Below are 72,089 nucleotides of genomic sequence, written 5' to 3' on the forward strand. Positions count from 1 at the left end.
AAGATGTCAATTCTATTAACCCTCAGGAATTTAGCTTGAGCATGAAGTGACACATTTCACTGTTTGAGTTTGAAACTATTGTTTTAAAAAACAATAATTATTTAGTAACACTAATATTTCTGGAATAATTAGTTTGACCATTGTTTGACCACAGTTTGACCAGATTTGACCAAAATTCAAAAAAACTAAAATAATTATTTAGTAACACTAATACTCTACAATAATTAGTTTGACCATTGTTTGACCACAGTTTGACCACAATTTGAATTTTTTTTAATTTTTTCCACTCTAGATCTTAAAAGCCCCGTATCTTTTTTTCTGTTAGGTTTTTGAGGATTTTGAGGATGTAACTTTTTGAGTAGATGATTTTTCATATAAAAAACTTTTTCATCCGAGTTCGTATGCAAAAGTTATGCCCATTTTAAGAAATTCCAGAGAGATTTTGCAAATAAAGTCGAAATTCATATATGTTAATTTTCCCAACAACTAGACCACATATCACATGGGAAACTTATTTTATTTTATTTTTTTGGCATTTCCATCATTTTCTTTTGTTTTTTCTAAAACTGAAAAGGCGGTCCACGATGGGGGGGGGGTAGAGTTTGATGGGCCCTTTAGTACCGGTTCGTGCCATGAACCGGTACTAATGCATCAAAGCCCATTAGTACCGGTTGGTGGCACCAACCGGGACTAAAGGACTAACCTTTAGTCCCGGTTGGTGCCACCAACCGGTACTAATGGGCATCGCACCCTTTAGTCCCGGTTCGTGGCACCAACCGGGACTAAAGGGCCCAGGTGAACCGGGACTAATACCTTAGCCGCAGAAACCGGGACCAATGCTCACATTAGTCCCGGTTCGTGACTGAACCGGGACTAATGTGAATATTGCCCTGTGACGAAAGCCCTGTTTTGTACTAGTGCTGCAATGAGGCGTGGCGAGCAAGTGGGCGCGACCCAAATCCGCGTCCTGGTGGCGGCTTCGCCGTGTGTGTGCGCCCATGGTGAAAGTGGAGGTGATGGGCACACTCTGGATATAGGGGTAGGCGGCCAACGAAGGACTCATCTGGTGACACGAAGGGAGCTCCCTAGGCTATGCAGGCACCAGCGTGGGCTGTGGCACGGGTTCGTGAGTGACAGTGTCTAATCTGGGTTCTTGCAGCCTGATGTCAACCGTGGGGTTGATTCACGCGGCAACACTAGGATCGTGCGACGTCAAGGTGATAGTCCAGATGGGTGAGGCTGTCGGCGTAAGTCGTACTCCTCTCGTGGTCGGAGTCGTCGACGGCAACGTCGTTCCCTTGTTGGCGGTGTTGATGTGGCAGCTTTCTCCTTCCTCCCGACATGCTAGGGGAGGGGGGCTAGATCTGGTCTTGCATATCAGATGATGGCGATGGCATTGGCTATGATCAGTGATGCCTTCCCTCTTGGGGCATCATCTTGGAGGTGGAGTCGGTAAGAGAGGGACTCGTGGTTCATGGAGATGGTCAACGATAGTTTGTGTGGGGCTGATGACCGAGGCCCGCAGGAGTATTCCTCACATGTGAGGACCATCAGATGAGCCATATTGGACGTTTCTCGTGGCATCGGAGCAACATATGTACGCCTCCCTTAGGGCATGGCATCCCTCTATGTTGTCGACGAGGTTGCCGAATATGCTCTTGGCAAACCATACTGATGCATTATTTCGGTGTGCACTTTGGTAGCGGCAGACGCTCTGAATGCCCGACTGTGTGTGTGTCGTCTGTTGTCAGCCTTTACCGATGTCTTGCATGTCATGTGTGCTTGACCTAGACTAGCTAGGTATGGCTTCTACTGTTCAGGTTTTCGCTCAATTTCCGTGCATTCTTTTTTCTTTCCTTTTCTTTTTGAATTAACACTTTTTTATGCTCTCCTCCTTTTTGGGTGGGGGGGGGGGTTCCAACATTAAAGAGACAAAGATGGAAATCTCTAAAAGGTTGATGTATGCGCGCCACTTGTCGCAACATGAGAGTTTTACCTTTTTTTTAGATCCATTTATTTAAAATGTTTTATCTCTTAAACCATGCGTCCAAATCTCGAACCGCTTTCACCGTTGGATTTCGCGCGCCGAGATCTTCAAAACTAGATCCCATGTTGATAGGTTTTGACGAATTTTTTTCATAAAAAAACCGGACGAAAAAACCAAACCGGGAGCATGGGTTTTTTCCCTTTCCGAAGAGGCACGCCCGTGCCTCTCAAGAAATCACAACCGTGCCTCTCGCGGAAGCAAAAAAAGAGAGAAAACACGTTTTTTTCCGTTTCCGAGGAGGCACAGCCGTGACTTTCCCAAAAGCACAACCGTGCCTCTCGCGGAAGCAAAACCGTGACTCTCGCCAAAAAAACAGAAAACGCGTTTTTTAGGAACACCCAGAAACCACTTAAATTACAGAGGGAACGTTATTACAATCCTCTGCCAGGATGCTACTAAGGTATCTGGACATTTTCCAAAGAGGCTGAAATTTTCTTGTCTTCTCGCCATAGCAGCTAGCTCGTGTGCTAGTTTGTTGCTGGATCTTTTCGTTGCGCTGAACGTTACCCCACTGAACTTCTTCTCCAATTCCCAAACATCTGTGATTAAGGCAAATTGTGTGGATTGGTTACTTGCTCTATGATTAAGAAGGCTGATAATTGTTGCACAGTCCGACTCCACGCACACACGCCCATAAAAGTACTTGTTTAGTACTGTCAATCCGTGCAATACTGCAGCCAGTTCAGCTTCTTCTGGGCCATTGCATGTTCCCAGTCGCCGCCCGCAGCTGAGCGCAACCACGCCCAGGTGGTCTCTGACGACGATTCCCGCCGCAGCTTCCCCTGAATTCGGCAAGAACGTCGCATCTGAATTCATTTTCCATGTACCCATCGCTGGCGGCGCCCACTTGCTCCCATCATTTATATTGGGGCATGCTGCTCGCCCCACAGAATTGCTTGTATGATTCCCTTCGATGGTACAGTGCACCTTTTTACTGGCGGGATACAACCCAGTGTGCATCTTCCCTTTTCGAATTTCCTCCCGCCGCTGGTCTTCGTCCACTTTGCCCTGTCGGCCGACTAGGGGGTGGGCATTCTCGCTGGCGTTGTCTTCCGGTTCTTCTTTGCTGATTTCTTCCAAATATCTCGTCAGAAATTGGACTGACTAGCCAATTGTAGCCCTGCCGTCAACATGGACACAATTATCTCGCAGCCACCATGCTCTCCACAGTAGAAGGAGGATCCTTTTCCTCTCCTCCATGTCTCCCTTCCCCAGCAGGTTTTGTAGCCAATCCTTGCCTGAAAAGCGAAAACAGTTTTCTGCAGGTAGGTTCCAGTGCTCCCTCATCTCTTCTCTTAGTGCTCTTGCTTTTGTGCAATTTATTGTCGCATGGAACTCATCCTCCTTCTCTCTGCCACAAATGCTGCATATATTATCCACCTCCAGTGTTCTCTTCCATTTATTTTCCTTCGTAGGGAGTGTTTCTGTCGCAACTCGCCACGCAAAGATCCTAACCTTTCCAGGGACCTTGGTCTTCCATATTAGGTCCCATATACTTCTGTTATCCACATCATTAGCTAAGCTGGACGCATTTAGGTCGCCGTGGTATTTAAGGTTTGCATCAATCCTATACGCACTACGCACAGAGAAGACGCCTGACCTTTCTCCATGCCATGCTATACAGTCCTTCACGTTACTTGTCGGGATCCTTATTTTGCAGATTTCTTCTGCGTCATACTCATGGAACATTTGGTGCACAAGGTCTGCATCCCATTCTTTCCTCCCAGGCATCATCAACTGATTCACCCATCTCAATCTTGATCTCCTCTTAAATTCTGTTATCTTTAAACCGCTCTTTCTCGGTACCCATTGGTCTCTTTGGATTTTTATTTTTTCTCCATTGCCTACTCTCCAAATAAGACCCTTTTTCAGTAGCTCCAGACCATGCTCAATGCCCCTCCACGTTTGAGACGCGTTTTTTTCGTTTCCGAGAGGCATGGCCACGACTCTCGCGAAAACAAAACCGTGCCTCTCGCGGAAGCAAAACCGTGACTCTCGCGAAAAAAATAGAAAATGTGTTTTTTCCCCGTTTCCGAGAGGCACGGCCGTGACTCTCGCGAAAGCAAAACTGTGTCTCTCACGCACTAGTAGAAAACAGGGCTTTGGTCACAGGGCAGTATTCACATTAGTCCCGGTTCAATCATGAACCGGGACTAATGTGAGCATTCGTCCCGGTTCATGCGGCTAAGGCATTAGTCCCGGTTCACCTGGGCCCTTTAGTCCCGGTTGGTGCCACGAACCGGGACTAAAGGGTGCGATGCCCATTAGTCCCGGTTGGTGGCACCAACCGGGACTAAAGGTTAGACATTTAGTCCCGGTTGGTGCCACCAACCGGTACTAATGGGCTTTGAGGCATTAGTACCGGTTCATGGCACGAACCGGTACTAAAGGTCCCATTTTCAAACTCTACCCCCCCTGGACCGCCTTTTCAGTTTTAGAAAAAACAAAAGAAAATGATGGAAATGTCAAAAAAATAAGTTTCCCATGTGATATGTGGTCTAGTTGTTGGGAAAATTAACAAATATGAATTTCGACTTTATTTGCAAAATCTCTCTGGAATTTGTAAAATGGGCATAACTTTTGCATACGAACTCGGATGAAAAAGTTTTTTATATGAAAAATCATCTACTCGAAAAGTGTTGGAAATATGCCCTAGAGGCAATAATAAATGGTTATTATTATATTTCTTTGTTCATGGTAATTGTCTATTGTTCATGCTATAATTGTATTGTCTGGAAATCGTAATACATGTGTGAATACATAGACCACAACGTGACCCTAGTAAGCCTCTAGTTGACTAGCTCGTTGATCAACAGATAGTCATGGTTTCCTGACTATGGACATTGGATGTCATTGATAACGGGATCACATCATTAGGAGAATGATGTGATGGACAAGACCCAATCCTAAGCATAGCATAAAAGATCGTGTAGTTTCGTTTGCTAGAGCTTTTCCAATGTCAAGTATCTTTTCCTTAGACCATGAGATCGTGCAACTCCCGGATACCGTAGGAGTGCTTTGGGTGTGCCAAACGTCACAACGTAACTGGGTGACTATAAAGGTGCACTACGGGTATCCGAAAGTGTTTGTTGGGTTGGCACGGATCGAGACTGGGATTTGTCACTCCGTGTGACGGAGAGGTATCTCTGGGCCCACTCGGTAATGCATCATCATAATGAGCTCAATGTGACTAAGGCGTTAGTCACGGGATCATGCATTGCGGTACGAGTAAAGAGACTTGCCGGTAACGAGATTGAACAAGGTATTGGGATACCGACGATCGAATCTCGGGCAAGTAACATACCGATTGACCAAGGGAATTGTATACGGGATTGATTGAATCCTCGACATCGTGGTTCATCCGATGAGATCATCGTGGAACATGTGGGAGCTAACATGGGTATCTAGATCCCGCTGTTGGTTATTTACCGGAGAGGCGTCTCGGGCATGTCTGCATGTCTCCCGAACCCGTAGGGTCTACACACTTAAGGTTCGGTGACGCTAGGGTTGTAGAGATATGTGTATGCGGAAACCCGAAAGTTGTTCGGAGTCCCGGATGAGATCCCGGACGTCACGAGAGGTTCCGGAATGGTCCGGAGGTGAAGAATTATATATAGGAAGTCAAGTTTCGGCCACCGGGAAAGTTTCGGGGGTTACCGGTATTGTACCGGGACCACCGGAAGGGTCCCGGGGGTCCACCGGGTGGGGCCACCTATCCCGGAGGGCCCCATGGGCTGAAGTGGGAGGGTAACCAGCCCCTAGTGGGCTGGGGCGCCCCCCATGGGCCTCCCCCCTGCGCCTAGGGTTGGAAACCCTAGGGTGGGGGGGGGGGCGCCCCACTTGCCTTGGGGGGCAAGTTCCCCCCTTGGCCGCCACCCCTTGCCCTAGATGGGTTGTGGCCGGCGCCCCCCCTTCCCAGGGGCCTATATAAAGGGGGGAGGGAGGGCAGCAAGAACACAGCCTTGGGCGCCTCCCTCCTCCCCTGCAACACCTCTCTCTCTCGTATAAGCTCGGCGAAGCCCTGCCGGCATCCCGCTGCATCCACCACCACGCCGTCGTGCCGCTGGATCTCCATCAACCTCTCCTTCCCCCTTGCTGGATCAAGAAGGAGGAGACGTCGCTGCACCGTACGTGTGTTGAACGCGGAGGTGCCGTCCGTTCGGCACTCGGTCATCGGTGATTTGGATCACGGCGAGTACGACTCCGTCATCCACGTTCATTGGAACGCTTCCGCTCGCGATCTACAAGGGTATGTAGATGCACTCCTTTCCCCTCGTTGCTAGTATACTCCATAGATGCATCTTGGTGAGCGTAGGAAAATTTTAAAATTATGCTACGATTCCCAACAAAAAGTTACATCCGAATTTAACGGGGGGAACCCCGTTAAACATTTTCAAAATCCTCAAAAACCTAACAGAAAAAAAGTTACGGGGCTTTTAAGATCTAGAGTGGAAAAAATCGAAAAAATTTCAAACTGTGATCAAACTATGGTCAAACTAATTATTCTAGAATATTAGTGTTACTAAATAATTATTTCAGTTATTTTGAATTTTGGTCAAATCTGGTCAAACTGTGGTCAAACAATGGTCAAACTAATTATTCTAGAATATTAGTGTTACTAAATAATTATTTCAGTTATTTTGAATTTTGGTCAAATCTGGTCAAACTGTGGTCAAACAATGGTCAAACTAATTATTCAAGAAATATTAGTGTTACTAAATAATTATTGTTTTTTAAAACAATAGTTTCAAACTCAAACAGTGAAATGTGTCACTTCATGCTCAAGCAAAATTCCTGAGGGTTAATAGGATTGACATCTTACTATTGTCAGGAAAACAACAAGTGCAGACTTGGAAACGAGGGAGAATAGAATCCGGAAGTTAAGCGTGCTCAGGCTGGGGGAGTGGGAGGATGGGTGACCGTTCGGGAAGTTAGATGATTAGAGGATAAATTGAGCAGTGATGATTAGAGATTAGAGGTTAAAATAATTCAGAAATTTGAAAAAAAAATAAAAAAATCATAAAATTTCCTTTAGTCCCGGTTGGTGTTACCAACCGGGACTAAAGGTGGAGCTCCACGTGGCCGCGGCCTTTAGTCCCGGTTCGTGTAAGAACCGGGACTAAAGGGGAGAGGCATTAGTAACGACCCTTTAGTCCCGGTTCAAAAACCGGGACTAAAGGGCCTTACCAACCGGGACAAAAGCCCCTTTTTCTACTAGTGGCGAAAGCAAAACTGTGCCTCTTGCGGAAGCAAAACCGTGACTCTCGCGAAAAAAAACGCTTTTTTTGCGCAATTTTTTTTGACCGAAAAGCTAAGGAAGACCGTGGAAAACCAAAACGGCGAAAAAACCCCGCTAAAAAGCCGAAAATGCGTGCGAAAAAAAATTATCCTAAGGGAGCGTCCCGGAGCGCGACGCGTGGCGAATGCCTGAGCGAGCGACAAGTGGCGCTGATCGTTGCGAGGCTCCCGAAGGAGCGCTCGTTAACTAGTTGCTCTCGGTTTTGTGAACCGGGTTCTAGAACCTTCCCCAGAAAAGCTCAGCTCAGATTTTGTGGACTTGGGCCCCGTAACCGAGCAAACGAGGAGGCGGCCTCCCACTGTTTGGGCCGACGGACTCCGGCCCTGTGTCGCGGCCTCGCGGCCTGATTTCTGGCCGGTCCCGTAACCAATCAAACGAGGAGATTGTCTCAAGAAAAAACAAAAACCAAGCAAACGAGGAGGCCGCCCCCTTCGTCGCCTTACTCTCCTCTCCTCCGACGGCCTCGCCGCACTCTCCTCCTCGGCCTCCTCCCCGTCGCTGCCGGCGGCGCCTGCGTCCGGCAACGAGCGAGCCCTCGTCTCTCCGCTCCGGGGAGCTTCGTCGCCGTCCTTCTCCGCGTGGAGCGGGAGGAGCGCCCGCTGCTCTCGTACTGGTAAAGACGAACTGCCCCCACAAATTCACCTTATTTTCTTTACCAAATATACATAAGATTTCAGTTATGAGCATCACCGACATTGATACTACTCCTTCCGTTCCAAAATATTTGTCTTTCTAGCCTTCTCAAATGGACTACAACATACGGATGTATGTAGACATGTTTTAGAGTGTAGATTCACTCATTTTGCTCCGTATGTAGTCACTTGTTGAAATCTCTAGAAAGACAATTATTTAGGAACGTAGGGAGTAGAAAAGAAGCCACCATTAGTCCCCTGGACCCTCTGGTTTAGGGACTCTGCCTCCTCCCCTGTTACCTGATGCAATCACAACACATGGGCACACATTATTGCAGATTAGTCAACAAGGATTAGGAGTTTTGCTAGCTGATAGGTGCATCATGCATGGCTATTTGATTACAGAGTAGACCTATAATGTGATGAAAACAAGCATAGAAGCATTTGTTCATTACTTTTAACCTTGTATTCATCACAGACTTGTTCTGCAGTAAATACTTGCATTACATTTAAATAGTACGCCGAATCGATGAGTGTATGAATGGTCCGTCTCTCTTTTTATGATAGTTAATTTGCCAATTTATACTACTCCTCTGATTGCATCACGTAATGGAGAAACTGCATGCATATCTGCTACATGATTTTCTGCTTATTATGTAGGATTTGGACGACAATTGCAAAAATCTAGCCAGTTCACACTTTTGAGTTCTGGATTTTGGCTGCTTTTTCCACAGTAGTTTCTTCATAGCAATATTCTGCGCTAGAACATTCGAATTTAAAGGATCGCATTATCTCTTTGACATGTGCCAAACCCCAAATAGTGCTGGCTAAGTTGAATTTAGTGGTATGGATAAGCGCAATCATCCCTACCTTTTTTTCTTTCCCGTAGATTTGGCAGAACACCGGCGGTGGTCAATAACTATGACGAAAATAAGCCACATGACCGTCCTTGATGACCTGCCCGAGTGGATTGTCATCGAAGAGATCCTCGTCCGGTTGCCCCCCAAGGATGTCCTTCGCTGCCGTGCAGTCCGAAAGTTATGGCGCAGTACCACCTCCACCGATAAGTTCATGCTTGACAACCGTCGCCACCAGCCCTTGCTCCCTGTCATCAGACAGTATATCCCTGAGCAGAGTGGATTCAGCTTCGTTGTCTTCCGTGATAATGGGGTTATTACCTCCGATCAAAAGCTCTGGCCAATCATCCAGCTTTTTAAGTTCCATAAACTCCTGGGCGCCTGTGATGGCTTTCTTATCTTGTCTGTCGGATCCGATTTCTGGATCTGCAACCCGGCCACTCACAAATGTGCTCCCCTACCACAACCTCGAGTTCCATCGTCATCACGGGAGGGTTCCGGCATCTACATAGCTGGCTTTTATGGGCACCATCCATCTGGGGAATACCGGGTGCTCTGGTTTTCGCGAGGCTGCCAACGTGGCTACATTCTCACGGTAGGATCTGACAAGCCGAGAATCATCAGACGGCCATCAGTATCATCACGTTTGCCGGAATGCAGGCGCCAAGGGGCTTTTGATTCCCGCTATAGTTCACAAGTCAACCACCGCTGCAGCCTGCACTGGTTAACAGGAATCTACATGAAGACTGCTGTGGAAATTATGGTGTTTGACACAATTACTGAGACGTTCCGGTGGATGCGCAGTCCTGACCAGTTGGGCTGCCGGGTGTCGTTGTTGGAGATGGGCAACAGGCTTGCTTCATGCAGCAACAATGATGGCAGCATAGAGATTTGGGTGATGCAAGACTATGAGGCTGAGGCCTGGGCCTTGAATTACAGGATTTACTTGGTAGCGATGAAGACATCACCACAGCTTGATTTTAGTTTGAGACATATTTCTAATATAGCGCTGCTTAACAAGCGTGAGCTGCTGATCTGGTGTTGGACTCCATCGTGGGGTCATGACTACCTGTTGCACTGTGACATTGACGAAAAGTTGTTGGGATGTTACAAATTGAAACGTGGAACGTATTCAGTATACTTCACTAATCAGTACATTCAGGAGAGCATGCTTCCACTTCCGTTCTGTGAGATGCAAGAAGAAGGTGGTGTGGATAAGGAACCTCGATTCCTCATAGTGCTATAAGGTGGTTCGTACTTCTAGTTTGCCATGTGCGCCTTTGGAGTATCCATCCGTTATGACTATGGTCCTAGTTCTTACTTCAGAATACTAGTAGAACTGAACAATTTGTATGCCTGTGGTAGCACTTTTGGTACCATCTGGTGCCTTTTGTGCTGTCTTGAGCGTCATAGTGATGTGTTTGGAGTATCTATGCTATTTCTTGCCCTTTTACTTTCACTTCGAACCGTTAAGTAGTGTGAATGGCACCACTGGCTGCAATGTGATATGCTAATTACTTCCTAAGTTGTTAATGTACGGGATGAATTCATGCTAGTAGAGAATAAGTGCAGCAATAACAGGCCATCTAGCATCATTGCTAAGAAAACAGTACCATCAATAAAATATCAGAGATGGGGGGAGATATGCGCTCTGCCAATAGAAGTTAGTTGTGGGACTTTTAGGTGGTATTGTTGGAATGGTAGTTCGGATCTTTGCTTGGGTTAATAGTTAGATATTCGCTGCTCTGTGACCGTATGTGATTTGGGTTTAACCCCAAAGTTGAATTTCTCGTGGCACCCGGTTCCTCCTGGTCTTTGTTGTTGTTTTTCGAAAAGGGGGACTCCCTGGCCTCTGCATCAGAACGATGCATACGGCCACTTAGATAAATAAAATTGGTTCAACAATGTCGTAGAGTCGTAAAACAAAATAAAGTCGAGCTCACATAGACCTCGACGCTAAAACAGAAAAAGGCCATAAAGCCACAACCGGCTGGCATAATAAAGATAGGAAAACTAATTGCCTATCCTATTACATGACCGCCATCCAAACCGGTTGAAGATATCCCGCGCTACCATCTCCCACCGGACAGATCCAGTAACCAAACGCTCCCTGGCCTCCGTCGGAGTGAGAAGGGACCACATACGGATCAGCGCAGTAGCATGGAATACAACCTGCAAAAAATGAATAGTAGTTATTCTGTTAAAAGCCAAATCATTTCTGCAGTTCCAAATTGCCCATAACAATGCACAAACTCCTACACGAATGTGTCTAGCTGTAACGGACTCTATCCCATCCAGCCACATTTCAAATAGCGACCCGACCGAACTCAGAGGAGTAATGTTAAAGGCAATTTGCACGGAGCGCCACAAAATTCTCGCCAACGGGCACTCAAAGAAGAGATGCTTAATGGTCTCATCCCGATCACAGAAACTACACCTAGTAGATCCTGTCCAATTGCGCTTAACCAAGTTGTCCTTTGTTAGAATGACCTGTTTATGGACAAACCACATAAACACTTTAATTTTCAAAGGAACTTTGACTTTCCAAACATGTTTGGAGCTAGGAATGACACTCGAGTTAATAACATCGATGTACATCGACTTAACGGTAAATTGTCCAGACCTAGTAAGTTTCCAACACAACTGATCGGGCTGATGATGTAGCTGGACCTCCATCAGTCTACGCACCAGATGAAGCCAAGCTTCCCATCTATCACCAACAAGCACCCTCCTAAACTGGATATTAAGGGGAATGGCCTGCATAATCGTTGCCACTAGCGCATCACGGCGATGGACAATACGATACAGAGTTGGGTACTGTAATGCCAAAAGTGTATCACCAAGCCAAGTGTCCTCCCAGAAGCGAGTATCGTTGCCATCTCCGACAATAAACTTTGTTCTATTAAAGAAGGCTGCCTTAACTCTCATAAGCCCCTTCCAAAATGGCGAATCAGTTGGTCTCACTGTCACCTTTGACAAAGTTTTGGATTGCAGATACTTGTTACGTAGAATCTGTGCCCAAGTCGCATCAGTCTCAACTGATAGCTTATATAGCCACTTACTAAGCAGGCATCTGTTCTTGACCTCAAGATTCTCGATACCCAACCCCCCTTGATCCTTAGGACGACAAATAACATCCCACTTGGCGAGTCTATACTTTCTCTTAAGATCATCACTCTGCCAAAAAAATCTTGATCGATAGAAGTCCAGCCTTTTCCTAACCCCAACTGAAACCTCAAAGAAAGATAGGAGGAACATCGGCATACTTGTGAGCACCGAATTAATAAGAATTAACCGGCCTCCATAAGACATAAGTTTTCCCTTCCAGCAACTAAGTTTCTTTTCGAACCGATCTTCGATACATTTCCACTCTCTGTTCGTGAGCTTACGATGATGAATGGGTATACCTAGGTAAGTAAAAGGTAAAGCCCCTAATTCACATCCAAACAATTGCCTATAAGCCTCTTGTTCCTCCTTGCCTCTACCAAAGCAGAACAACTCGCTTTTATGAAAGTTAATCTTTAAACCGGACAATTGTTCAAATAAACACAACACCAGCTTCATGTTTCTCGCTTTTGCCAAGTCATGCTCCAAAAAGATGATTGTATCATCCGCGTACTGCAAAATGGACACACCCCCATCAACTAGGTTAGGCACCAAGCCACCTACCTGACCGGCGTCCTTTGCCCTGCCTATGAGAATTGCCAACATATCAACCACAATGTTGAACAAAATAGGGGACATTGGATCTCCTTGCCTTAGGCCTTTGTGTGTCTGGAAATAATGCCCTATATCATCATTTACTTTAATTCCAACACTACCTTTTTGCGTAATGGATTCTACCTGGCGTCGCCAAGCCTCATCAAAACCCTTCATGCGTAAGGCCTGTTGAAGGAATGGCCATTTGACTTTGTCATACGCTTTTTCAAAATCCACTTTGAAAACAACCCCATCCAGCTTTTTCGTGTGGATTTCATGGAGCGTTTCATGAAGGACCACAACCCCCTCAAGGATGTTCCTGTCCGGCATGAAGGCAGTTTGGGTAGGCTGCACAACAGCATGCGCGATCTGTGAGAGCCTATTGGTCCCGACCTTGGTGAAAATTTTGAAACTAACATTAAGAAGACATATTGGCCTGAATTGCTCAATTCTCACAGCCTCTGTTTTCTTAGGAAGAAGGGTGATCTTTCCAAAATTTAGCTGAAAAAGATGAAGCTGTCCAGCAAACAGATCATTGAACAAAGGCAACAAATCCCCTTTAATGATATGCCAACATTTATAGAACTCCGCTGGAAATCCATCTGGGCCCGGCGCTTTGTTATTTTTCATTTGCGAAACGGCCTCAAGTACCTCTTTCTCGGAAAAAGGAGCCGTCAGAATATCATTCTCCACAGCTGTGAGCTGAGGAACATCCTCAACCCTGGACTCATCCAGAGACACACAGTTATTTTCTGGAGGGCCAAACAACTGCTTATAGTACTCAGTTATGTACAATTTTAGGTTTTCCTGTCCTACAATTGTACCCTCATCTTGCTCAAGCTGAAAGATCCTCTTCTTTCGATGCTTACCATTAGCAATCATGTGAAAGAATTGAGTGTTCGCGTCCCCCTGGACTACTCGCCGGACCTTGGCCCGCAACGCCCACTTCAACTCTTCTTCCCTAAGAAGTTCTTTCAGCCTCAATTCCGCGTCAAGCTTGGCATGAAGCTCCGCGGCCGGCAGTATCGTGGTTTCTGCTTTTACATCCAGGGACTAAATAAGGAAAAGAAGCCTTTCCTTTTCAACCTTATAAATCCCGCTAAGATGCTTAGCCCATCCACGCAGGAAACTCCTCAAGTGCCTAATCTTATTCTGCCAGCGCTGAAGCGCAGTCTTTTCTCCTGAATCCTTAGCCCACTCTCTAGCCACGAGATCAAGGAAGCCTTCACGTTCAAACCAAGCCATCTCAAAGGAGAACACATTCTTGTTCCCCAGGTGGGAGGGCTCACCAGAGTCCACAAATAGCGGCGTGTGGTCAGAGATACCACGGGACAGGGCTTGGACTGTAACTAGAGGGAACTTCTGTTCCCAATCGACACTGGCCAACACTCGATCCAACTTCTCATACGTCGGATTTGGCAGCGCATTAGCCCAGGTGAATTTTCTGCCCGAGAGCTCAATTTCTCTCAGGTTCAAACTTTCAATGATAGTATTGAACATGAACGACCATCTGCCGTCAAAGTTATCATTGTTCTTATCCTCACGCCTTCTAATAATATTGAAATCACCCCCCACCAGGATAGGCAACTGCTCGGAACCACAAATCCGAACGAGATCAGCCAAGAATTCGGGCTTGAGCTCGGGCTGCGCAGCCCCATATACCGCAACCAGAGCCCAATTAAACCCATCTTCCTTCGACCGCACCCGGAACTTGACTGCAAAGTCACCCATAACCACACTGCGAACCTCAAGCGTTTCGCACGTAACGCCGAGTAAGATTCCACCCGATCTCCCTCTCGGCGGCAAGCAATGCCAATCAAATTCTATACCCCCCGACAAAGAATTTAGAAATTGAGGCGCAAAATTATCTCTACCCGTCTCCAATAGAGCGATAAAATCTAAATGATGCTCGACAGACGCCTCAGCAAGAAACCTTCTTTTAGCCAAGTCCCTCAGACCTCTGCTATTCCAAAAGATTCCTTTCATAGTTCATCATAGAATTTTTTTGCCGAACGAATCCTAGCACTCCTACGCACTGCGGACACCGGGTATACCTTCTGTTTCCACTTGCGCTTTGGGATAATTTGACTCTGCAACTGGTCTCACAACCAGTGTCAGACGGGCTTGCCAAAACTATCTCAGTAGAATCATCCTCTACATCCGCCTCAGAACTAGGTGGCATAAGATCCGCACAAAAATTGTCGAGCACCCTGACCCCGAGCGCATCAACCTCAGAATCACACATGGGTTTAACAGCCGCAATATTGCGAATCATCTCTAAGGCCCGCTCAGCCTCTAGATCTAGTAGATCATTAATAGAATTAGAAATTTCAGTGCCATTACTACCTAGTGAAACTCCTAATTGATTTGCATTATCAACAACCTCATCATTTGAAAAATGCAAAATGGAATTAGAAGTATTGACCGACATACCAGTAGTGACCTCCACATCACGAAGCTTGGCCGCCCTCATGGCGCACCGCTGCTGAATGTCGTCCACATCCGGATGTGCCTGGAGACGGTCACTCACCCGGCGCCCCTCAGACATCGGATCCTGAATCCCACCAAACGCAATGACCTCCTCCCGAGAGATCGCGGTTGGGGTACGGCCTCCTGCCTCACCCCAACCCGTAGTCCGATCGACCTGCAGGGGCTCCCCCACAGCCTCGCCAGAAGGTGGACGGGACGCCTGGCGCGCCCCACAAGACGGGGCCGGCAACGAGGATGGTGGAGGCAGAACAAGGGCCGCCCGCCCTAGCTCCCCACCCAGCACCGGTGAAGCCACCACCACAGGAGAAAGCTCCGAGGCCACCTGCCCCGAGCCCTCTCCCGAAGGCAAAGCCGGCACCAACCGAAAGGAAGACGCAACGGGAGAGGAGGTATCCGAGGCCTCCTGCCCCGGACCTCCTCCCAAAGAATAAGAGGACACGGGAGCCACCTGCCCCGCATCCCCTTCCTCAGCAGAAAGAGAGCAACCCGAAGCCGCCTGCCCTAGGGCTCCTCCCGACATGCCAGGCCCGAGAAGCTGTGTCATCTCCTGAGGGGGAACCGCGCGCTGAGTAGAAGAGGGAGTGGCCACCTGCCGACTCACCTCCTCCTCCCCCCAGACCGAGAGTGATGGAACCCCAATATTCCCAGTACTCGAATCCACAACATCCTGAAACCCCAAAGCAGGCAAAGCGAGCTCAAAAGCCTCCTCGGACTCAACCCGATCGCTCCACAACCTCGGTGGTGCAGAAGAAGGCTCGAAGGACCCAGATCTCAGAGTCGTCGAAGGCACCGAGGAGGGTTGGGCAGCTCTATCCCCGGACGTCGCGGTCTCGGACCCCGGCCCCTTGGACAGCTGTCCTCCAGAGTCCTCGACCGGCGGTTCCTGTACTCCCGCGCCACCGTCACCCTCGTGCATATCAACGTCAGACTCGTGAGCCGGCGCAGCCAGAAGGCTCTCGTCCTCAAACTCAATAACCAGATTATAAATCCTGCCTCGATAAGCCCACTTAACCACTTCCGGCACATATTCAACGTTCAGAATACCGACCAGAACCCGAGCAATCCCGTGAGCTCTGGTGAAAGCCATGTCCACACGCTCAGGCTTCCCCACAAGAATGCCCAAGCTGGCCACAACCCGAGCATCCTGCAGCGGTGTGGAAGGTGCCCCGGAAAATGCAAGCACGCCTGCGTAAGCGGTGTGCCCTGAGGCTCAACAAGCTTCCATTCCTGAAACTCAAGGATGCCATCAGTACCCGGCACCTTACACATCCCAAAACTCAACAACCTCTGCAGATCCTCCACGGAAGGGCACTCAACCCTGAACATCTTATCATCAAGACTGACAAGGTCCCACTGGAAATCCCCAGGGGCCAGCTCTCGAAGCCTCTGCACAATCTGTGTCTCAGACACCTCCCCTCTGGTGACCTTGACAATCCCCGTGGTCAGACTCGGAGACTCGTCAGGAACCTCATGCTCAGTCGGAGACTCGAAAAAAGTTAGCTCAGCACAATATACTCCATACATCATGAGTGACGGTGCCTGATCGCGCAGTAACGGACAATCCCCAGATTCGTGTGCCAGTTTACCGCAGGTATCACATAACCGCGCCACACACTCCGCAATGAAGTGGCCCTTGTCTCCGCAACGATAACAAAGCATCTTTTCCTTCCTGCGCGCCCACTTGGACGCTCTATCAGACTCAGCCCTGTCCATCATCTCCACGGACACATCAGTCATAACCTCGTTCTCAGGAACCGGAGCAGAAGCAAGAGCCGTCACCACCTCCATAGCGTGACCGGTCAACACAGGCTCCTCGGCAGCCCCGCTATCAGTCGTCTGCTCGACAACAACCAGTGGTGGCGGCGGACGTGGACGGTACCAGCCCCCTCGCCCGCCCCGACCACCACGATGTCCGCGGAAACCACCACGCTGTCTAGAATCCGGGCCAGAAGCACCCTCAACAAAGCCACCCTGGGGACCCAGGAACGGTCGCTCTGCCGAACCGTCGCTCTGCCAAGCGTAACCTCGGCCACCGCCCGTCGACGACGAGCCACGGTGCACACCTGCCCCATAGGCGTCGAAACCATCGTCTATCCATTGTCCCCGAGGCGCGGTATTAGCACCAGCCGCAGGTTTGGTGACGAAGTGAGGTGGCGGTGCTAGCCTAGGCAGATGTCCCACTGACCCCGGCGCCCCCGTCGTTGGCGGCTTAGGCGCCGTGCTGCCCCTACCAGCAGCACCACATGTCTGCCTACCACGACCAGGCGCCAAACCCGAGGCCGCAATCACCGGCACGCGAGCGCCGGCAGACGCCGTGGCACCACGCCCCACGCCCGCACCCGGCAACGCACCTCCCCGACCGACCACCTGCGGCACCGGGGGCACCGCGCCCCGGCCAGCTCCACGGCCGGAGACAGCAGTTGGCGGCGGCACAGCCGAGGGCACCGCACCACGGCCACCGCCCGACGCGGCCCCAGCGCGGCCCGCCCCAGGGGGCTCGGCCGGCCTCTTCCCCGCCGCACCACGTCCCGCCATGGACACTAGTGGGGGGATGCGACGAGCACGACCGCCAGGATCCGCCCGCCGATGAGGAGAACGCCGCACCAGAACCCTACGGCGCGAGCAGGAGGAGGAGGAAACCGATCGATCACTGCATGCGTCTCTCACGTCTACGATCGATGTAGCCTCGAGCCCATCCTTTTCCAGTATAACTAGACCCGGCCCAACTGCAGCCCCTTCGCACTGGGCCACATACCCAGCCGAAGGAGGCCCAGTAACCACCGGAGGCCCACACGCGCCAATCAGGGAATTCAAACGCAGGGCCCTCGCCGCCGCGATCCCGATCGATGCCGCCGGCGCCGCCTGCTGCCGGCCGGCTGCCGCACGGCAACCCTTCTTCGGTCTTACCACAACCGTCCACGCCTCCGGCGCAACCAGATCAAAAACCGTAAGTTTGGGTAGACTTACCTTGGGAATTGGACCCTTCCATGGCCGAGATGCGTTCGCCGCCGTCCTCCGATGGACGACACGCCGGAGCAGCTCCAGCTTCTCTCCGGGCCGCAGGCCGTTCCTCGCCGGGTCCTCGGGAGGGACGACCGTCTCCACGATCTCGGCCACCTCATCCTCATCGTATCCGGGAGAAAAAGCCTCACAGATTATATCTGAGGGAGTAGGCGAGTAGGCCGTCGAGCCGCCGGATCGCCCGCCGTCGTCCTCGTCATCTCCGCTGTCATCGTCCGCAAGAGCCCAGAATCTCCCACCCACCCTCCGGCGATCACCGGGAGCGTCAGCGCGGGCCGGCGTCGAAGACCCCGGCGCCATCGTCGCCATCGGTATGGGCTCCGTCAGATCAACCAGCTCCGTTGCCTTTGGACGTAAATCGACCTGCACGCAATCGCCGACAACCACGTTATATGTATCAAATTTGAATTGAAACCCTACCTCAATCAAGTCGCCGTCCGGAAGATAGTCGCCGGCGAGAACTTCGTTCTCCAAATCGAGAAGTGCCATCCAGCGCGAGTGCGGAGTGAATCGAAGACGCCCTTCGATCCATATGCCCGGATCCGTCCCGACGGCAAAAGTAACCCGCCAATGAGTCCATCTTCTCTCCTCCCGTCCGATCTCATTCTGCGTCGAGGCGACATGGTCACCGCCTGATCCCGTCGGCCCCTCCTTTCCTCTCGGCGACACCACCGCGCGAGCACTGTGAGAGCGCGATCCGATCTGTGGCGATCCCCCTACGCCGCCACCGGGCGAGGATCGAGACGACGGCGGAGGAAATCCGGTCGCCTCAGGCGGCCTCGTTTCCGCCTCGTCCTCCCCTGAAGAATCCATGGCCAGAGAATGCGGCTACCCTAACGGCAACGAGGTGCCGCCGCGGTCTCCCTGGTCTTTGTTGTGTGAACATGTATTTTTAATCAGGGATACTTGCGTAGTTTCTTAGCACAGTTCTATTTCTTCCAGTATGCTATTGTCAAGTGTCTGGTATAGTGATCTGGTTCCCATTCTTGAGTTGAATTTGGTTTCTTGACTTTGTCCTGTTTGGGTGAAGGATCATGCCTGCATTTTCTCTCTCTATGCAACCAGACTAGTGGATGGATTAGCACTTGTTCCTGAAGGTGCATGCTGCTGCCCTTTCCATGTTCTTTCTCGCTTTTGGCAAACAATTGCGCTACATGTTTCGGTGGGGTTAATGAATCAATAGACCACTTGGTCGACACTGAGCTGGGGGCAACTCGTTTGGTCTGAAATAAAACATGATGGTTATGAATGATTCTGCTATGCAGGATTTGGAAGGCAAGAAATTTGCTTCCGTCCAACAGACGACAGAAATTTCAGCCAGCTTGGCGAGAATCTGTAACTGAACTTGTGGTGTTTGTGGAACAACTTGCAGCTGAAGCAGGGCTGCACAGGAGGTTCTCAGGCACAATGCAGGAACCCTGGAGCCTTTGTGCAAGAGGAAGCCTTTGCCAGCTTGTTAAGCTTGTCTATATTTGTCGATGGCATTAATGTTAGTTAATAATAAAATCTTAACACTATACTCCGTAGTTAATTAGCAATTTGGCAGCTTGCCTTAGCCAGTTGGGCAAGTCTTTCCTAGTAGGACTTTGTCTGTTGCTTGCCATACGAGTTGTACAAGCTGGTGTTACATGGAGTATAAGATTCGGAGTAGGAGTAGGTTCAAATTAGTTGGTGTCCGTCTAGGACATGATTCGGCCGTGTTTATATACATAGCCAGACCATAGGCCGTGACAAACAAACGTCAGATTTTTCATCGAGAAATCAACAACGACCAGCCGGCTGCTAGTAAACTCTCTTTGTTTCCGAGGGTTTTTATACGAGAAGCGACGTCGGCGCGCAGCGAGGGGAGCGACACGGGCGGCCGCCGGAGTGACCAGGTTTGTCTTCCACCTCATCGTTCCCTACTCTGAAATTAACTCAATTAAGAGTGTCAGTGGTGACCTAGTAGATGGAGTCCTTCTGGGCTGGCAGGTAGGTTCGCCATGTCATCATTCACTGGTGTATCCATCGTCGACGGCCACGAAGGGTGCTATGGCGACACATTGTGCGTAGAAGCCGGTACGGACAGCGGCTACCATCTCCTTATGGTCAATGGCTACTCGCGTACCAAAAAAGAGAAGCCCACCGGCATGAGCATCACCGGCTCTGATGTTTTTGTGGTAGGAGGACATGCTTGGTTACTAGAGTACTACCCTAATGGCAAGAACCCGAACTGCGCCGACTTCATCTCTCTCTATGTCCACGGTGATGGCAAAGTGAATGCTAGGATCAGCTTTTCTCTCGTTGACCAGGTTGAGAAGCAGATGCCAATGTACATTCGTGCAACTAATAGAGCTTCCAGGTTCGTCGACAGTCATGGTAATGTTTTCTGGGGCATCAATAAGTTTCTCAAAAGAGATGCCCTTGAGCGATCGGCGAATCTGAAAGGTGATTCTTTCACCATCCGGTGTGACATAATGGTTTGCAAGGATCCTAGTACCGAGGATCCCGGTGGCCACGACACCAAGGTGCTCGTGTCTGACATGGACCAGCATTTTAACATTCTCCTTCAGACCAAGGTGGGTGCTGATGTGACATTCGAGGTTAGTGGCGAGACATTCACTGCACATCGTTGTGTGCTTGCAGCCCGGTCCAAAGTCTTCATGGCACAACTCTTTGGTCCCATGAAGGAGGGCACTACTACCTCTGGCGTCATACATATCAAAGATATGGGAGCAAACGTGTTCAGGGCGTTGCTTAGATTCATCTACACAGACTCATGCCCTGAAATAGAGAAGGACTTCACGGAGGAGGAGGAAGAAATGTCTCAAGTTCTAGAAGGACAAGAAGATGAAACAATAGAGGATGAGATGTGGCTGCAATGGCTTCAAGACTTGTTTGTGGCGGCAGATAGGTACGATCTCCAACGACTCAAGTGCATATGTGAAATGCAATTGTCTGATAACATAGGTGTGAGCTCGGTGATGTCCACTCTTGCTCTAGCCGAGCAACACCACTGCCAGGGATTGAAGGAGGCATGTTTGAAGTTTATCCAAGTCCAGTCTTCCTCGTGCTTGCAAACAGTAACGGCCACTGATGGTTGGGATCATGTAGTTTCGACCTATCCCTCAGTTTTGAAGGACCTTGTCGTCAAGCTTGGTTCAAACCAACAAAAGTAACACTCTGACCCCCTTATGCAGAATTGCAGATACGGGACACTCTAGAGAGGTCGTAGTCAATGTGTCTCGCTTTTCATTTGCTCGTCATGTATATAGTTCGCCTATTTGTTGAATCGGAGAAATCAAACGTGCATGGATATGGTCAAGCGTCAAAATGATATGCATTGCAGCAACGTGCAAGTTTCACACCTAGGCTTTTTATCCTCGTATATTTCTCTGTGCACTGTCTCGTATATTGTTGCTCTGTGCCTGCCGTGTCATGTAACCTTTTTCTAGTGGCTACCAATTAGGAAGAACGAATGAATGCTGATGTTTCTGGAAAGGCGTCTTATGAGAATACTCATTCAGTGAAAATCTAAAAACTTCCGGTGTTCGCCTTCGGATCGACGAGGAATGACACTATGGGAGGTGGGATCCTAAACCAGTCACTTAAACGCAATTTTACAGATAATCCCCCTCTTCTTTACCCACGATCTGAAAAGCCATTGGCGGTTCCGCTTCGATTTCTTCGTCTTTGATTTGCTGAGCGACGGAGACTTGTCCAGCGCTGATCCCGACGTGCCTTAGCTGGGTGGGACCCCTTGCCTTCCTCCACCAACGACATGCCGCAACAACCAACGGTGGAGCCGCCATCCCCCATGGCCATGCACCTGCTGGAGCGGTGGATGCCACGACGGTAGCCTGCAACAGCAAGCGCCGGGGAGGCGGCCACAACCGGCTGTCCTCGTAACGGCGATGACACTGGAGCACCACATCGAAGCTCCGCTTGGCGGGGAGGCGCACACCAACGACATTGGTCGTGCACGACAACATCTTGGTGGTCGTACCTGCCCGATGTGATGCCAAAGCTTCCTCCGAACCTGAATGTTGCGATGCTTTGTGAACACACACTTATATTGAAGTGACTTTGTCTCAACCTGAAAGTTCCGATGTATGTGAACACACAGCTGAGCTGAATATGCCATTTTGTTATGCAGCTTTTTTGCACATAATCTAGTCAAATTGTTGAAATTTGTAAATTTTTCATGAAAGCAAAGTTTCGATATGCAGCTTTGCATGCACTGTAATGTGTAGAAGGAAAAACGATGTGTGTAGAGGACAGGAAATCTAAATACAAAGCTTGTTTGAGTGTGTAAAGGGAAAAAATCTGAATACAAAACTTACATTTGAATGCACTTATGAGCCCTTTTCTTCCGTTTTGAATAGAAAGCAAAAATCTGAAGACAAAGCTTCGATATACAAAATTCTACTTAACAAAAATATGAAGAGAAAGAAGAAGCTAAATACTTTATCTTCTCTAAACACAAAACTTATTTGAATGCACTTATGAGCTCCTTTTCCTATGTTATAAATAGAAAGCAAAATTCCACAAAAAATGCTACTTACAGTTCCGAAAAAAAATAAAAATTCAAATATAGCACAGAATTTTAATCGATGGTATATTTGTTAATAAAAATATTAACAGTATAGTTCAATTAGCATACGGTATGGTCAAATGGCCCTTCCTTCAATAGGCATTGCGTATGAAAGGTTTTGATCAGGCCTGGAGACACCAGGTAGACTCTTTCACGCAAAAAGGGAGTGTTGGGATTAAAGTGAATGATGACATAGGTCACTACTTCCAAACACACAAAGGGCTGAGGCAAGGAGATCCGATGTCACCTATTCTCTTCAACATAGTGGTTGATATGTTGACTATTCTTATAGGAAGGGCTAAGGATGCGGATCAGGTAGGTGGCCTCGTCCCGCACTTAGTTGACGGAGGTGTATCCATTCTACAGTACGCTGATGATACTATCATCTTCATGGAGCACGACTTGGCAAAAGCGCGAAACATGAAGCTCGTGTTATGCTTATTCGAACAATTGACCGGGGTTAAAGATTAACTTCCACAAGAGCGAATTGTTTTGTTTCAGAAGAGCTAATGATGACCAAGATGCGTACAAATAATTGTTCGGGTGTGAATTGGGAGCTTTACCGTCCACGTATTTAGGTATACCAATTCACCATTGTAAGCTGACCAACAGAGAATGGAAGTGCATTGAGGACCGTTTTGAGAAGAAACTGAGCTGCTGGAAAGGCAAGCTAATGTCATACGGAGGACTATTAATTCTCATTAATTCGGTCCTCACGAGTATGCCCATGTTTCTTCTCTCCTTTTTCGAGGTACCGGTTGGAGTCCGGAAGAGGCTAGACTTCTATCGATCACGCTTCTTCTGGCAGAGTGATGAACTTAAGCGAAAGTATAGACTTGCTAAATGGGATATCATTTGTAGGCCGAAAGACCAAGGGGGTCTAGGTATTGAGAATCTGGAAGTGAAGAACAGATGTCTCATTAGCAAGTGGCTGTTTAAGCTATCTGTCGAGACGGAGGCCACATGGGCTCAGATCTTGCGTAACAAGTACCTTCACTCTAGAACCTTGTCCCAGGTGACAGTGAGGCCGACTGATTCGCCTTTTTGAAAAGGATTGATGAGAGTTAAACCACTCTTTTTCAATAGGACAGGGTTCATAGTTGGAAACGGTACCGCTACGAGGTTCTGGAAGGATACGTGGCTAGGGGAGACACCCCTCGCACTCCAAATCCTTCTTTGTATAACATTGTTCGACGTAGAGACGCTTACGTTGCAACAGTTATGCAATCCACTCTGCTCAATATTCAATTTCGGTGGACGCTAGTGGGAAACCGTTGGGAAGCCTGGCTCAATCTTGTGAGAAGATTGATGGATATTCAGTTGTCTCAACAGCCCGATCAATTGTGCTGGAAACTAACTAAGAATGGAGAGTTCTCGGTTAAATCCATGTATTTGGATGTTATTAATTCTAGCGTGATTCCTAGATCGAAACATGTTTGGAAAGTAAAAGTACCTTTGAAAATCAAAGTGTTTATGTGGTTTGTGCATAAACAAGTTATTTTAACTAAGGATAATTTGGCAAAACGCAATTGGACAGTATCTACAAGATGTAGCTTTTGCGACCAACATGAATCAATCAAACACCTCTTTCTTGATTATCCTCTGGCAAAAGTTATGTGACGGTCGGTTCACATAGCTTTTAACATTACTCCACCGAATTCTATCAACACGTTATTTGGGACGTGGCTTGATGGGATAGATTCCGATACAGCGAGACACATTCATGTAGGAGTATGTGCTTTATTATGGGCAGTCTGGAACTACAGAAATGATTTGGTCTTTAACAGAACAACAAATATTCATTTTTTGCAGGTTATCTTTAGAGCCACTGCGTTGATCCGTATGTGGTCGCTACTCACTCCGACGGAGGCTAGGGAGCGTTTGGTTACTGGGTCTACCCGATGGGAGATGGTAGCACGGGATATTTTCAACCGGTTTGGATGACGGTCATGTAATAGGATAGGCATGTAGTGCTCCAACCTTTTTATGCCAGCCGTTTGTGGCTTTTCTATTGTTGTTTAGCTCTTCGTGAGCCTTTTTTTGTTCTTTGTTCGAGACATGGAGACTTATGTTGGACCTTTTGCTTATTAATAATATTGGTCGTATGCATCGTTCTGATGCAGAGGCTGGGGCGAACCCCTCTTTTTGGAAAAAAAAAATTCAATTAGCAATTTGGCAGCTTGCCGTACCCAGTTGGGCAGTCTTTCCTAGTGTATGGTCTGAGTCCGATTAGGACTTTGTGTGTTGCTTGCCATACGAGTTGTACAAGCTGGTGTTACATGGATTATAAGATTCGGAGTAGGAGTAGGTTCAAATTAGTTGGTGTCCGTCTAGGACAAGAATCGGCCATGATTATATACATAGCCAGACCATAGGCCGTGACAAACAAACGCCAGATTTTTCATCGAGAAATCAACGACGACCAGCCGGCGGCTACTAAAGGGTTCTTATACTAGAAGCGACGTCGGCGCTCAGCGAGGGGAGCGACACGCACGGCCGCCGGAGTGACCAGGTTTGCCCTCCACCTCATCGTTCCCGACTCTGAAATTAACTTAATTAAGAGTGTCAATGGTGACCTAGTAGATGGATTAACTCCTTATGGGCTAGCAGGTAGGTTCTGTTAGTGTCGATTGAGAGCCAAAGCAAACGAGAGACAAATGAATCAATTGTATCTTTATTGATGGTTACAGATGCCTTATATACAGGGGGAACAGACGCTAACAAAGGACGCGTCGGTTCCTATGTCGGTTCCTGGAGGCGACGCTCCAGGGAAACTGCTACGACGATTCCCACATCGTGGGATTACAAGGATGGGAAAGTGGGAATTATCCACTAATTAATCTAGGTTAATTATTCTTAACACTCCCCCTAATCACCACTTGACTGTATAAGCATCCACCATCTTTGATTAAGTCTCCTCCAAAAATCCTGTGGAAAAAATATGAGGAGTAGTGTATGATATGTTGCCAAAACTACTGCAAACCCAATGGGAAAATAAGGGGAAAATAATGCAACATATAATAGTTATTGTCTCATTTAACTCAATATGATAGAACCATAGAGTTTGGAGAACAATAATATGTCGTATATACTTTCCTAAAAACCCCAGTGGGAAAAACAAAAAGTATGGCATATGATCTCATGTTGATATTATCTCATTAAAAACCTTTATGAGAACGTGTATAGTAAACTCATGAAGGGAAAAAGAGTATAATATGATGCATTGAACAGGAACAATTTAGGAAGAAACTCCCCCTGATTCTTGCAAATTCCAATGCCGTCAGATACCAATTCCATGAACATGTTTCTGGAATGTAAAAGTTGGTAGAGACTTGGTAAACAAATCAGTTGCATGATTTGACTTGCAAGATATGCAATATAGTGATATTGCTTATTATGTAACCTGTTTGCATCCGGGCAACACAAGAAACATTATCGTTAAGATAATGGTTGGTGGATGTAGCCATGAGGTCTGTTTCGAAGACTCTTCATGAGGGGGCTACCACACCTAGTAGGAACACTAAGCTTGTCTACGATCTGACATAGTGGGGATCTGATTGATGTATCCAATGATATTGGTGTTCACATTTTTGTGAAACTGAAAAATCAGGACAAGATGTTTGATGCCTTGGAGATATCGAACGATATTCTTGAGTACCAACCAATTGTGTTTGGTGGATCCAATGACATTATGAAACGTTGAGTCCCAATATCTCATTTCCATCATCTCTTGCTCTAAATAGACCTTTCTCTGTGTCTAGAGAATGAACTACCATGAGAGTTATGGATGGATAATATTTGTCCACAATGAATTTCTCCAATATATTATGGATATAGACAACATAGTATACCATAATGTATGAATGAAGGTGCTCAATTTGTAGTAACGAGCGGTATTTTGGTTTACCCAAATCCTTCATTTTAAACTCTGTCATTTAGATGATTACATGTGTCGTCATTGCAGACACACAAACATGGATGATCATCATTTTAGGAGTAATCCTTCTGAATAAGGAACTCACTATGTCGGTTGTACCAAATGTACCGATGATAATAATAAGTCATATGGTGACTTATTGATTTTACACAATGTATGTTGCATTTTGTACTTTGATTCAGAATTGAGATTCCATCGGAAATCAACCATATATGTCTGAATCTAGTGATCCCATGGATATGTGAACACTACATCTATCAACTGCAGAGATAGATGATTTCGGACTGCCAATGATATAAGTTATCAGAATGAGATTCCACCTCCAGAGAATAGTTGTGTATCTGCGTGAACCCTTGTGCTACAGTACTTGCTCTTTATTTCACCACCTCGTTGTTCTCAATTCTATTTCCAGAAGAAAACTGGTGTAGGTATTGCTTATGAATACCTTCCCATTATTGAGCAAGATCATTTCTACCCAGATTATACCCTTTGCTTGAGTTCAGTCTGAGTGTTGTTCACACTTTGCCATGGCCATGGTCTTTGGATCTGAATCATTTGAAAGGTTTTTTCAATCTAGTTGAGAAATGTATGTCGACAATTGTAGACTTCCGGTTATATGTTTCTCCAGAATCTATATATGAATATATAGTTGATGGAAATATCGTTACCCATGGTGACTGCTCGCGATTTCCCAATGCGATTGAGTCGGGTATTCCGATGTCCCGGTCATTGTGTGCACTATGACCTGGGTTAGTGGACGTTTCCCGTCCACTGGGTGTATACTACCCATTAGGTGTCTGTCAACGTGAAGTTGACTTGCATTTACTGATTCACAGACCTTGAGATCCTTGCTTGCGAGAAGCTGAATCCTGATGTATTTCTGCCATACATCTCCCCCTGTTGCTTTGAACGGGGAGTGGAGTGGATTTTACTGGTACCTCCACTCTTTCAGGCATACTTTTGCATGATTGTAGGATTGTGTGACACCTTTATAGTCAGTAAATGAATCTGGCAGGTTATTTGCAATGTGTTGCAAATCTTCTGAACGCATGGTTCAGATCTTTGAATACGTGGATTTGAGGTAGAAATGTGTTGAACATTCCGCTAATTACCTGGCATTCTTTATGGTACTTGAAATCTCCCCCTAATGCCTGGAAATGTTCCTCATTGAATCAGCATACTGGCCTTGAATAACTCCCCATGCGAGGGGCTTGAGGTATTGACGGAAATACATTTATTCCTCACATAGATCCCAACTATATGTCGAGGGGCCAATGATGTATGCCGGGTGGTGATATCGGTATGCAACCGAATTACCGCAGATAGAAAATACTTGGTAGATATCCACATATCAAAGATAGAGGGGAATAATATTATGCAGTTCTGTCATGAGCGTGTAAAACTGCATGACTCCAACGTAAAGTTGGTAAGTTGCAATTCCAAAGTAAAGATAATGCAATGAGCTTAACTCTTTGGATAGGATTCTACCAAACCACTTTGAGTCTAGACATTAGGACAAATTGCTAAACTTCAATCCAAAAGCCATAGAGAAGACCCTCAAGGAGAATTCTGCAATGTTATCCATTCGATTTGCTTGAAATCGATGTCAGGATAATGGCCAATGTTTTCGTGTGAATAAAGCACACACTTAAGACCATCATGTAGCTATGTCTTTTAGAACCATGGATACCTGAATAGTCTACTCAACGGCTAGGAAGAGCCACTTACCTCGACTTGATGCATTCAAGGAGTCTGAGTGGTTCAGCGTAGACTTTAAGGTGTGCGAGCCTTAAAATTAGCTCCCCTGTGTCACTTGTAGTGCACATAAAATCCAAATGTTATTATAATTTAGCATCATAATAATCATAAACCAGTGGAATTTCTGATAGTTCCGGTTTCAACCCAATGTCAATGATGACCAAAGTAGGAATGCCAAGTTTGTCATGCAAAAGACACTCTGGAAAACTATCTCGTACGCAACATGTGCTACGGGTTTTGTAGTATGTGTAGTGCAATGCCGATGATACATAGAGAATGTGCTTACCATATCCGTTGCATATGGTAAAGAGAAGATATTTCTCTTTGTTTTCATCATAAGTTTCGCCATGGAAACTATTTTGACGGATACCTCTATAGTTTAGTAGGGTACGAGTTAAACCTGGGAAGCAATAAAGCATCCCGATGTTACTCGGGTACCCACAGGGATAGTAAATATGACTCGAGTTGAGCCAACAAATACCTCATCGCGTCTAGCGATTTTAAAATCTCCTTTCTCTCAATGAGAGTGGAAACATTGGACTTCCCTGAGTATAGAGTTTGTGGTGCATATGTCCACAAGGCACATATCATTTTTCATCGGATCGACTCCCGTAGAAATCTATATATAGACATGAAGATTCTCAATATGAAAATCACTGTCAGATATATAGAATGTAGGGTAACGCAGCAGAAAACAAAAATTTTCCGACCTACGCACCAGCCCAGGACCACTATGGAGACTGCATACAAGGTTTGATCTTTTTCGTTACCGTCTCGTAGCGCAGCGGGAAGTAGAGTCGATGATGATCGGCGGTGCAGATCCCCGCAGCTAGGATTTACAACCTCCCAACTGCGAGGATGTATACCCTCATCAGCTCCTCAGAGAGCCCTCCGGGAGGCGGTTGAACAGCACCCCGGACGGTGTCGCGGATAGCCCTTCGGGAGGACCTTCGAAACTCGAACGGTCACTCGGACAGCCCTTCGGGAGGACCTTCAAAACTCGGACGGTCACACGGACAACCCTTCGGGAGGCACTCACGAACTAAGACCTAAACTACAATCTCTCTACAGAGTTGCACACATACGGTGTCATCTATCCGGCAGGGCTTCGCCGTCCAGAACTAGTTCCTGCCGGAACCCAGACAGCCTTTCGGCTCTACGAAACTATTTCGCTGGGAGGGAGAGAAGAAGCCAGATCATTGCAATGGCATGTATGTGAGAAAGATTGAGTGTGGAGGGCTGCCCCTCCACCTCTATTTATAGGAAATCCCAAGGGGTAGGGTAGTTTCACACAAAAACCCAAAATGCACATGAATGAAGTCCTTCCACAAGGACCTAGGAGTGAAACCAATGAACAAGAGGGTCCCCAAGGGGGGATACCCCATGTGGCCGGCCACACCCCCCATGAGGGGCCCAAAAAATGGCTCCTATCCATCCATGTCATCCCCAAGATCTTTTGGAGCAAAGCCCCAAAAGGTGGCTTTCCATAAAGTAACCATAAAGCTGATTTTCACTATTCACGACGACATTTTTCAGCGTCCGTTCGAACTGAAAATATTTGTGTGGGCTTAGAACATTTCCAGCACCAAAATTATTTTCAACGTGTTCCGTAACAATTCCGGTTTAGTGATTTTCATCTGCTAAAAGCATCTGAAGTGGTTCCGGCAGCTCCAGAGCATATCCGGTTATTATCCCGGAAAATTCCAGAAAGCTTCCAGAATGATTCTGGCACCCTCCAAGAATTATCAGGCATGTGCCGAAACCAATTTGACTTTTGGTATCCCCTGAAACAAATTTTCAGTTTCACCGGAACTCATCCGGTGACCTCTCTCTGCGGAACTTTTCCGCTGTCCGAAACTTTTCCGGTGTCCGAAACTTTTTCGGTGATTTTCTCTCAGACTCCCTGTCTAGTATTCAGCAGATAGATGACCCTTAAGCGTGTGACCCTCTAGGTTCAGTGAAGTATAGACATGACCTGGAACCCCTTCCAATCAATGATCAACATCGGAGCCGTGGACACCCATATTGACCCCTATACCCACACGAATGAATATTCGAGTGAACCTCCAGTTGTGGTGAGCTATTCCTGTTGCTTCACAATATATCACAAACACCTGAGGTGAGATTTATTGCATCCCCGTGGACGAACAATTTGTCCACCATGCAAGTTACCTCGTTACCGGTTTTGTTCTCTTTTCTCGTTTCCGTGTTCCGGCATCCCCGTGATCAAATCACAAAGGTGTCTGGCCAGACGATGATGGACACCGTAACACCGAGAGGGCCCGAGTATATCTCTCCATCGTCGGAGGAGCAAATCCCAATCTCAAGCTATCAAGTTACTTAACATACTTTCCCATGAACCCGTAAGCCGCCGTAATAGCCATCCAGTTACGGATGACGTTTAACAAACCCCAAAGTTCATGAAGCAAGCATGAAGAAACTCGATACTCTCATGGTCTAAGGAATTATGCAAACATTAACTATCTCTGTGTTATAAACCATTAACTTGTGACGAATGTATCTCATAGCATAACATCAATTCGGGTCGATTCAACACAAATGTCCTTCCTGACATTGTGCCCTCAAAGTTGCTTGGCATAGACATGCCCATGATTGGGAAAACATAATCATCATGCAACACTTGAGCTAGTCTTAGAGGCACGACTAGGAATACATTTTACCGTTTATTATTCCACACGTGCATATGGGTTCTCCCCAGAGCCTTTATGGATATACGGGCTCGGGAACCACAACAGTTATAGCATGGAACATAAACATAATTATGAACAGGGAGATAATAAATAACATTTATTATTGCCTCTAGGGCATATCTCCTACAGACTCCCACTTGCACTAGAGACAATAATCTAGCTTATGCTAATGCACTTCACACCTGTGGCACACCGGTGTAAATATGCTTCGCTTGTGGTATAGCCTGATGTCCAACGGATCTGACGACTTCAGCTCCGTGTGTATCTTTGCATGTCCTCGCGTTTTCACGTTTTCACAAAATTCATATTTTGTGTGGACTTGGCTTTGTATGTATGTGAATCACAGGTCGAACCTGGATTCCTCAGACTGAGTTATGGAGCAACTACCTGCAATAGTGTCCCATTGTCAAAAGCCATCTTGGATCCATACTAAGTTCATGAATGAACTATATGATTCAACATCTTCTTTGTCGCTTCTAAAGCGTCAACATACTTAGCCCTTGTTATAGAATTCGCCACAGTAACTAGTTTGAACAAATTCCAACTAACTGTGCCACCACATTGTGTGTTACACAAAACCCTTAATTTAAATCGAAAATCGCATGGAGAAAAGATGAAGACTGTATCGATGTAACATTTTACAACGAACTCTTCATGATCTCTGCTTGCGAGAAAACCATGTCATCAGTACTTACTCTAGTACTCTGTGACATCTTTCACTGTTGTCCCATGATCAGTAATTTGATCACTTTGGTATCCATACTCGCAACTCCTTGGGAGTATCGGATATATCTGGTTGTTTTACATACCATGGAATACATGATTAATCCAAACACAAGAGTGTGTGGAATCTCCATCATGTATTTTACTCATTAGTGTTTTGGGACACCGAGTCTTGCAAAAACTCTTTCCATGTGACTTCGGCAAGAATCACTCCTTGGCGTTTTAAATGCTAAAAGGTTTTAGCATCTTGTCAATATGTATTCATTGCTTAGCCCCATTAGGTAAATCTATCTCCATAGATCATCATGCCTAATATTGAGGCTATTTAGCCTAAGCACTTCATCGAAAAACTATTTTCAAATGAAGTCCTAATTCGTGTCAAGAAATTTATTTCCAATTAACAATGTGTCAAGCACACAAGGTTTTTAGAAATATTATTATGCTCCCACTTACTTTCTTGAATTACAAGCATCTTCGTTACCCATTGATGAAGTCAAACCCCTTTGACCATTTCATCAAAGCACGAAGATTCCCACTCCATTTTGCTCTCTTCTGTCCATCGCTGGAACTCTGAAGTTTGCACCCTTACTAGCATCCTCTGGATAGACAAAATGCCTTGGACTGTAACACATGCAAGTCCTTGGTTTCATTTCCATCAGACGGAAATCCTACTGTCATCCATGTTTCATATCTCATGATTGAAATATGTATTAATTGCTAGTTCAACCCGAACCGACTTTAAGCATCACTACGATGAAAACAACCTCATCGTAGTCAACTCTTGAACTTATTATTTCAACAAGTCGAGCTTTATGGATAATTTTTTTTTTCCGTATCAGTTTTAAGTTCCATAAATATTCGTTAGACTCTAAGTCTTCCGAAAGGTGTATCAAGGTTTTAATCTTGAATCAATGGAAACTAACTCGGGTTGTATTGGCATTTAGCCAATTCCGGAGTCAGGGCCCATCAACGCTTCCTTGTGTATCGTAGGTATATTGTTGTCTACCAACAATATCTCGTTTGCGCACCTGAGAGGTTTGCACGAGCTTTGCTGTCACGACCGGTTTTTCAATAAAATAATTATTGAGAGACCAATCCCTTTTACGGACCAGTAAGGAAGAATTCCTTCTCACTGGTAGACAATATCTTGGTCACAGAAGAAAAATACAAGGAGTACTGAATAATACAAGGTTGAGCGGAGACTGCCCAACAATTTATTACATGCACGCCGATAAAACAAGACGGTGGATAGGGCGGCAAACTACTAACTCACGATAATAACGGTGGTGGAAATATCACCACGAAGCGAGTGATATGATTCCTGAACACTACAGCTCATCGAGCGTCGAAGTGAGGCTCGCGGAGACTTATTGCGGGTGGTGGAAGCGTATATAATACAAGTGACCAATATCCGGGATCGCGCAGGACTGACTGGGACTCCTCTAGGCGTCGGACGCGCTATCAAACTCTTCATCCAAGAGATCGCCTTCGTCAACATCTGGCCAAATCAACAAGCCAGGTGAGTACTATGAAAGTACTCGCAAGACAGTTCGGACATAAGATATAACAAATGTAAACATGAAGCGTATGAACAAATTAACCAGTGCGCTCAGACATAGAGATAATAAATACTGGGTGCCAAGCGAGGGTCTGAATGACTCCTCGAGCGGAAACTGCAAGAATAGTAGTACTGGTGCCAAACGAGGGTCTGAATGACTCCTCGAGAGGAAACTGCAAGAATAATAATGTTGGTGCCAAACGAGGGTCTGAATGACTCCTCGAGCGGAAACTGCAAGAATAGTAGTACTGGTGCCAAACGAGGGTCTGAATGACTCCTCGAGCGGAAACTGCAGAATAGTAATGCCACAGTCGGGCGTCGGGGCGACACCACATAAAGGGCTCATAACAGAAAATAAAAGCAGTACGTGCCACAGTCGGACGTCTGAGCGACATCGCATAAAGGGCTTATATTTAAAGTAAGAAACAAAAACACGCCACACTCGGACGTCTGCGCGACGTCACATAAAGGGCTTATATTGTAGTTCAAAAATTTAATAGCTCGGGAACATAAATTATTACAAGTACGAGACAAATAAAAGGTTCACCGGGGACAAGTTTCTTTCCACGCGGATAGATATGGATCTACTGATTTCACTACTTGATCATGGATATGATGACTTGGAAGAATTTGACTCTGCAGAGTTTGTACTTAACCACAGCCAACGGATTTCAGTAGTCACGGGGACTAGTTCCATTTACGGTGTTTTGGAAGAAACACGTCTAACCAGTACACACCCATTCAACATTCCGAAGCCAGGGATCACCCTCGGCAACGTTCAAGAAAAACCTTGAGACGGGGAGGCTACAACCTCGCGTAGCATGGGATCAAATTTCTATACGCGCGCTCTAAGGGCGTGCCCCCCCTCTTGGTCCCAACCGGAAACACCCATGCCCCCTGACCGGATGACTGGCTTTAATCCTGGGCCAAGGTACCATCATCCCGGCCTCTCTGTTTGGTGTGTACACGGAAAGAGGTTACCAACTTACTAAACCGCATCCTGGCAAATGAAACATGTGGCAGCACGGAGGGGAAAAGAACGATAACGTGACTCCGTCCACGTTAACGTCGGAAATAGTCGGATGACGCAAGGCTGGTATGCTACAACAGTACCACCTTGCTGCCCTTCATGTCACCACATGATTAGGCCATCTCTCATCAGAGATCATCGCAACTTTGGAACATGCGGGTAGTTGCCTTACAAGCAACGAGGTATTCACCGATACTCATATGCCATGCACAATATTTCACGCAAACATGCAAAACACCTGTCATATCAAATGTTCAAACATGCTTGCCTGGTTCGGAGAAGTCGGAGTCTAGCTCGGCGAAGTTCGCGGCTCCGTCACCTCTTCCGGAACCTACGACAATAACGAAAACGGGCACTAACGTGAAAACCAACGCGTGCACAGAAACTTCTCCAATTTTTTTCCAAATAAATCTCATAGAAAACTAGACAAAATTTTAAGACTGTCAGAAAAAGAATCACTCAAAAATCCCTTTTCATTTAAAAGTTATAAAGGTTTCTGTCCAGGGACTTATCTGTAATGAAACAGAAAAGTTCCAGGGTTTAAACTGAGAAACCAGAAAACGCTTCGGAAAGAAATGCGCTAGCTAAAGAGGGAAAGCGTATTTTGTCCGAAGGCGCCAACAGAAAACGGTTCGCGAGAGAATATAACAGAGGCTGACATGGGGGGTCCACTTGTCAGGTTTAAAAAGCTCGCCGGCGCCCGAAGACTGCGGTGGATGCCGGCGTCGAACCACGGCGAGTCAGGAGGATCGGAGGGTACCAAGAGCTTCAGCGTGTTCTTTCGCGTCGGTGGGTGGTGGACTCGACCAACGGGGAGCACCACGTCGACGGCGACACTTTCTCCGGCGGACGGCGGCTCGGGTGAGGGTGGAGAACTCCGGTGGAGGGCTGCAAACTTCGAATTGAAGCGCGGGTCAGAGGGAAGGATGCATAGTGAAGCTACTGGCAAGAGATGGGAGGCGGAGGTGCACACACGGGGGCGAATCGAGCTGGATCCCGTGGCGGGTCGCGGCGGCCGGAGTCGAGGAAGGAGACCTCCTTGGGGCTCTTCCAGTGGCTAGGCGTGCTCTAGGTGGAGTGCAGGGATGGTGCGTGCTCGAGTTGAAGCTCGGGGCCTCTATTTATAGGCGGATCGACGGGGTGGCCGTGAACGGAGAATCTCCGGCGAGCGATTACGGCGATGCAGTGGATTGGCAGGAGGTTTGAGTGGCCAGGCAGCATCAGTGGAAGTTACTGGTGCCATTCCCCCGCTAATCTCGGCTGGTCTTGGCGTAACGGCGCCGGTCCACGGTGAGGTGGCCGCACGGGCACGACGGCGGCAGAGAGAGCGCTCCACGCCCTGCGGTTCACGACGAGGGTGGCAGCGCGTTCTGGGGAGTGGAAGGCCACGCGTCGAGCTCCGGTGGCTTGGGCGGCGCTGGGTGGCGCCGTCAGCGCCGCGCCTCTCTCTGGCGGCCGCAAAGCCGCCGCTGGCGTCGGTCACGGGGCGGCGCACCTTCTGCTGCTCGTCGCCGACGTCCGCAAGGTGCCAGACGCTCGTGCGGTGCAGGAACAAGGGGGAGGGGACGGGGAGCAAGGCAACATCGAGGCACTGTCGAGATCGACAACAAGTTCTGAAGAAAACGACAGTAGCACTGCAATGTTCTCTGAACTTTACTGAACCTGATATTGACAATGCACTGCAGGTGTTCGACAGAATGATTTGGTAAGCAGAAAAATTTTCCTGGGGCTGGGACTTGGTGAGGTGACCACTCAATGCACCCAGAGGCTGCCTGATTTTACTTGGAATTTTTGGAGAAGGATTTGAATGAATTTCACCAAATTTGACAAATCTGGTCCAAACTTGCAGCAAGTGTAGTTTGAAAAATTTGAACTGAAGACCAGTGGATCTTCATGGATCTTGGTTGAGGGTTCAAAGGACTAGGGAGGGGAGTTGGTTTGGGGGCAAAAATCAAAGCAGAAAGTGTAGCTCCTTTGTAAATCACCAATGGCTAGAATAGAGACAGAAATTTGTTTGAATAAGATTTAAATGGAAAAAAATCATATGGGGAGGTTCAACTTGCTGGATTTGATGCAAATCATGATCCAAAGGTGAGGGAAGGGTTAGGAGAGAGTATTTGCACTAAGGCCATGGCGAGAGGGAATTGTTGAAAGTGGTAAAGGATTATTTCAAAAGCCATAGTGCATTTTTAAGGAGATTTTCAAAAGGCATTTTCCCAAGTGAAAAGCATTTTGTCTTGAGTCCAAATAAAAAGCAAGAATCTCCAAGACCAAAGACAGATCTTGGGTGAATCCAAATAAAACTTTTGCCATAAAAAAATATTTGAAAGGGAGAGTTCTTTTGAAGAAAAAATTAAATCACCTCCCTCAAGTCAAATAAAATCTTTTGAAAAAAATCCAAATAAAAATTTGGGTGTCACAACACCTACCCTCTTAGGAAAAATCTCGTCCTCGAGATTTCTGCTGATCCTTAAATAGATATGGATACTCTGCCTGGAGGAAATTTTCCCTTTCCCATGTAGCTTCATCCTCAGTGTGGTTGCTCCACTGAACCCTGAAATTTTTTGTCGTTTTCTAACGGGTCCTCCTTTTAGACTCTTCCAATATCTTTACTGGCCTCTCTCTGTAGGTGAGATCTGGTTGCATATCAATGTTCTCATGAGGTACATGCTTCTCCGGGTTACTCACACATTTTCTCAATTGTGAGACGTGGAATACGTCATGGACGTCTGACAGCTCCTTGGGTAGGTCTAGTTGGTAGGCTACCGTGCCTCTTCGTGCCTTTACACAAAATGGTCCAATAAATCTTGGGGCTAGCTTCCCCTTAATTTTGAACCGTTGCAGACCCCTCATAGGAGATACTCGGAGGTATACGGAATCACCGGGTTCAAAGCTGACCTCACGATGTTTTTGATCATAGTAGCTCTTTTGTCGGCTCTGTGCTGTCTTGAGTCTGTCCCAGATCTGTTTAACTTTCTCCTCGGCCTCTTTAAGCATGTCTGGGCCGAAGATACGGCTGTCACCTGTTTCTGACCAATTTAGTGGGGTACGACACCTTCGTCCGTACAATGCTTCAAAGGGTGCCATTTGCAAGCTGGCTTGGTAACTATTGTTGTAAGCAAATTCGGCATACGGCAAACTCTCTTCCCAACTGGATCCATAGGTGAGCACACAGGCTCTTAGCATATCCTCTAGGATTTGGTTTACACGTTCCGTTTGTCCATCAGTCTGAGGATGGTACGCTGTACTGAAAGCTAGTTGCATGCCCAGAGCTTGTTGTAGGTGATCCCAAAATTTGGAGACGAATTGTGTGCCTCGGTCTGATATCATAGTCTTTGGGACTCCATGCAAGCAAACTATACGAGAGAGATAAAGTTTGGCCAGTCTTTGTGTGGAGTAGGTAGTCTTCACGGGAATGAAATGAGCAACCTTGGTTAGTCGGTCTGTGATGACCCATATGGCGTCATTTCCGCGTTGTGATCGGGGTAATCCGACAATGAAGTTCATTCCTATTTCATCCCATTTCCACTCCGGTATCCTGTTTGGCTGGAGTAGCCCTGCTGGCTTTTGATGCTCGGCCTTGATGCGCTGACATGAATCGCAACAAGCAATGAATGTGGCTATATCTCTTTTCATACCGTGCCACCAAAATCTTTCCTGAATGTCCTTGTACATTTTGGTTCCTCCAGGATGGATCGAGTATGGAGCGGTGTGGCTTTCGGTTAAGATTTGTTGCTTGAGTTCCTCAATGTTAGGTACGCAAAGTCTGTCTCGGTACCATAATGTTCCTTCACTGTCTGTGACGAACTCTGAAGTCTTACCAAGGTTCATTTTCTTCTTTATACCTTCGATGCTGGGATGTCCCTGTTGAGCCTTCTTAATTTGTTCCACCAGGGTGGGTTGTATCTCCAGATTTGATATGGTGCCCTCAGCGACTAACATCATGTTGAGCCTAGCGAACTCTTGCTGAAACTCAGGCCTCAAGTTTTGCGGACCGTCATTGTCCGGGCTGGGGTTTCGACTAAGGGCATCGGCTACTACATTTGCTTTCCCTGGATGGTAGTGAATACCGACATCATAGTCCTTGACCAATTCCAACCAGCGTCGTTGGCGTAAATTTAGCTCTGGCTGTGTGAAAATATATTTGAGGCTCTTATGGTCCGTGTATATTTCACAGCGATTTCCCAACAGAAAGTGCCTCCACTCCTTGAGTGCATGTATAACTGCTGCTAGTTCCAAGTCATGTGTTGGGTAATTTTCCTCATGTTTTCGCAGCTGCCTGGAGGCATACGCGACCACTTTGCCATCCTGCATTAGCACACACCCGAGACCTTTTCGAGATGCATCACAATAAACTTCAAAACTCTTGTGTATGTCTGGCACAGTTAAGACCGGTGCGGTTGTCAGCTTCTTCTTGAGTTCTTGGAAGCTTTTCTCGCATGCTTCCGTCCATACAAATTTCTTGTCCTTCTTGAGCAACTGTGTTATAGGTTTTGCCACAGTGGAGAATCCTTCAATAAATCTTCTGTAATATCCGGCCATTCCTAGGAAACTCCGCACATCAGTAACGTTGGCGGGTGGCTTCCAGTCAAGTATGGCCTTGACTTTTTCTGGGTCTACGGCCACGCCTTCTTGGTTCAATATATGGCCTAAGAAACCAACTTGTCTTAGCCAAAATTCGCACTTGCTAAATTTGGCGTACAACTGGTGTTTCCTCAATTCTCCCAAAACAATCCCGAGGTGCTCAGCATGCTCTTCTGGTGTCCTTGAGTAAACCAGAATATCGTCAATGAATACCACCACAAATTTGTCCATGAATTTCATGAACACTTTGTTCATGAGGTGGACGAAATATGCGGGGGCGTTCGTTAGTCCAAAAGGCATCACTGTAAACTCGTATAACCCATATCTAGAAGTGAATGCTGTCTTGGGGATATCTTCTGTCCGTGCCTTCAGTTGATGATATCCCGATCTCAAATCAATCTTTGAGAATACCTTGGCTTGTGCGAGCTGGTCAAACAAATCATTTATCCGTGGCATCGGATATTTGTTTTTGATGGTGACCATTTTGAGGGCTCGATAGTCTATACACAGTCTCAGTGTCCCATCCTTTTTCTTTGCGAACAACACAGGCGAACCCCATGGTGAGGAGCTGGCTCGAATAAATCCTTTGTCCAATAATTCCTTTATCTGCTTCTTCAACTCCACCAATTCTGAGGGTGCCATTCTATACGGCTTCTTATAGATGGGAGCGGTGCCAGGTGCTAGTTCAATGCTGAATTCTATCTCTCGGTCTGGTGGCATGCCTGGTAGTTCTTCAGGGAACACATCAGGAAACTCGCATACCACTGGAACTTTTCTCAGTTCTGCAATGTCCATTTTGTTCAGTTTTGGTTGCTGTGATCGTGGCCTTTCTTGAGCGGAAACCCCTATAGTCTTGCCGTGATGGTGAGTGAGAATCACGGTCTGATTGAAACAGTCAATGAATCCTTTGTTGGTGGTCAACCAGTCCATCCCTAAAATGACATCCAGTCCTTTACTCTCCAACACGATGAGATTTGCTTGGAATTGTAGTCCTTCGAACTCAATGACCACTCCTCGGCAGTAACCCTGAGCGATTTGCTTATTCCCGGGGGACTTGATGATCATAGATTTTTCCAAGGGAAGTATCGGAAAACCGTGTTGCAAAACAAAACTCTTTGAAACGAACGAATGGGAAGCTCCAGAATCAAACAAAACCGTGGCAGGTACTGTGTTGACAGGGAACGTACCGAGCACGATGTCTGGGGCATTCTGCGCTTCTTCCCTGGTCACATGGTTCAGGTGACCCTTCCTGTGGTTGTTGTTGGGGTTGAAATTGTTGCGCTTGGGGGCTGGATTGTTCCCGCCATTGTTTGGCTTGGGTGCCGGGTTCCTTGGCTTTGGGCACTGTTTAGCATAGTGCCCTTCTTGACCACAAGCATAGCAGGTGAACCCTGGACGGTATGTGTACTCCTTGTCCCTGGCATGAAACTGTCCGACGGGCCTTGGATCAGTAGTCGTGGATCTCCTTGCGTCTGTCCTTGGGACCTCAGTCTTGCCTCGGTTGTTTCGAGCAAGAGTCGTCTTGTCCCTCTTTCGCTTACGGATATCTTCCAGACTACGGCGCTCATTCTCCAAGGTGATGGCCTTGTCCACCAGAGTTTTAAAATCCGGAAAGGTGTGTACAATCAGTTGGCATCTTAGTGCTGGTGCCAGGCCGTCCAGGAATTTTTCCATCTTCTTATTTTCTGTCATGTGCTCGTCGTAGGCATAACGAGACAGCTGGGTAAACTGACCATTGTATTCTGTCACTGACATGCCTCTCTGCTTCAGGTCATCAAACTCTCTCTTCTTGATCTTTATGATTCTCCTGGGGATGTGTGCCCCACGGAAGCCTTCCTTGAACTCTTCCCAGGTGATGTTGTGTTCACTGGGATGCATGTGTAGGAAGTTTTCCCACCATGCTGCAGCTGCTCCAGTAAGGTAGTGTGGTGCATAAAGCACCTTCTCATGATCTGAACACTGAGCAATAATCAGCTTCCTTTCAATGTCACGAAGCCAATCATCGGCTTCCAGCAGCCTATCGGTGTGAGCAAAAGTTGAGGGGCGAGTCTTCTGTAACTCAGATAACTTGGAATGTGGTTGATAGGGCTCACGATGGTTTCCCATATTGATGACATGATTCATCATCTCTTGGTGCTGTTGCTGGCTTTGCTCGAAGAGACGGCATACTTGAGACAGGGCTTCTTCGCTGTCTTGTTGACTGGACTGACCCTGAGTGAAATTGTTGCTAGTCTGTGTCCCGTAAACCTCTTCTGGCTGATTGGGCATGGAGCGAGTCCACGGACGAGACATTTTTCCAGTCTGGGGTATTATTTTGCAAAACCCATGAGAATAACTGTGTAGCACAAGGAAAAATTTGCAAAGGCAACAATTTAAAAGACTTCAAGGTTTTCAAAGAAACACAAACGATTTTGCACGGAGAAGAACTGCTTAGCATATATCTTACACGCGAAAAGCAAACACACGATACAGCACTCAGGATGCGCGTACACATTCCTGACATGTTATTTAGGCTAGCGTACTCCTCCGGAAAGCAGCAAACACACCAATACAAACTAGCGTACAGAAAAAAAACAACACATCATACAAGCAGACATAACGCGCGGCTACTCGGCGCTCTCAGTCGGAGATGGTGAAGATTTCCTTTCCCTTGCCGATGGCAAGACTCAGCGGTCCAGGAGAATCAACCTCCACCTCCTCTCTAGCTGGCTCCTGGCGCGCAACGCTGCGCTACGGTGATGGTGCGGGGGCGACTGGTGGTAGAGCGGGTGCGGCAGGCGGTGCGGCTCTGACTGGAGTAGGAGCGATGACTCGGTCGAACTCCTCAGTGGTAGGCAGACGGCGAGCAGTGGCCAAAACGGCCGGTGCATACGAGGCTGAAGACGAGACGAATGTCAGAGGCGGCGCCGTGTTGAGAAGCTCCTTCCTGCTGGCAGGACCGCCCCGGACGAAGTCCATGCGGGCAGCCACAAGATCGTCTACGAGGTTGTCGAAAGACTCTTCCAGAGCCTTGAGATACTCCACAACCATCTCGATGGCTTCATCTCGTTCTCCCCGATGGCAGGCGAATGCATAGTGACTGGTGTATGGCACATGGCATGGGAGGTAGCGGTAGCGACGAGTCTTCATCGTAGGAAGGATGTCCCGAAGACGAGCTATCGCCTCACGGGCAGCCATCTGCATGGCATGCCTCTCCGTAGGCATGGCCCTTCCCACAAAACGGAAGTGGCAAGCTGCAGAACGTCCTCCCTTGAATTGCACCACAGCTTGGTGCATAGACACGTCGTCGCTGAGCTTGTGCTGGTAGAGCGTGAACTCCGGGCGAGCTGCTGGCCCGATCGCGAGCTTGGTGATGGAGACGAGGAGCTTGACAAACCCCTCGGGCACGTTCGTGAACACTCGATTCTCACAGCTGCTGCCAGCCATCTACAAAAGTAGGCAAAATTTCTGAGTAGTCATGTCATAAATTTATGATGACCAGCAGAAAATAGCTACAATTGCAAAATGCTGAAAAAGCACAAAAGACGCTAATAACCGATTAGCGATCGCACCTAGTGGCTTCCTACAGTCAGCCTGGCTCTGATACCAAGCTTGTCATGACCGGTTTTTCAATAAAATAATTATTGAGAGACCAATCCCTTTTACGGACCAGTAAGGAAGAATTCCTTCTCACTGGTAGACAATATCTTGGTCATAGAAGAAAATTACCAGGAGTACTGAATAATACAAGGTTGAGCGGAGACTGCCCAACAATTTATTACATGCACGCCGATAAAACAAGACGGCGGATAGGGCGGCAAACTACTAACTCACGATAATAATGGTGGTGGAAATATCACCGCCAAGCGAGTGATATGATTCCTGAACACTACAACTCATCGAGCGTCGGAGTGAGGCTCGCGGAGACTTATTGCGGGTGGCGGAAGCGTATATAATACAAGTGACCAATATCCGGGATCGCGCAGGACTGACTGGGACTCCTCTAGGCGTCGGACGCGCTATCAAACTCTTCATCCAAGAGATCGCCTTCGTCAACATCTGGCCAAATCAACAAGCCAGGTGAGTACTATGAAAGTACTCGCAAGACAGTTCGGACATAAGATATAACAAATGTAAACATGAAGCGTATGAACAAATTAACCAGTGCGCTCAGACATAGAGATAATAAATACTGGGTGCCAAGCGAGGGTCTGAATGACTCCTCGAGCGGAAACTGCAAGAATAGTAGTACTGGTGCCAAACGAGGGTCTGAATGACTCCTCGAGAGGAAACTGCAAGAATAATAATGTTGGTGCCAAACGAGGGTTTGAATGACTCCTCGAGCGGAAACTACAAGAATAGTAGTACTGGTGCCAAACGAGGGTCTGAATGACTCCTCGAGCGGAAACTGCAGAATAGTAATGCCACAGTCGGGCGTCGGGGCGACACCACATAAAGGGCTCATAACAGAAAATAAAAGCAGTATGTGCCACAGTCGAACGTCTGAGCGACATCGCATAAAGGGCTTATATCTAAAGTAAGAAACAAAAACACGCCACAGTCGGACGTCTGCGCGACGTCACATAAAGGGCTTATATTGTAGTTCAAAAATTTAATAGCTCGGGAACATAAATTATTACAAGTACGAGACAAATAAAAGGTTAGTCCATCCATAGTAATAATAATTAAACTGGGTTTACCACTTGAGCTGGTTCACCAGGGACAAGTTTCTTTCCACGCGGATAGATATGGATATACTGATTTCACTACTTGATCATGGATACGATGACTTGGAAGAATTTGACTCTGCAGAGTTTGTACTTAACCAGAGCCAACGGATTTCAGTAGTCACGGGGACTAGTTCCGTTTACGGTGTTTTGGAAGAAACACGTCTAACCAGTACACACCCATTCAACATTCCGAAGCCAGGGATCACCCTCGGCAACGTTCAAGAAAAACCTTGAGACGGGGAGGCTACAACCTCGCGTAGCATGGGATCAAATTTCGATACGCGCGCTCTAAGGGGGTGCCCCCCCTCTCGGTCCCAACCGGAAACACCCATGCCCCCTGACCGGATGACTGGCTTTAATCCCGGGCCAAGGTACCATCATCCCGGCCTCTCTGTTTGGTGTGTACACGGAAAGAGGTTACCAATTTACTAAACCGCATCCTGGCAAATGAAACATGTGGCAGCACGGAGGGGAAAAGAACGATAACGTGACTCCGTCCACGTTAACGTCGGAAATAGCCGGATGACGCAAGGCTGGTATGCTACAACAGTACCACCTTGCTGCCCTTCATGTCACCACATGATTAGGCCATCTCTCATCAGAGATCATCGCAACTTTGGAACATGCGGGTAGTTGCCTTACAAGCAACGAGGTATTCACCGATACTCATATGCCACGCACAATATTTCACGCAAACATGCAAAACACCTGTCATATCAAATGTTCAAACATGCTTGCCTGGTTCGGAGAAGTCGGAGTCTAGCTCGGCGAAGTTCGCGGCTCCGTCACCTCTTCCGGAACCTACGGCAATAACGAAAACGGGCACTAACGTGAAAACCAACGCGTGCACAGAAACTTCTCCAAAATTTTTCCAAATAAATCTCATAGAAAACTAGACAAAATTTTAAGACTGTCAGAAAAAGAATCACTCAAAAATCCCTTTTCATTTAAAAGTTATAAAGGTTTCTGTCCAGGGACTTATCTGTAATGAAACAGAAAAGTTCCAGGGTTTAAACTGAGAAACTAGAAAACGCTTCGGAAAGAAATGCGCTAGCTAAAGAGGGAAAGCGTATTTTGCCCGAAGGCGCCAACAGAAAATGGTTCGCGAGAGAATATAACAGAGGCTGACATGGGGGGTCTACTTGTCAGGTTTAAAAAGCTCGCCGGCGCCCGAAGACTGCGGTGGACGCCGGCGTCGAACCACGGCGAGTCAGGAGGATCGGAGGGTACCCAGAGCTTCAGCGTGTTCTTCCGCGTCGGTGGGTGGTGGACTCGACCAACGGGGAGCACCAAGTCGACGGCAACACTTTCTCCGGCGGACGGCGGCTCGGGTGAGGGTGGAGAACTCCGGTGGAGGGCTGCAAACTTCGAATTGAAGCGCGGGTCAGAGGGAAGGATGCATAGTGAAGCTACTGGCAAGAGATGGGAGGCGGAGGTGCACACACGGGGGCGAATCGAGCTGGATCCCGTGGCGGGTCGCGGCGGCCGGAGTCGAGGAAGGAGACCTCCTCGGGGCTCTTCCAGTGGCTAGGCGTGCTCTAGGTGGAGTGCAGGGATGGTGCGTGCTCGAGTTGAAGCTCGGGGCCTCTATTTATAGGCGGATCGACGGGGTGGCCGTGAACGGAGAATCTCCGGCGAGCGATTACGGCGATGCAGTGGATTGGCAGGAGGTTTGAGTGGCCAGGCAGCATCAGTGGAAGTTACTGGTGCCATTCCCCCGCTAATCTCGGCTGGTCTTGGCGTAACGGCGCCGGTCCACGGTGAGGTGGCCGCACGGGCACGACGGCGGCAGAGAGCGCGCTCCACGCCCTGCGGTTCACGACGAGGGTGGCAGCGCGTTCTGGGGAGTGGAAGGCCACGCGTCGAGCTCCGGTGGCTTGGGCGGCGCTGGGTGGCGCCGTCAGCGCCGCGCCTCTCTCTGGCGGCCGCAAAGCCGCCGCTGGCGTCGGTCACGGGGCGGCGCACCTTCTGCTGCTCGTCGCCGACGTCCGCAAGGTGCCAGACGCTCGTGCGGTGCCGGAACAAGGGGGAGGGGACAGGGAGCAAGGCGACATCGAGGCACTGTCGAGATCGACAACAAGTTCTGAAGAAAACGACAGTAGCACTGCAATGTTCTCTGAACTTTACTGAACCTGATATTGACAATGCACTGCAGGTGTTCGACAGAATGATTTGGTAAGCAGAAAAATTTTCCTGGGGCTGGGACTTGGTGAGGTGACCACTCAATGCACCCAGAGGCTGCCTGATTTTACTTGGAAATTTTGGAGAAGGATTTGAATGAATTTCACCAAATTTGACAAATCTGGTCCAAACTTGCAGCAAGTGTAGTTTGAAAAATTTGAACTGAAGACCAGTGGATCTTCATGGATCTTGGTTGAGGGTTCAAAGGACTAGGGAGGGGAGTTGGTTTGGGGGCAAAAATCAAAGCAGAAAGTGTAGCTCCTTTGTAAATCACCAATGGCTAGAATAGAAGACAGAAATTTGTTTGAATAAGATTTAAATGGAAAAAAATCATATGGGGAGGTTCAACTTGCTGGATTTGATGCAAATCATGATCCAAAGGTGAGGGAAGGGTTAGGAGAGAGTATTTGCACTAAGGCCATGGCAAGAGGGAATTGTTGAAAGTGGTAAAGGATTATTTCAAAAGCCATAGTGCATTTTTAAGGAGATTTTCAAAAGGCATTTTCCCAAGTGAAAAGCATTTTGTCTTGAGTCCAAATAAAAAGCAAGAATCTCCAAGACCAAAGACAGATCTTGGGTGAATCCAAATAAAACTTTTGCCATAAAAAAAATATTTGAAAGGGAGAGTTCTTTTGAAGAAAAAATTAAATCACCTCCCTCAAGTCAAATAAAATCTTTTGAAAAAAATCCAAATAAAAATTTGGGTGTCACATTTGCCTACGTGGTTTAGCGGCAAGTTCGACCGAAGTCCATACATTTTATTGTAGAGACTTCCGTATCAGTCGCAGTAGGAAACTCTGGAATTTCTTCCAATGTCTCTTTCCTTTGATCTGATGAAGATACTGTTTATCTCGTCGAGTTGCACTATTCTCCCACTCACCTTTTAGAAAGAACCATTCTCTTTAAAAGCATACCGTTCTTTGTGGCAAACCTATTTGCCTCGGTATAGTGAGGGAGGAATACCCAATGACTTGGGATAACCTACAAAGTAGCACTTGTCTGATTTGGAATAGGTTTGTAACCTTTTACACAAGCCCCATATTCCAAATGTTAAGAAAAGATACAACATGGTTGGGCGTACCATACCATGGCTTCATTTCAACAGACCTGATGAAGCTCTTTTCAGTGTAAAAGCCGTAGTCTCTAAAGCATCACTCTTTAAAAGGGATAATGGCAAATTTATTTATGTCATCTTTGATCTTACCATGTCATAAATGGTTCGATTACATCTTCACGGACTTTCCACTTGAAGTGGTGTTCTGGGAGGTGCAAGTTTATGAAACCCCTTTCACAACTCATTAGACATTCGCTAAACTTGTAACTCAAACTTTCCTTTTTTGCAAGCGAATTGTAGAAACATAATTTTCTTGTTACAATAACTTCTACTTCATTTTTGAAAACCTTTTGAATGATTTCAAAAGATCCAGACTTGTGTCTCATCAAGTAAATATCAACGTATCTACTTGAGTCATTTTTGAAGATAGATAAATCCACTACTTGCAACAACATTTATTGAACTACACACATCAAAATGTATGATCACCAATAAGTTTGTTGCTCGTTCCTTATGGCCTGTGAACGGTATTTCAGTCACTTCACTTTTCAGAGAAAATTTGCAAGTGTTAGATGATTCAAAATGTAACGACTTCAAAATCCATCACAATGGAATTTTTCCATGCGTGTTTCTCCAATGTGACCAAACACAGTGCCACACATGTGTGGTATTCTTAGAGTCTTGTGACATTTAGCGTCAGTGTTATGGATGTATTATATTACCATCAATATTCATAACATACATCCATCTTGGATGGAAGCATGGCCCTTCATGTTATTCATAATACTTAACAACAATTGTTGTTTTTATGAACAACTCTTTTGCAACAAACATTGTGCAATGGGCTAGAGTGTATGAAACTCTAAAAAGAATTATGAAAGTAAACCCAGAGGTATTGTATTATTATTATCAATATTCATAACATACATCTCATTCATAATGAAAGTATGGCCCTTGTGTTATTCATAACATCGAATATAAAAAGTTCTCTTATGAACAACCTTCTTGCAAGATACCTTATGCAATGGGATAGAGTTTGTAAAACTCTAAATGAATTATGAAAATAAATACAGACGGCAATACACCGATGGAAGGTATAGTAACATTTACTATGTTCCCTGTGTATACCTTAACCTCATTTCTGGCTAGGCTTTTAGGCCATAGTAGTTCTTACATCGAGTTGCAACAGAATGCAATCGAGCGGGCATTTTTTGTGTTTAACTCACAATACCCAAGAATTAGTGATTAACATGTTTAACTATAATTCGCAAGAACTATATCTTTGACCAGCCTTCTATACATCAAAAACTTGTATGACATTCATACATGAGCTGGATATTCCAGTCTTCTTTCCTTTTTCCTTTATACTTCTAACAGTTTAACTTTTAGTATTTCTCCTACTCTCAGAAGAAGCACCCAACTTAAGAGTGTCATTAGCCCCGGACTTCCTAGGCGTGAAAGTCTTACTAACACCCTTTGGACACTTCCTTTCTCTTTAAGTTGTTGTTTTATTCACCTTTCATCATATGGCAGGCGTTCTCCTGGATCCCTCTTTTATCAGTCTAATGCATAGTAAACACTTTTACTAATAGTTTGCAAACAAACATTGCTTTGGATATCTCATATCTTTTAGCTTTTGTCTGTCTCTGAAAATGATTTTTAGATTCCATGAATATCACATAACTATCCAAACTTTTGAAGTTCGGGTCTCATGGAAGCAAACATATTGCACTTGACAGAAACGGAATTATAGCTTTTGGATCGAAGGACGAGAGTCGCATGATCCATAGCATTAGCGGGAGGATACGGAAAGCATGCGATAGGACAAAGTCCTTCTCGGCGCTTTTGAGGACAATCCTCATATTACGTTACTAATCGTAAAGTTTTAACCAGATATTTAACAGCTATTCAATTTTAATAGGGAAGGTGGAAATGCGAGCCATTATTCTACAACTATTATGCAAACCACACTTAGACAGTGTTCAAAATTGCATTGAGAATTAAACATGTTAATTCAACAGTGCGCTCCCACTGAAATCAATATCTCTCAAAATTGATTGTGAGTGATACAAGACCCACATTACAATTGTTCGCCATTGGTGTAACACCACTGATGACGAAAAATCTCAACCGGTAGGCCAACTTGCCAATCACATCTCTATGTGACTCTTGTTCATCTTTCGATGCGTGTGTTCCGAGCTCATGACGGTCATGCCTGAACGTCAAGACAACCAAGTGATCTCGCTGCGAGGTCTCAACTCACCCGCCTCACACTTCTCTAATCGTTCGTACCCGTGTGACACGGCGCACCCCGAAAAGATAGGTGCCGTGACGGTGCTAAACTTGGGAGAACACTAACTACTTGGTATTTTTGTGAGAGATCACCCTAATAAAAAGCGACTACCGCGCAATCAAGAAGGTTGCATCATAAGGGATAAACATCTCAGGCAATTCATAATAGCATGATATGGTATAGCCCTTTCTGACGGAGAAGTATTTCATTTCTTCGTCTTCGGCATTCGTGTTGGTGTTCACCTTCGCGAAGATTGCCACCACCTTGTCGATGCACCAGATAATATTGCTATCTCCATAGCGTATAAAATTAATGCATTACTTAAGGTTGACACGCAGTTCATTAAAGTGCAATCATATGGCTCCAGCCATCATGCCGAATCATGACACGCAGGTCATGTTAATCAAATTACATCATATAGTCATCTCATACATAATCGAATTAGTATGAGCACTGCTATACCACATCACATGCACATCCTGCAAAACCAAGTTAGACGCCTCTAATCGGTTTATGCAAAATTTATTTTACGTGGCTTCTAAGGTTTTGACTTAAACCGCAGCGACCAACGTTCATCATCAAGTATGATAGTTCATGTCGCTAGATTAACTTTGCAGGGTGTATGAAGCACGAGACAATAAAATCTCGAACCCCATACTAAACTTCGTCATACGCATGACCCTCGTGCAGATCATATCTGCATTGCCCTGTCGTCTGCGAATTTCATCTTTCTTTTGACTACGGCAGAACCCAAAGAACTGATAGCACTTCCATGATCAATCAGGATCACGGATTGCCAGAACTTTGTCAAATTCCACCATGCTGTCTCGAGATTGAGCAAACGCAAATTCTAGGGAAGCAACAAGAACATCGGGTAACCGATTTCATCTGTCACCCGCATAAATAATTTTCAGCAATAGATCTCATCTACTACCTAATTATATTATGCAATACCCATACATCTCTATGTATTCTAGATCGCAACCTGCATCTACGCATAGCACGGCTCATGATGCCACTGTAGGGTAACGCAGCAGAAAACAAAAATTTTCCGACCTACGCACCAACCCAGGACCACTATGGAGACTGCATACTAGGTTTGATCTTTTTCGTTACCGACTTGTAGCGCAGCGGGAAGTAGAGTCGATGACGATCGGCGGTGCAGATCCCCGCAGCTAGGATTTACAACCTCCCAACCGCGAGGATGTATACCCTCATCAGCTCCTCAGAGAGCCCTCCGGGAGGCGGTTGAACAGCCCCCCGGACGGTGTCGCGGACAGCCCTTCGGGAGGACCTTCGAAACTCGAACGGTCACTCGGACAGCCCTTCGGGAGGACCTTCAAAACTCGGACGGTCACACGGACAGCCCTTCGGGAGGCACTCACGAACTAAGACCGAAACTACAATCTCTCTACAGAGTTGCACATATACGGCGTCATCTATCCGGCAGGGCTTCGCCGTCCAGAACTAGTTCCTGCCGGAACCCAGACAGCCTTTCGGCTCTACGAAACTATTTCGCTGGGAGGGAGAGAAGAAGCCAGATCATTGCAATGGCATGTATGTGAGAAAGATTGAGTGTGGAGGGCTGCCCCTCCACCTCTATTTATAGGAAATCCCAAGGGGTAGGGTAGTTTAACACAAAAACTTAAAATGCACATGAATGAAGTCCTTCCACAAGGACCTAGGAGTGAAACCAATGAACAAGTCCAATTTCACACACCCTTTCTTCGTTGAAGTCATACTAACTGCAGCATGGAATATTTGGACTATGTGAAATGGCAGAATTTTCAAAGCTGAGAGACCTACTTTCAGTGCTTGGAAGTGTAATTTCATCCATGATATTTCTTTGCTTGCTCACAGGGTGAAGGACTGTAACAAACCAAAGCTTTTGGCTTGGATTGCTTCTTTGTTATAAAGCTAGTACAGTTAGTTAGCAAATAGGTAGACTTTTTCCCCTTTTGTTTTTCTTCTTTGTATAGTTTGTTTTACTTGTAAAGTGGTTCTTTTTTTAATAAAGGGCTGTGGGGCTTTGCCTCACAGTAAATATTAAAAAAACCAATGAACAAGAGGGTCCCCAAGGGGGGATACCCCATGTGGCCGGCCACACCCCCATGAGGGGCCCAAAAAATGGCTCCTATCCATCCATGTCATCCCCAAGATCTTTTGGAGGAAAGCCCCAAAAGGTGGCTTTCCATAAAGTAACCATAAAGCTGATTTTCACTATTCACGACGACATTTTTCAGCGTCCGTTCGAACTGAAAATATTTGTGTGGGCTTAGAACATTTCTAGTACCCACCAAAATTATTTTCAACGCGTTCCGAAACAATTCCGGTTTAGTGATTTTCATCTGCGAAAAGCATCTGAAGTGGTTCCGGCAGCTCCGGAGCATATCCGGTTATTATCCCGGAAAATTCCAGAAAGCTTCCAGAATGATTCTGGCACCCTCCAAGAATTATCAGGCATGTGCCGAAATCAATTTGACTTTTGGTATCCCCTGAAACAACTTTTGAGTTTCACCGGAACTCATCCGGTGACCTCTCTCTGCGGAACTTTTCCGCTGTCCGAAACTTTTCCGGTGTCCGAAACTATTTTGGTGATTTTCTCTCAGACTCCCTGTCTAGTATTCAGCAGATAGATGACCCTTAAGCGTGTGACCCTATAGGTTCGGTGAAGTATAGACATGACCTGGAACCCCTTCCAATCAATGATCAACATCGGAGCCGTGGACACCCATATTGACCCCTATACCCACACGAATGAATATTCGAGTGAACCTCCAGTTGCAGTGAGCTATTCCTGTTGCTTCACGATATATCACAAACACCTGAGGTGAGATTTATTGCATCCCCGTGGACGAACAATTTGTCCACCATGCAAGTTACCTCGTTACCGGTTTTGTTCTCTTTTCTCGTTTCTGTGTTCCGGCATCCCCGTGATCAAATCACAAAGGTGTCTGGCCAGACGATGATGGACACCGTAACACCGAGAGGGCCCGAGTATATCTCTCCATCGTCGGAGGAGCAAATCCCAATCTCGAGCTATCAAGTTACTTAACATACTTTCCCATGAACCCGTAAGCCGCCGTAATAGCCATCCAGTTACGGATGACGTTTAACAAACCCCAAAGTTCATGAAGCAAGCATGAAGAAACTCGATACTCTCATGGTCTAAGGAATTATGCAAACATTAACTATCTCTGTGTTATAAACCATGAACTTGTGACGAATGTATCTCATAGCATAATATCAATTCGGGTCGATTCAACACAAATGTCCTTCCTGACATTGTGCCCTCAAAGTTGCTTGGCATAGACATGCCCATGATTGGGAAAACATAATCATCATGCAACACTTAAGCTAGTCTTAGAGGCACGACGAGGAATACATTTTACCGTTTATTATTCCACACGTGCATATGGGTTCTCCCCAGAGCCTTTATGGATATACGGGCTCGGGAACCACAGTAGTTATAGCATGGAACATAAACATAATTATGAACAGGGAGATAATCAATAACATTTATTATTGCCTCTAGGGCATATCTCCTACATAGAATACATACAAATGTATTTGTATCAAAATGATGATACAATATATGATGACAACAATACTTATGTTCTTATTAGAACATCATAAATGGTCATAAATTATGTTGACCACTCAGGAGATTGAGAGACTAGACGAAGTCTTCAAACATGTTAGTTGAGTCATATTCAACCATCATATTCTCCGTGCCCATAGGGTCCCGTCATTGCTAGTGATGTCGGGTTGAAGGTTGAAGTGAGCTCCAAACCTTTGCCCTTGAGGTCTGTTGTGCCCTAGGAATTGCTGATACAGAATAACCAGATGCAGAGATCTGAATCGATATAATGCCTTATGATGTATAAGACAATATTTTTCTGTTAGCGGTGTGATTCCGACCAGAGGTTAATCATGTGGTCTTGGATTGCACACACTATTCCACAAGACACAAGAATGATCATGATGTCCATGCCCAGGTAGGGTAGTGGTGGCGATTAAGGGCGAATGCCTCAAATTCTCTAGCCATCGATTACCAGAGATAGTTAATTTACGATTAGTAAATTGAAGACCATCATGGTAATGTTGTAAAATTAATGGATATTTCAAGAAGTTATCTTGAAACCATTAATGTGAATCTCAAATTGCTAAGCATGACACCTTGAAGATAATCTCCAAAATGAAGTAGATCTCGCAGCACTAGGGAGTATAATCTGATGAAATCAGTAGATACTCACTCCTAATGCCTTATGTCATGACTTAGTAAAATGCATGGGAGTGCACAATGTTGTGCAATCATAATGTCAAATTTGACAAAATGTAGGCTTAAACAGTAGTGGTGATAATCAGCAAAGCAGTAGATCTACACACTACCTCGGGATCCTAATACATCAATTTGAAGAAATCACTAAGAATTTTGCATATGTATTTGCAAGAAATTGAAAATATCAATTGCAAATAGACGTATTAATCTCGACATGTAGCGAACATGGAGATACATACATTCCGAAATACATCGTACTCAACAGAAATACACCACTATTATAATGAATAGTAATGATGTTGAAAAAACTTGAATTATATACACCTCAATTAAATGAGATGTTCTTGTATCAAGTTGCAAGATAATTCAGCAGGGTGAATTAATATATTCCGAGAGAAAATTAATCTCATTCGCAATAACATTCGCAATAACGAGAGAAGAAAGTTCTCGATCGCAAATCAGTACTCTAGAGGTACTAAATTTATCTTTGCAAGAGAAAAAAATCTCAATTGCAAATAATAGATGTAATTAATCTCTACACGTGACAAACGTGGAAATATATTACATCGCTGATGAATTCTGGAATACATACATTGTACTCGACAGAAAAATAATAAACAGGTCTAGAACAGACTAAATACTGCTAGAACTACTGTTATACAACTAGTTGCTGATAAGCTGAACTAGTACTGGACTACTAGTGTAGAGATCAAGCAAATAGCAAATAAACGAACAGCCACGGTACTGTTGGTGCCATGATTCCCTGCCGATGCACATGGCCTTGTAAAGGCGATCATAATAGTCAATCTAAAGGATAAGGAGAGAGACCAGGGAAAGAAATCCCATGCAACTCATCCCCAATCCTCGCGAAGACACAACCAGGCGGAGAACACCAGGTCGGCCGGCCGCATCATCGGCGGCGAGCAAAACTCCCGCCGCGCTCGTCCTCACATGAAGAACCACCGGGGAGATGGGAGCCCGGCTCCGCGTGCCGGAGCGGCCGGAATGGCCGTTCGACGGAAAGCACGCCAGTGGGACGCCGAGGGCCAAGAGGCGGCGGCGAACTTCCACGCGCGGCGAAGGCGGGTGGGTGGCCGGAGTCGGGGACAGCAGGCACGGCGGTGCGGCAGCATCGCCCGGGACGCGCGCAACCGTCGGCAACCTCTGAAGCGGTGCGTCGCCGACAGCCTCAACAACCGCTGGAGTCGGATGCTGCAGCGGCGCGGCCCCGACGGTTCCAACCTCCTGAGGCGCTGCTACCACCGGGTCAAACTACCCATCCATGCGCTGAGCACCAAAACGGCGGCGGCGGAGCCGCCAGTGCCGGATCGATGCCCCCATCGGCCTCGAGCCTTGGTGCAGCCAGACCGGCGAGAAGCCGGGCGGGCACATCGGGCTGCACGGGCTGGTTCGAGGGCCCCGCGCCGTGCCGGTGGTTGCGACGGAGGTTCTGGCGGCGCTGGTTCCAACCTCCACGCCGGAAGCGGCGGAGGTCGCGCACATGACGCTGGAATCGGCGGTGTCCGCCAACACCATGGCGGCGGTGGCGAGCGACGAAGCGGTGGCCACGGCCATTGGCGCGAAGGAGGCGAAGAAACAGGGACATTGGAACTCGAGGCATGGTTCCGTTTCTCACCTTTTCTCTGTTCTTCTCGTCGGAATCGCTCTCGCCGGAGAGCGTGCTGATAACGTGTCGATTGAGAGCCAAAGCGAACGAGAGACAAATGAATCAATTGTATCTTTATTGATGGTTACAGATGCCTTATATACAGGGGGAACAGACGCTAACAAAGGACGCGTCGGTTCCTATGTCGGTTCCTGGAGGCGACGCAACTGCTACAACGGTTCCCACATCGTGGGATTACAAGGATGGGAAAGTGGGAATTATCCACTAATTAATCTAGATTAATTATTCTTAACAGGTTCGTCATGTCATCATTCACCGGCGTATCCGTCTTCGAAGACCACGTGGGGTCCTATTGCAAAACATCGGCCGTCGAGGCCGACACGGACAGCGGCTACAATCTCCTTATGGTCAATGGCTACTCGCGTACCAAAGAAGAGAAGCCCACCGGCAAGTGCATCAGCTATGGTGTTTTTGTGGTAGGAGGATATGCTTGCACTAGTAGAAAAGAGGGCTTTGGTTCAGGCCGGGTCAGCCCATTAGTCCCGGTTCAGTCCAGAACCGGGACCAATGGGGGCACTGGTCCCGGTTCGGCACTGGTCCCGGTTCGTGAGGCCAGGGGCCTGCCGGGCCTCGTGGGGGCATTGGTCCCGGTTCGTCTGGCCCCTTTGGTCCCGGTTGGTGGGACGAACCGGGACCAATGGGCCTCGCTCCTGGCCCACCACCATTGGTTCCGGTTGGTGGCTTGAACCGGGACCACAGGCTGCCCTTTAGTCCCGGTTCATGCCACGAACCGGGACCAATGAGGTGCCTATATATACCCCTCGCCCGCGAGCAGAGCACTCCAGTGCTCTGTTTTTTTCTGGCCGGCGAGGGGAGGGCTTTGTGGTGCTCTAGCTCACCTCCTATGCACATGAGGTGTTCGATGAAATGCCCGAGCCACACTAGTTAAGCTTTCTCCTCTCGAAGCTCGACCTCAAAGCTCCATTTTCCTCAAGATTTGTCTAGGTTTAGCGGCCCGTCACGTCCCATTCCCGTCTTCACCGCCGTCGATCGCCCGCGCCGATCTCGTCGCCGGCACCACCGTGGTGAGCCTCTTGTTCTTATCTTCTTTCTGAAAGAAAAAAAAATTCTTACTTTAGATAGATACTTGTCTAATTTTCTTACTATTGTATTGCTTGTTATTACATAGTGCGATGGTTTTGGTATCCGCCCCCGTCGGCCCTCGTCCTGTCTATGATTCGGATGTGGTATATATTATCTTTATAACTATTGGTTCATTTATTGTTTATGAAAATTATGCCGACCAACGTGACATAGATTTTATTTATCTAGGAGGTATGTGATCCGGAATTTCCAATCGACCCTATTGTTGAGAGGTTAAATTTAGTTGAAGAAGAAAACAATTTCTTAAAGGAAAAAATAAAAAAAATTGAGGAGGAGAAGATGATATTGGAGTTGCATGTTGCGGATGTCGTCGATGATCACAAGATCAAGATGGATGCAATGAGCTTGAAGATTAGAAAGATTAGAAAATATGTCATTCATACCGGGGCTTAGTATCATTATGCCGTTGGATCAATTGTTACCTTGGTTGCGATTATGATCGCATTTGTTTTCGCATTGAAATGTTTTACATAGTTTCAATGTATGGTTTAATTAATTAGATGCTCTGGAGAGCTATATGTTGTTAGATGAGAACTATGTATGTACTTTGGTTTTAATGTGATGATGAACTTCTATTAATTTGGTCACTTAATTATCTATTCATGATGTTCTGTAATGGTTTTTGACACACTTAATTATATATAATGCACGCAGATGAACCGGCAATGGATGTACGGTGACAGACACACCTCCGAGTACATTAAGGGCGTGCATGATTTTCTCGAAGTGGCTGAGGAAAACAAGCAGAATGGTTTTATGTGTTGTCCATGCCCTAAATGTGGGAATACGAAGTCTTACTCTGACCGAAAAATCCTTCACACCCACCTGCTTTACAAGGGTTTCATGCCACACTATAATGTTTGGACGAGGCACGGAGAAATATGGGTTATGATGGAAGACGACGAAGAAGAAGAGGACGATGACAACTATGTGCCCCCTGAATATGGTGATGCTGCAACGGGGGAAGCTGCTGAAGATCAAGAGGAACCAGACGATGTGCCCAATGATGCTGCAACGGGGGAGGCTGCTGAAGATCAAGAGGAACTAGTGCCCGATGATGATGATCTCCGCCGGGTCATTGTCGACGCAAGGACGCAATGCGAAAGTCAAAAGGAGAAGCCGAAGTTCGATCGCATGTTAGAGGATCACAAAAAAGGGTTGTACCCCAATTGCGAAGATGGCAACACAAAGCTCGGTACCGTACTGGAATTGCTGCAGTGGAAGGCAGAGAATGCTGTGCCTGACAAAGGATTTGAGAAGCTATTGAAAATATTGAAGAAGAAGCTTCCAAAGGATAACGAATTTCCCGATAGTACATATGCAGCAAAGAAGGTCGTATGCCCTCTAGGATTGGAGGTGCAGAAGATACATGCATGCCCTAATGACTGCATCCTCTACCGCGGTGCGTACAAGGATCTGAACGCATGCCCGGTATGCGGTGCATTGCGGTATAAGATCAGACGAGATGACCCTGGTGATGTTGACGGCGAGCCCCCCAGGAAGAGGGTTCCTGCGAAGGTGATGTGGTATGCTCCTATAATACCACGGTTGAAACGTCTGTTCAGAAACGAAGAGCATGCCAAGTTGATGCAATGGCACAGTGAGGACCGTAAGAAAGACGGGAAGTTGAGAGCACCCACTGACGGGTCGCAGTGGAGAAAAATCGAGAGAAAGTACTGGACTGAGTTTGCAGCTGACCCAAGGAACGTATGGTTTGGTTTAAGCGCGGATGGCATTAATCCTTTCGGGGAGCAGAGCAGCAATCACAGCACCTGTCCCGTGACTCTATGTATGTATAACCTTCCTCCTTGGATGTGCATGAAGCGGAAGTTCATTATGATGCCAGTTCTCATCCAAGGCCCTAAGCAACCCGGCAACGACATTGATGTGTACCTAAGGTCATTAGTTGAAGAACTTTTACAGCCGTGGAATGGAAACGGTGTACGTACGTGGGATGAGCACAAACAGGAGGAATTTAACCTGCACGCGTTGCTGTTTGTAACCATCAACGATTGGCCCGCTCTCAGTAACCTTTCAGGACAGACAAACAAGGGATACCACGCATGCACGCACTGTTTAGATGACACTGAAAGTATATACCTGGACAAATGCAGGAAGAATGTGTACCTGGGCCATCATCAATTTCTTCCGACCAACCATCAATGTCGAAAGAAAGGCAAGCATTTCAAAGGCGAGGCAGATCACCGGAAGAAGCCCGCCATGCGTACCGGTGATCACGTACTTGCTATGGTCAATGATTTACATGTAATCTTTGGAAAGGGTCCCGATGGACTAGATGTTCCGAATGACGCTGAGGGACACGCACCCATGTGGAAGAAGAAATCTATATTTTGGGACCTACCCTACTAGAAAGACCTAGAGGTCCGCTCTTCAATCAACGTGATGCACGTGACGAAGAACCTTTGCGTGAACCTGCTAGGCTTCTTGGGCGTGTATGGAAAGACAAAAGATACACCTGAGGCACGGGAGGACCTGCAACGTTTGCACGAAAAAGACGGCATGGCTCCGAAGCAGTATGAAGGTCCTGCCAGCTACGCTCTTACGAAAGAAGAGAAAGAAATCTTCTTTGAATGCCTGCTCAGTATGAAGGTCCCGATTGGCTTCTCGTCGAATATAAAGGGAATAATAAATATGCCAGAGAAAAAGTTTCAGAACCTAAAGTCTCATGACTGCCACGTGATTATGACGCAACTGCTTCCAGTTGCATTGAGGGGGCTTCTACCGGAAAACATCCGATTAGCCATTGTGAAGCTATGTGCATTCCTCAATGCAATCTCTCAGAAGGTGATCGATCCAGAAATCATACCAATGCTAAGGAGTGATGTGGCGCAATGTCTTGTCAGTTTCGAGTTGGTGTTCCCACCATCCTTCTTCAATATCATGACACACGTCCTAGTTCATCTAGTCGACGAGATTGTCATTCTGGGGCCCGTATTTCTACACAATATGTTCCCCTTTGAGGGTTCATGGGAGTCTTAAAGAAATATGTCCGTAACCGCGCTAGGCCAGAAGGAAGCATCTCCATGGGCCATCAAACAGAGGATGTCATTGGGTTTTGTGTTGACTTCATTCCTGGCCTTAAGAAGATAGGTCTCCCTAAATCGCGGTATGAGGGGAGACTGACTGGAAAAGGCACGCTAGGAGCGGACTCAATAATATGCAGGGACGGGCATTCTTGGTCTCAAGCACACTACACAGTTCTATAGAACTCTACCTTGGTGACCCCGTATGTCGATGAACACAAGAACAGTCTGCGCTCCAAACACCCGGAGCAGTGTGACGACTGGATTACATGTGAACACATCAGGACTTTCAGCAGTTGGTTGGAAACACGTCTCAGAGGTGACACCACTGTTTGTGATGAGTTGTACTCGTTGTCCAGGGGACCATCTTCGACTGTATTGACTTACAAAGGATACGAGATAAATGGGAATACATTTTACACGATCGCCCAAGATCAAAAGAGCACCAACCAAAACAGCGGTGTCCGCTTTGATGCAGCAACCGAGAGGGGAAATGGCACATATTATTGTTTCATAATTGACATATGGGAACTTGACTACGGATATGATTTTAAGGTCCCTTTGTTTAAGTGCAAATGGGTCAATCTGTCAGGAGGCGGGGTACAGGTAGACCCACAGTATGGAATGACAACAGTGAATCTGAACAATCTTGGGTACACTGACGAACCATTCGTCCTAGCCAATGATGTGGCACAGGTTATCTATGTGAAGGACATGTCTACCAGACCGAGAAAAAGAAAAGATAAGGAAGCGAATACATCATACGATGAGCCAAAGCGCCACATATTTCTTTCAGGAAAAAGGGACATTGTGGGAGTGGAGGGCAAGACAGTCTGAAGATTATGAAAAGTTTCATGAAATTCCTCCCTTCAAAGTCAAGGCTGACCCAAGCATCCTGATAAACGATGAAGATTATCCATGGTTACGGTGCAATAAGCAAATGACACAAGCAAAGAAAAAGTGAAGACTTTCTCCCGCAACTATTATGATGATACCATGCCAATTTTGTAACAGACGAGTATGATACCATTGTCCGTTTTGTACACGAAGTGCATCCAGTTTTTGCCGTAACCCTCTCAACTTTCTTGCACATGCTATGTGGATGAAATGATGATACCATACCAATTGGTTACTAGAGTACTACCCCAATGGCAAGCACCCGAACTGCGCCGACTTCATCTCTCTCTATCTATCCCTTGTCCACGACGATAGCAAAGTGGATGCCACCTTCAGTTTTTGTCTCGTCGACCAGGTTGAGAAGCAGATGCCAATGGACATCCGTGCAACTAATAAAGCTACCAGGTTCGAGAGTGCTGGTGATTATTCCTGGGGCATCAATGAGTTTCTCTGAAGAGATGCCCTTGAACGATCGGCGAATCTGAAGGGTGATTCTTTCACCATCCAGTGTGACATAATGGTTTGCGAGGATTCCAATACCGAGGATCCCGGTGGCCACGACACCAAGGTGCTCCTGTCTGACATGGACCAACATTTTAACATTCTCCTTCAGACCAAGGTGGGTGCCGATGTGACATTCGAGGTAGTGGCGAGACGTTCACCGCACATCGTTGTGTGCTTGCAGCCTGGTCTAAAGTCTTCATGGCACAACTCTTTGGCCCCATGAAGGAGGGCACTACTATGTCCAGTGTCATACATATCGAAGACATGGAAGCAAACGTGTTCAGGGCGTTGCTTAGATTCATCTATACAGACTCATGCCCTGAGATAGACAACGACTACATAGAGGAGGAGCAAGAAATGTCACAAGTTCTGGAAGAAGGAGAAGAAGATGAAACAACAAAGGATGATATGTGGCTGCAACGGCTTCAAGACTTGTTTGTGGCGGCGGACAGGTATGATCTCCAACGACTCAAGTGCATATGTGAAATGCAATTGTCTGATAACATAGGTGTGAGATCGGTGATGTCCATTCTTGCTCTAGCCGAGCAACACCACTGCCAGGGATTAAAGGAGGCATGCTTGAAGTTTATCCAAGTCCAGTCTTCCTCGTGCATGCAAACAGTAGCAACAACTCATGGCTGGGATTATGTAGTTTCGACCTATCCCTCGCTTTTGAAGGAGCTCTTCGTCAAGCTTGCTTCAAACCAACAAAAGTAACACCCTCCTATGTGGTACACATGTTCCACAACTATACCTGAAATGACCCCCTTATGCAGATACGGGATACTCTAGAGAGAGGTCGTGGACCATGTGTCTCGCTTTCAATTTCCTCGTCATGATATAGCTCGCATATTTGTTGAACCATAGAAATCAAACGTGCATGGATATAGTTGCCAAAAAAACATGCATGGATATGGTCAAGCGTCAAAATGATCTGCATGGCAGCAACGTGCAAGTTTCACACCTAGCCTTTTTGTCCTCATATATTTCTCCGTGCATTGTCTCGTTCATTGTTGCTTTTATGCCTACCGTGTCATGAAACCGTTTTCTAGTGGCTACCAATCAAGAAGAACGAATGCATGCTGGTGTTTTCTGAAAGGCATTTTATGAACCTGGATTTAGATTAAGGGAAAAGAATGTGACGGCAATAGTGTGAATTTGTAGTCTGCAAATTGCAACAATATATAAAAGAGAAGTAACACTTATTCGGTGAAAATCTAAAAGCTTCCGTTGTTGGCCATCAGATCGACGAGGAATGACACATATGGGAGGTGGAATCCTAAACCAGCCACTTAAACGCAATTTTACAGGTAATCCCCCTCTTCTTTACCCACGAATCTGAAAAGCCATTGGCGGTTCAGCTTCGGTTTCTTCTTTTTTAATTTGCTGAGCGACGGACACATGTCCAGAGTCGATCACGACGTGCCCTCCGGGTGGGAGCCCTTGCCCTTCCTCCACCAACAACATGCTGCAACGACGACAGTGGAGACACCATCCCCCATGGCCCTGCACCTGCTGGAGCGGTGGACGCCACGACGGTAGCCTGCAAGGGCAAGCACCGGGGAGGCGGCAACAACCAGCGGTCCTCATAATGGCGATGACACATGAGCACCACGTCGAAGCTCCGCTTGGCGGGGAGGCACACCGACGATATTGGCCGCGAACGACGGCAACTCGGTGGTCGCAGCTGCCGGATGCGACGCCAAAGCTTCCTCCGAACCTGAATGTTGCAATGTTAGTGAACACACACTTGCATTGAAGCGACTTTGTCTCAACCTGATTTTTCTGATGTATGTGAACACGCAATTGTACTGAATATGTTGTTTTGTTATGCAGCTTTGTTGCACATAATCTAGTCAAATTGTTGAAATTTGTAAATTTTTCATGAAGACAAAGTTTTGATATACGGCTGTAACACCCCGGATGTAACTTTCCATATTTGTAACTCCAACTCTTGCCATTTTCGGCTATGTGTTATGATTTTCCCTCCATGGTTGGGTTTCGTTTTCGTTTTTGCATTTTGTTCATGTCATGCATCTCATATCATGTCATCATGTGCATTGCATTTGCACACGTGTTCGTCTTTTGCATCCGAGCATTTTCCCCGTTGTCCGTTTTGCAATCTGGCACTCCCACCTCCTCCGGCGCACCCCTCTTGTTTCTTTTCATGAGCGGGTGTTGAACGTTCTCCAAATGGACCGAGTCTTGCCAAGTGGCCTTGGTATATCACCGGTAGACCACCTGTTAAGTTTCGTTCCATTTGGAGGTCGTTTGGTACTCCAACGGTTAACCGGGTAACCGCAAAGTCCTTTTGTGTGTTGCAGCAAAAAAACCCCTCCAAACAGCCCAAAACCCATCTAAGTCACTTCCATGCTCTAGGTCATTCGATCATGATCGTGTGGGCGAAAACCGCACTTCATTTGGAGCCTCCTAGCTCCCTCTACCTATAAATATGTGTTCCCCTCCGAAATTCCGGATCCCCGAAACCCTAGCCCGCTCCTCCGCGCCGCCGGACGTGTCAGCCTGGCGCCGGAGGAAATCGCGCCGCCGCCCATAGCCAATCCCGCGCCGCCACGTCAGCAACCCCACCGCCCGTACGCCCGCGGCCTGGGAGCCCGCGTCTGGCCCCCGCGACCCGAGTCGCCGCCGCCCGCGCCCGAGGCGCCCTGCCGCCCGCGCGCCTCCTCCCCGCGGCGCTCCGCCCGGCGCCCGTGCTCCGCAGCCCGGCGCGCCCCCGCCGCCGCCGCATCTTCCTCGCCACCGACGCCATCGCCGGTGCCTCCACGCCTCCCGAGACGCCGCCGCCCCGCGGGAGCCCGCGCCTCCCGAGCTCCTCCCTCCGGTCGCCCGTGCGCCGCCTCCTCCCGAGCTCCTCCGAGGCCGGCCGTCGTCCCCCCTTCTCCGGTGAACAGCAGTAACTCCGGCGAGCGCCTCCCGAGCCAGATCCCGATCCAAAAACGAGAGCGTTGACTTTCTCCCCCCCCCGAATTTCTCTAAGTCCTAGATTTCTTACAATATGTGCTCCTGTTCATTGCATCATAACTCTCTGCATATAGCTTCTTTTCGTGCGCGTAATATATCGAAATGTTCGTTACGAGCTGCTCTTCATTTTGTTCCATTGTGCCATGTTCATTTGAGTCCATCTTGATGCCCACATCTCTGGTGCAAGAGTGCTAATTGCTGTTAACTGCTGTTACTTATCAGAACTTGAGGATTTGTTATTTTTGTTGCATTTGATGTGGGCATCTTATGGGCATGAGCTCTACATGTGTTTTCATGTATGGCATGCCATCTTTACAGATGTGTATGCCATGTATTTTTGTGATCTCTGTGGTGACTAGCACAAGCATGCAAACTAGACTTCGTGATGTTTCTGATTTCAGGGACAGTAATTTTGCTAAGTCTGTGACTGCTGTTATTTTGTTGCTATGTATCCATGTGGCTACAGAGAGATCCATGCTTATTTTGGAGATGTTCAGTAACGATGTTTTGTAAATATAGTTGTGCTCTATCCATCCATGCCACTATTTGTAATTATGGAGTGCATAGCATGTCTTAACCTTGCTCTAATTTTGCTATAAAATATTTCTGGCAGATTGTTTACGTGTTATTCAATTTTGCCAAGCTTGTTGTAGTTAATCCTTTCATGCTATGTATTTGTTATTGCCATGGATAGCTTCATAAACATTCCATATTGATGTAGGTATGCTTGTTTTGTCATGCATTGCCTTGTGGTGAGTGAATAAAGCTCACCAAGATGCCTTCATATTACTGTTTCAGCCATGCTCTGTTTTCTGCTGTCTGAAACCTGTTAACGAAACTTGCTATGTTTACATTGTTGCCATCATATCTTCTGGCCCTTTTTGGCTTATGGTCAGTAAGGGATTTTTGTTCTATGCATTTAGTAGATTCATGCCATGCCTTGTTTTTCTATGTTAAGTTCCTGTAGCATGTTGGTTGCTTGCTCCGAACATTGCTACCTGATGCTGTTTCTGCCATGTCCAGTAATTTCACCAAGTCTGTGAACCTGATATCTTTTGCACTTTTGCCATGCTTGTTTGAACCTGTTATGGTGTGATCTAGCCGTAGTTCAGTGTTCCTCTTTTGTCAAGCATCTCCTGTATATTACTGTCATATGCTTTGTTACTATGTTGGAGTGCTGTAGAATAGTTACTTGATGTATTCTAAGTGCTATCATGCTGTTAATCGCAGGTTCGTGTCATTCTTGTTTTGCTTGCCATTTGCAAACCGTGCATCCGTTTCCGGTGATCTTTATATCGATTTCGACTGAAATCATCTCATCTTTCCAGTGGCATGCTTGGTTTTCCAAGTTACTTCCTTGTTCATCATTTTTCTTCCAGAGCACGCATATGCATCGCATACCACATCTCGCATATCATACATGTATTGCATCATGTTGTTTGTGCATTTCCCGTGATTGATTGTGGTTCCGTTGCTTGTGTCTTGTTGTGGGTAGAGCCGGGAGACGAGTTCGTGTACGAGGAACCTGTTGAGTAAGCTTACGAGGATCAAGCTTTCGACAACTCTGAGAACCTCGTAGGCAAGATGACCATACCCTCGAAATCACTTCTATCTTTGCTTTGCTAGTTGTTCGTTCTATTGCCATGCTGCGCTACCTACCACTTGCTATATCATGCCTCCCATATTGCCATGTCAAACCTCTAACCATCCTTTCCTAGCAAACCGTTGTTTGGCTAAGTTACCGCTTTTGCTCAGCCCTTCTTATAGCGTTGCTAGTTGCAGGTGAAGTTGAAGTTGGTTCCATGTTGGAACATGGATATTTTGGAATATCACAATATCTCTTATTATATTAATGCATCTATATATTTGGTAAAGGGTGGAAGGCTCGGCCTTATGCCTGGTGTTTTGTTCCACTCTTGCCGCCTTAGTTTCCGTCATACCGGTATTATGTTCCTTGAGTTTGCGTTCCTTACGCGGTTGGTTGATTTATGGGACCCCCTTGACAGTTCGCCTTGAATAAAACTCCTCTAGCAAGGCCCAACCTTGGTTTTACCATTTGCCACCTAAGCCTTTTCCCTTGGGTTTTCGCGAGCCCGAGGCTCATCTTTATTTAAACCCCCGGGCCAGTGTTCCTCTGAGTGCTGGTCCAAACTAGAGCCCTTTGCAGCGCCACCTCGGGGAAACTTGAGGCCTGGTTTTAGTTGTACGGACTGCTCATCCGCTGTGCCCTGAGAACGAGATATGAGCAGCTCCTATCGGGATTTGTCGGCACATTCGGGTGGCTTTGCTGGTCTTGTTTTACCATTGTCGAAATGTCTTGTAAACCGGGATTCCGAGACTGATCGGGTCTTCTCGAGAGAAGTTTTATCCTTCGTTGACCGTGAGAGCTTATCATGGGCTAAGTTGGGACACCCCTGCAGGGTATTATCTTTCGAAAGCCGTGCCCGCGGTTATGAGGCAGATGAGAATTTGTTAATGTCCGGTTGTAGAGAACTTGTCACTTGACCCAAGTAAAATACATCAACCGTGTGTGTAGCCGTGATGGTCTCTTCTCGGCGGAGTCCGGGAAGTGAACACGGTTTGAGTTATGCATGAACGTAAGTAGTTTCAGGATCACTTCTTGATCATTTCTAGCTTCGCGACCGTTGCGTTGCTTCTCTTCTCGCTCTCATTTGCGTATGTTAGCCACCATATATGCTAAGTGCCTGCTGCAGCTCCACCTCATTACACCATCCTTTCCTATAAGCTTAGATAGTCTTGATCTCGCGGGTGTGAGATTGCTGAGTCCTCGTGACTCACAGATTCTACCAAAACAGTTGCAGGTGCCGACGATGCCAGTGCAGATGACGAAACCGAGCTCAAGTGGGAACGTGGTCATTACTATGTTTCATTTCCTGATGATCAGTAGTGGAGCCCAGTTGGGACGATCGGGGATCTAGCATTTGGGGTTATCTTGTTTTCATTTGGATCTTGACCGTAGTCGGTCTATGTGTGGATTTTGGATGATGTATGAATTATATTTATGTATTGTGTGAAGTGGCGATTGTAAGCCAACTCTCGTTATCCCATTCTTGTTCATTACATGGGATTGTGTGAAGATAACCCTTCTTGCGACAATACCACAATGCGGTTATGCCTCTAAGTCGTGCCTCGACACGTGGGAGATATAGCCGCATCGTGGGCGTTACAACGGCTTTGTACACACTAATGAATATGTAAAAGGAAAAACTATGTGAGGACAGAAAATCTTGCACACGTTCGTTTCTGAACAGGGCTGCTTCTTATTGGGCTAAAGCCCAACCTGTGCTCGCCTGGCCTACCCAACATGATGTACCTGAATTTTTGTCCCTGATCTGAGTGATTAGTCCCATACTGCTTATGTAAACATCACAACTGCTCTTTATAATGTTGATTCTTAGTGCTGTTGACACCAAGCGGAAAGCTTGGTAAGTGTCGTGGAATCGTCACGGCAGATGTCCTACTGTGAGGACTTACTCGTGAGGCCAACGCATCTATGCGGTAGCTTGAGAGGGGTTGGGCGGAATCGAGAGACGCAACACACGACAAGGATTTAGACAGCTTCGGGCCCAGCGAAACATCATCCAGTAATAGCCCTACATGCTGTTTGTGGCTAGGTCTCATTATGATCATGAGAGAGTCGCCGGTAAGCCGGCTCTTTGTGTCTATCCCTAGAGATTGTTTCTTGTTTCTTGTCCCTCTTTGGGGTGCCCTGCCCCTCCTTATATAAGTTAGAGGGACGGGTTACATGCGGAGTCCTAGTTAGTCTATCTTTCCTTACAAGTTGAATACAAGTCCGGGTCTTACTTCCTCGTAAAGGAAATATTCGTCATCCCTTTCTCCTTAAGCCAGCCCACCAGAGTATAAGCCAGCCTACTGGGCCTTGGGTCTTGTCGTCCGTCTGATCCGCCCGCCGGGTCTCCAGTGAGTCACAATGTCCAGGCGGGTTACCTGTGAATCGCCATGTTCGGGCGGATCACCAGTGAGTCGCCAAGCTCCAGCCAGGTCTTTGGTGAGTCGCCAAGTCTGGCCGGTTCATACCGCGGGGTATATCTCCGACATTAGCCCCCAGTTTAATTTGGATTTATCCATGTTAAACTGATCCTGCAAAATAACTCAAGAACAAATTTGACAGGTTGTGCTCCGGGTTAAATATTCTTGTAAGCCGGCACCTGATCATCTTTAAGTCCTTGACATTTTCTCCTGGAATATCCGGGTCAATAGGCCAGCTTCATAATCCATTTGCTGACATTGGCTCTTATAAAGAAATATTATACGAAATAATCCATTTGAGTCGGTTTCCAAAACTCCGGCTTAATAAACATCTTAGACTCAAGATTCATCTGGTGATCTGCCAGTTTAAAGATCTAGAGACTGGCTAGTTATAATTGCCAAAATTACCGGCTTGTAAATATTGATAACACCGGGTCATAACTGTTGCCGACGCCGGGTCATTATTATTGGTGACACCGGGTCATGATTGTTGCAAACACCGGGTCAATCTGGTCTGCTCCAAACTGAGAATTTGAAGATTTTTTCTCCCTTATATGCATATCACCTGTAGCCCCCAAGTCTTAAGAGGAGAACATAGTGATAACTTAAGACTTGCTTCAATATAAGTGTTGCAACCTTGAAGAAAGCCGGGTTATTCATCTCAATCATTAGTCATAAACTGAATATTCCACATATGTAGCCCCCAAGTGCCGGGTTGGCATGCTTGCAGCAACCTGGGACTTGTAATTGCCTTATGCTCATAAAAACTTCAACCAATGTAGCCCCCAAGGGCCGGGTCAGTAAGATATTACCGAGCCGGGACTTTGTATATGATTCATTGATAATAACAACATATGATGTAATCTCCACCATGGGGCTTGAACCCACGTCCACAAGGTTAAGAGCTTTGTACTCTACCAACTGAGTAGTGGATCTTTCAATATAATGGATTAAGGCTTGTGTACCTTGAATTTTCGACACGAGCAATTGGTAGCCCCCAAGGGCCGGCTCATTTAGAATGTGATGAGTCGGGTCTTCAATAAGTTGAGCAAACAATGACTTTGCATTAGCCCCCAAGTGCCATGGTACATGCTGGCAGTAACATGGGACTTGCATATTTGATGTAATATCAATTTGAATAATGTAGCCCCCAAGTGCCGGGTCGTAAGCCTGCAGCGACTCGGGACTATTCCTTCCATTGTAGAATAAATCATATCCATTGATAAAATAATAGCCATTGCGCCAAAGCGACTTTGAATACCTCATCTGTTGATAAGTAAACCCGGAGTTTAAATACCCGCCGGCTCTTGGCCGATGGCAATTTAATACGCCTCCATTGTAAGCCGGAATTTTTATAACCCGGCGGCTTATAGCCTTTAAGAAAATCAAGAATTGATAACCCTTTTGAGACACCAATTTTAATCTTTGATGATGGGCTTGAACTTAATCATTTATGTAAGTCATAGCTCTGTAAATCCCGCACAGAGTTTAAACAACATATGCCCTGGCGACTTAACGTCAAAAGCCAGGGCGGGTAACCACCCAAATGTAGTCTTATCCTGCACACAAGTAGATCACAAGATCCCTTGGCGGTTTACCGCAGGGCGGGTCACAATATCTCACATATAACCACTGTGATATTGAATTTGTACTGCCGGTTTACATGACCTGTGCAGTAAGGGTGATAACCCAATCCTTAGAAGCCAAACCTTCCAAGTATTAATATTGTCATATGCTGGCGACTTGTTCGTCGAAAGCCAGGGTGGGTTAATAGAAACCACATATATATATATGCTTCAGATATGAGCAAAAAGCTTCAAATAAAATCCAAAAATTGTTTGCAAAAAGAGACTTCAAAAATTTTGAGGCTTCTGATTCGAATACGATCAGAAAACCGTCCCACAGGGGTTAAGCTAAGATTCGAATACGATCATATAGCCCCCAGTGGCTTTGGCGTTGCCGATCAAGAGGGTACCGACAGCTATGTTCTCTTTGGTTCGAATATGACCTATGTTTGAACAGGAAGCCCCCAAATGACCTTGAGAGTTGTTTAACGACGCTGATTCTAATACGATCCACGTCGGTTCCCAAAAGGGGTTGAGCTATGATTCGAATACGATCAAGAAGCCCCCTAGTGAGCTCGGCAGTGTGCCGATCAAGAGGGTACCGACATCTATGTTCTCTTTGGTTCGAATACGACCTATGTTTGAACAGGAAACCCCCTAGTGATCATGAGAATATTTAACGACTCTGATTTGAATACGATCAGGGTCACACCAAAAGGGTTAAGCTAAATTCGAATACGATCAGCTCCCAATGGTCATTAAAGCAGGGTACCTATGTTTGGGTTGTGCTTTGTAAAGACTCTTTTTGGTCCCTTTAATTTTTCCTGAGAACTCGAACTTTGCGAGAGATAAATTCTATTTGAACCGGAAAAAACGGATATTGAGAGTTTCAAAGCTTTGTGATAGACAAATTTACCTTGAACCGGATTTTGAACCGGATTTGAGAGCTTTAAAACTTTGTGGCAGATAAATTTCCCTTGAACCGGATTTTAAACCGGATATTAAGAGCTTCAGTGCTTTGTGGGAGATGTCAAGTCTCTTGAGCCGGATCTAAACTGGAATCCTTCTTTTTAAGCCGGAAATTTTCTGACGGCCTTTAAACTTTTTCACCAATATGGCGGTAGCCTCCGGGACCGAATTATTTCTCCCTCCAATGACCCGGAATTCTTGAATGCATTGAAACCGACCAATGCTGCCGAGTCATATCATTATAGCCCCAAGTCTCAAGACGACTCGAGGAGTTGGCTTTGAGATTCTCCATATTGACTATAGCATAAGGTGTATGTCATTGGTGTTGATAGCACGATGTGAATCCACAGAAGGTTGAGGTGACTGTGGCGGGTTATAAATGATCCTGTATGAGCCGTGTCAGCAACTCGGCCAATGGTCCCTTCCAACTGGCTGTTTGAAGTTAACCAAACTGTAGTGGCGGCGACTTGTGCGCCTGCCCATTTGAACCATCCAGTGCAGACGGCGGCTGATAATACATGATAATTTGCCTCCAATTTTGTTGGAAGAAAAACCGGGCTTCCCAAGCAGTGACTTGCTCATACTCAATAATCAGCTCACGCAGACGGGTGTGGCCCGGTATGTTGATATAGACCAGGCCGCGAGAAACGGATGGTAAAGACGACCGTTGCATCAGAAGCGGCACAGAAGATGAGCCGGCCGTGGCGTTGTAAGCCGGTGCGGATGGGCGAGTTAACCACATGTTTTGATGTAGTGAACAATTGTCCTGCATCAACAATATTGCAGACCAAGACGAAGATAAACTGCTCTTTGATAAAAAATAATATGCACCAATAAAATATATTTTAGATGGATATCACCTGATGTGCCAGGCCGAAAACAATCCGCCATGAAATTAATGATTGCTAGGTGAAGTTGAAGTCGCTCACGGGTGAACCGGCCGCGGCGTGGTAAACCGGTGCAGACGGGTGAGTCGACCGTGGCATTGTAAGGCGGCTCGAACGAGCGAATCGGCTGGCGCGTTGATGTAGACCGGACCGCAAGGGTGGCGGCTTATACGCGTGTCCGTGAAGTTGCGCAACACAGATGAATGCCAACAAAAAAGATGTTGGCGCATGCTCCATACCCGCAGTATATCAACACTTTTGTAATGAATAGTTTACCTGCGTATAATAACACTATAGGGCAGAGTGATTGTTTTCACAAAAAATTAACAAGTACTGATAAAAAAGTAAATGGATGGACATCACCTGATATATTCAGATGATATATGATCCTTGGGCCGACCAGAATTTTACTGGAACAGATGAAGGCCCAACAGCAGTGTGGATGCTCATCATACAATCAGCTTTTTTTTAATCTGATTTTTCTTCAGACGTCTTATCGTGTGTACTGTTGATCTGTCGTGGTAATCCTTTGCCCAAACATGCATGCTCACGTGAAGCAGCTTCACCAAGCAATATTTCTTCTTTGTACAAATTGCCTCCTCAAAGTTTGAGCTTGAATTTGACTCGGTCCTGACAACAGAAAAAGTAACAACAGGGGCGTAACCCGGCGACTCTGAAGGGGCGTCGGCAAGGCGGGCCGCGGGGCGAGGTGAAGCAGGGTGGAGGCAGCAGCTCAGGTGCATCGCGGCGGCCCACTTGAAAAACGGAGCTCCTGCAACGCGGCGGCTCAGGTGTCCGATTGATTCGCTGGATGTCCGATTGATGGAGTTTGTACCCGTGATGTTTTTTTAGGCTGTCTTGCTGACCATAGTACTGCTTTTGTTGGCCACATCTTTGAACAGAGCAAAAATACTAGTATTGTGTAATACCTCCGTAAGCATCTTCATCTTCAACCTGGGAATATGTGCCCAAGTCACTTTACGTAAGTGGTAATAACCTTT

The 72,089-nt window shown here is 46.7% G+C and overlaps 2 protein-coding genes and 1 pseudogene across 2 annotated transcripts; all 3 read left to right on the forward strand.

The window, feature by feature from the left end:
• Positions 1 to 7,764: 7,764 nt before the first annotated feature.
• LOC120968151 (F-box protein At5g18160-like) lies at positions 7,765 to 10,453 on the forward strand. Its single transcript, XM_073502924.1, has 2 exons — positions 7,765 to 7,959; positions 8,868 to 10,453. The coding sequence occupies exon 2, from the start codon at positions 8,900 to 8,902 to the stop codon at positions 10,079 to 10,081; it is 1,182 nt and encodes a 393-aa protein (XP_073359025.1). The 5' UTR covers positions 7,765 to 7,959; positions 8,868 to 8,899; the 3' UTR covers positions 10,082 to 10,453.
• Positions 10,454 to 20,027: 9,574 nt separating this feature from the next.
• On the forward strand, positions 20,028 to 21,304 carry LOC109749838 (BTB/POZ and MATH domain-containing protein 2-like). Its single transcript, XM_020308782.2, has one exon. It carries the CDS (start codon positions 20,028 to 20,030, stop codon positions 21,201 to 21,203), a length of 1,176 nt encoding a protein of 391 aa, XP_020164371.1. The 3' UTR covers positions 21,204 to 21,304.
• A 32,666-nt stretch (positions 21,305 to 53,970) lies between these two features.
• Positions 53,971 to 61,391, forward strand: LOC109749839 (BTB/POZ and MATH domain-containing protein 2-like; annotated as a pseudogene).
• Positions 61,392 to 72,089: the final 10,698 nt, after the last annotated feature.

This window comes from Aegilops tauschii, chromosome 7, assembly GCF_002575655.3.
Source record: "Aegilops tauschii subsp. strangulata cultivar AL8/78 chromosome 7, Aet v6.0, whole genome shotgun sequence".
NCBI classification, from domain to species: Eukaryota; Viridiplantae; Streptophyta; class Magnoliopsida; order Poales; family Poaceae; genus Aegilops; species Aegilops tauschii.

What these genes read in the sequence shown, in the direction of transcription:
- LOC120968151 (XM_073502924.1), top strand. Translation starts at nt 8,900, where the DNA reads ATGACGAAAATAAGCCACATGACCGTCCTTGATGACCTGCCCGAGTGG.
- LOC109749838 (XM_020308782.2), top strand. Translation starts at nt 20,028, where the DNA reads ATGTCATCATTCACTGGTGTATCCATCGTCGACGGCCACGAAGGGTGC.